Genomic DNA, 64843 nt, shown 5'->3' on the forward strand with positions numbered 1-64843 from the left:
TCATAGAAATATTTCCATTTCTAAAGACTTGTTGATTCAAAAAATTAATGTCAATGAATGGATGTCATTGTTAATACAACAGTAGACAAGCTTGGAAGTTTTCAAAATTGCAATCAATATTGTTCAGGTAATTATCCCTTAAGAACCCCGTGGCGCAGAGTGGTAAGCTGCAGTACTGCAGTCCAAGCTCTGCTCACGACCTGAGTTCAATCCCGACGGAAGCTGGTTTCAGGTAGCCAGCTCAAGGTTGACTCAGCCTTCCATCCTTCCAAGGTCGGTAACATGAGTACCCAGCTTGCTGGGGGTAAAGGGAATACAACTAGGGAAGGCGCTGGCAAACCACTCCTTAAACAAAGTCTGCCTAGGAAACGTCGGGATGTGACGTCACCCCATGGGTCAGGAATGACCCGGTGCATGCACTGGGGACTTTTACCTTACCTTTAATTATCCCTCGCCTGGACATGGATAGCCCAGGCTAGACTCATCTTGACAGATCTCAGAAGCTAAGTAAGGTTGACCATGGCAAGTATTTGGATGGGAAACCTCCAAGGAATACCATGGCCGTGACACAGAGGCAGGCAATGGTAATTTATACATGGGAGTTTTACCTGAGGTTCATTGCTCAGTGGACTTACACTTTCCAGTTGGGTATCTCTGCACCAGCAGTCTACAAACTCAAATCAAGTCCTGCCCCTTTAAATGCTGCTTTGTAATGGGCTTACTTTGCATTGCTCACTGTGGAAAAAAATTCCTCCCCCCTAGAACAGAACTTAAAAAGCATTTTAAGAACAAAAAAACAAAAAACGGAGCAATCTGAAAGGAAGAGGGGATAGAAATCCAAGTCTCGGTTTTAAAAAGCCTTTCTTTTGCTCAAAAAGAGCTCCCAGGAAGCATTTGAATCCCCGCCTCTTTACATGCTGCTTTGTGATTGGCTGTGAGAGAAAGCAAGCTTCTGCATCCAGCGCTTTACCCTCTGCATGGAGATTTCAGCCAGACTGAGATCAGGGGAGAGGGAAGAGTCAGATTAACAGAGGAATGGGAAGACCCAGACGTTACAAGGGCTGGCAGCGAGGTCATTTCTAATGGACAGAAAACTCATGCAGAACTCCAAGGAACAACCGGGTAAGACAGGGAGCAAATGTGAGTTCAAGTACCCATGCATAAATGACCAATGACAAACCACCTCTGAACATCTCTTGCCTTGAAAACCCCACCAGAGGTCACCGTAAGTCCTATGGGGTTGCCATAAGTTGGCTGTGACTTGATGGCACTTTACACAATTATCCCTCAAAATAAAGTAAAAGAATACATGGATGTTGCACTGATTTGTAAAGTTAGGGGAGGGTGAAAACTACAAATACATATAATACACATTTTAAAAATCCAGTTATGAATTAATCTTATTGGCATGTGTATGGCAGATGAAAACCCCTAAAGTTCTTATTTGTATGTCTCCTCTCACATGGCAGAATCAACAAATTTATCGAACTAACAAGTAATGTAAGTGATGAGGTATCCCAGTGATTATCCGAATGAGTGGATAATCACACCCACAGTTTATCAGAAACAGTTCTTTGGGTGTTATAAAACTAGTGTGTCAAATGTTTTCTGCACTTCGGGGGGGGGGGAGGTTCCCCCTATGTTTAAACAATAAATGTGTCTGAATATAACATTTAAAACACACTTGATTTTTTTTATCCTAATCAAAAATGTCAGTTCAATGTCTTTGTTGCTATTAGGACATAAAATTAAACTGGGGTATTTTTAAAAAATTGTTTGTCATATATAAATCTAAATGTTAAATCAGATTAGGCTGTATTCAGTGCATTGGAATCTTTTCCAAAAAAAAAACCCTTTCCAATTAACCCCCCCCCCTGCAAAAAAAAACTCACATTATGCTAAAGGGCATAACATTTTCTTTGTCTCAGCTTGTCCCAAAGTCAGAAAACGGTCAAGGTTTAGTCATCCCTTTCCAGGAACGGTATCACTTTCTAATAGTACCAGCATTCCAGGATGAACACACAAAAACAACAGGGATTTTTAAAGATGCAAAAACATGCTTTATGAGGGAAAGTTGGAGGCAACTGAGCATGCCTAAATCAAGATGGAAAAAATCAACTACCATAAAGAAGAAGGGGAATGACAGGTTACCGCTGCCACCTCTGGAAAAGCAAGAACATGAGATAATGTTGTAGCAAGGCAAATTATCTTGTCTTACTGGATAGTCAAGTAATAGTTCAAGTGAGCCCGTGGTGCAGAGTGGTAAGCTGCATTACTGCAGTCCAAGCTCTGATCACGACCTGAGTTCGATCCCAACGGAAGTTGGTTTCAGGTAGCCGGCTCAAGGTAGACTCAGCCTTCCCTCCTTTCAAGGTCGGTAAAATGAGTACCCAACTTGCTGGGGGTAAAGGGAAGATGACTGGAGAAGGCACTGGCAAACCACCCCATAATCAAAGTATGCCTAGTAAACGTCGGGATGTGATGTCACCCCATGGGTCAGGAATGACCCAGTGCTTGCACAGGAGACCTTTACCTTTAATAGTTCAAGTAGCCCAGCAATTGCTGTAATCTCTTTTCTAAGAGGTTATCTTAACAATAATGTTCACATCTAGTTTAAGCCTTGACTCACAATCACACAGAGAGTGGTAGTGAAACACATCTGGCAGGAAGAACATGACCTCATCAGCTGCATGTCCAGTGGTATGTATGTGTGTGTGTGTATATATATATATATATATATATATATATATATATATATATATATATATATATATATATATATATATATATATATGTATATATGTATATATAAAATTGGCCCGCTCTCTCCCTCTCTCTCTCCCTATATATATAATTGGCAAGCTAAAATGGGGCTGTAATGTCAGCCAATATTGAGTCACTATATTCTTCCTGCCCTGACCTGGATGGCCCAGGCTAGCCTGATCTCGTCAGATCTCAGAAGCTAATCAGGCCCTGGTTAGTATTTGGATGGGAGACCACCAAGGAATACCAGGGTTGCTGTGCAGAGGAAGGCACTGGCAAACCACCTCTGTTAGACTCTTGCCATGAAAACCCCAAAAAGGGGTCGCCATAAGTCGGCTGCGATTTGACAGCACTTTACACACACACACACACACACACACACACACACACACACATTCTTCCTATGGTGCACACTGGAATGGACATAGCAACATTAATACACTTCAAATTATGTTCCTAAGTGTATGTATATGGGGCTAGATAGATAGTCTAATAGCAAGGCAAATATTCTGCACCTGATTAATCATAACACACTCTTATGCAGGGACCTGACCTGGATAGCCCAGGCTAGCCAGATGTCATCAAATTTTGGAAGCTAGGCAAGGTCAGCCCTGGTCAGTATTTGGATGGGAGACCACCAAGGAACACCACAGTTGCTACACAGAGGTAGGCAATGGCAAGCTACCTCTGAACATCTCTTGTCTTGACAACCCTACAGGGTCGCCAAAAGTCAGCTGCAACTTGATGGCAAACAAAAACAAATAAACATGCAGGTCACATGTCCCAGGTCATGGCACTGAAGATATACTTTAATACTAATCACTGTTGAATCTTAATAAAATGGTTCTTTTTAAACTATATACAGGCTATGGTTCTGGATGGCAATATACCATCAAGAGATGCACGCACACCAGTTTGGGGCAGCCCTGTCTGTTGTATCAGCAGGACGAGCAATGGCTGGTATCAAATCACATAGTTAATCCTGTGGAACAACTGTGAAACGGCAGGGGTGATTCTCACCAATTTCCCCCACATATTACAGCCCCTTCCTCTGCCCTGTATGCTGCTTCTGAGAGTCTACGGCTGACCTGCAAGGCACAACATCGCAAGGGACTGCTGCAAAAATTAGAAGTGAAAAAGACCCACACTGTGAAGTTTGTGTAAGATTAGATACACACCGCCATTTGGATGTTCTGGCCTGATAACAAATTCGATTTCAAGCCTTACATAATCATACAACTTAACTGTCTTAGGAAGCCAGAAATCAGATCGCTACTTCTACCCATCTATCTTCACCAACAAGAAGGAAGGGGCCTAAAGACTAGGCATCAATGGTCCTGTCAGACTTCTGCTCAGGGGCCAAAGTCCGGGGGGGGGGCTCACCTTCCAGGATCTTCTTTTCCAGCACACCTGCGAGCAGTGCCTCAGAAATGGAAAGGAGGGGGTTATTCCCTTACCTTGGCTCCCTCTCTCCCCAGCCTCCATCTGTCCTCTGGCTTTGAGGACAAGACTGGGCCACCTTCCTCCTCTGCTGGCTCCAGTCGAACCTTTATAAAAGAGAACCTGAGATGGGACTTCCCTGGGTTCGCACCAATGAGTCCCAAAACCTCTTAAGTAGCTGGCCTCCCAACCAGTGGGCTGTCATCCCTCCACCCTCTAAGCCTGCCATTTCCCCTCTGAGTCCTTAATAGCCTCTTCTAGCCCATTCTACCCCAGGGCTAAGGCAGTTTTTGGCCTACTGGGCCTCCCCACTACTTAGGGTTGCCAGGTCCCTCTTCGCCACCGGCGGGAGATTTTTTGGGGCAGAGCCTGAGGAGGGCGGGGTGTGGGGAGGGGAGAGACTTCAACGCCATAGAATCCAATTGCCAAAGTGGCCATTTTCTCCAGGTGAACTGATCTCTATCAGCTGGAGATCAGTTGTAATAGCAGGAGATCTCCAGCTAGTACCTGGAGGTTGTACAAAGAGGCAGCACGTGGCTCAAAATAATAAACATCAATATCAAAAAACAACAATTGTGTTTGTCTTACTGTCAAATGTATTGAAAATAGACCATTAAAACAAATGAAAAGTGTGTCAAAACACACACACAATAGCCTCACAGGGCTAGCCTGGCAGGGCCTAAGGCAGTGCCAATAGGCTGAAAATATAGAAAAGCCGAAGAGCTAAACAAAAATAAAGCCTCCCGGGCTGAATATAAACCAAAAAAGATATGGTTATAAGCAATACACAAAAATAGTGGTGGTTGTAAGCAATACACAACAATGGTGGTATTACAATCACAATAGTAACAAAACAAAACAACAATGTGGTTTTGGTGGTCTGTTTTCAATACATTTGACAGTAAGACAAACACAATTGTTGTTTTTTGATATTGATGTTTATTATTTTGAGCCACGTGCTGCCTCTTTGTACAGTTACCACTATTTTCAGCATAGGTTCCTTCTTTCTCCAGTACCTGGAGGTTGGCAACCCTACCACTACTGGTGGCACCTCACCTCACCTTCCCTCCCCATCTCATTTGATGGCTTGCAGGGAAGGTCACCCAAGGCCACCAGGGCCAGGCCAGCCAGCAGTTGAAGCCACGGGAGGCAGCCATGGCAGGCTCTCTGGGATCCTCAGAAGGATGTAACTGCAGGGGAGCCTCTGTCCCCAGACAGGTTCATAAGATTGTTAAGCACTTATACACTGTCCAAATTCATTTGCAAAAGATGCGGAAAAGAGTAATTTGTATAGAAGCGGGCAATCTAGTACTTGTAGCCTGACAGACCCAAGAAGGTTAACTCACAGCTATCTGCAACTCACTTTGCAGACAGATTCTTACAACTTCAACAGTTAACAGTGCAATCCTGAACAGAATCACACCCTTTTTACATCCAGTCGAGTTGCATCCTTCTACATTCACTGAAGTCAGCAAGCTTAGAAGCCCTTCTGTTTAGGATTGCACTGTTCTGCAGCAGTCCTCTGCAAATCTATTCTGGAACAAGCCCCACTGAACTCAAAAATATTTCAATAAGAATCTCAATATGATGTCTATATCCGCTGTTTGTATTTAAAATGTCTTCCATGACTCCTATATTCTTTTCTCACACTAAAATCATTCACTCCAAGAAATAAGGTTAATATCTGCAAATGCATATTCGTCCTACACCTTTCCTTTTTTCCATATATAACTTATGTAACAACACACCCTGATGAATTGAGAACATAGCTACCTATATACGAAAAGAAAGTCAACTGGTCTTAAGTGGTTACATAGTTCCTTTTCATGGAAGACCAATCACGTTTTTGAGACATCTGTAGTTCAGCATAAAAGTTGCAGCTAATGAATGAAGCAATAAATTGCAATGTTCTGACGTGTGTGTGCCCAAAAACTGACACACCCTTGATCTTCTTATTGCCTTGTGACACCTGGTAAACTGCCTAATTTCTTGTCTGGCTTTTATAGATACACGGAAAATCAAAATCATACAGATACGTTTCCTAGTACTATAGGGGCAAGCGAACAAACACCAAAATTATGTGAACTATTTTTACTGTTCTTTTTACAGCAGAATGTTTGGTAGTATATAGCAAGTTAAAACACTGTGCAAGAAGAGCAATCAAACTTGATAAAAAGAAACCATAGTATGTGAGAAAATGCTCTTGAACTATACATTCAGGCATTCTCCCTCAAGATTGCTGCTCAGGGGAACAATCTATTTACTTAAGTATACATTTTCATTCAGACTAATTCACTCTGCGAACCTCTCTAATGTAATTTAATCATCACAAAAGTATTCTTTTTAGGAAGCTGCAAACAACAGTGCTAATACTAGTGCATTAAGACCCAACAGTACTCAAGCAACAGAACTGAAAATTCAAATTTCACTCCTGGATATTATTTTTTATTCCATACACAGCACACAGCAAGACATTTTCTTGAAGTACAGCTCACAGCACTTCAACATACAAAGTATGTTATTATTATACACATCCTTTTAATATACTATCACCACATGCACCCTTGTCATATTCTACAGGTTTAACAAAATAGCTCTGAGACAGAGAACCCTTAGATCCAGACCATCATTCTAGTCCCTGCACAATCTAACACTGCAATTAGGGTTGCCAACCTCCAGGTAGCGGGGGTTCCTCCTTTTGCAAGAGCAGATATACTAACTGACTTGGACACATACTGATGAAGACAAAGGGTCAAAACACGGTGAAAATCCGGACCCCTGTAATACACGCCCCGGACTGGATAGTTCAAGACCCCAACTTTGCTTCACAAGACAGTGCAACAAATGGGATACAGTTCCACGTATGCACTTAACAACACGATGTTGAACTATTTACAACTGTGAATGGAATATACATGGACAATGCTTCCAATAGCTTGAAGTTTTTGGTTTATTTCGATAAGTAACATTGTATATAAGAATTGTTTATGTTAAATTGTTCACTGTTAATACATTATAGCACTTTTTTGCAACGCTATTGTGGTCTATTACTGCTGTGTTCATAGAGTATAACCTCCAGGTACCAGCTGGAGATCTCTTGCTATTACAACTGATCTCCAGCTGATAGAGATCAGTTAACCTGGAGAAAATGGCCGCTTTAGCAATTGGACTCTATGGCGTTGAATTCCCTCCCCTCTCCAAGCCCCTCCCTCCTCAGGCTCCACGCCCAAAACCTCTCACCGGTGGTGAAGAGGGACCTGGCAACCCTAATTTCATTCCTAAATTAAATTACGAGGCTTCAGTGGATTTACAAGGATGTAGCTCTTCTTAGGATGGCACCGGAAGGGTGAAAACGCATGGTAGCTTTAGCCTCCTTCTGTTTCAGCCAGGATTCAGCCAGAATTGAACACATGCATTTTCGCCGAACATGCATTAGATCCTGGCTGAAACAGGGAATAAAGAAGGCTAAAGCGACCATGCGTTTTCGCCCCAAGTTACATGACCTTGGGCTAATAGTGTCCAATCTGGCTCAAAATCTGTTCTTCATGAATCAAATGAAATGGCTCCACATTAGTAGACCCGATCCCACCTATTTCTTTCAGAATATCCAAGGGACTCCATAAGTGATTACACAGCAAAAGGGATAAAGTCCAAAGTAAGCATTTTTTAAAGTCAATATGTTTTAATGGAAGAATCAGACATACACACTGCATGGTCCAATACTGAGAATCTTATGTAACAAAAGAAATGCTCTCTGTATAGACTGCACTGGGAATGGGCTATCTAGGTGACATACCGTAAGCCATTTTTCAATGAATGAGGTTCTAATTTCTATGTGAATATACAAGCTGTGCCTGATGGAAAAGGTATGCAATATTTTTTACACCAGATGTTTTAATTTCAGTATTTTGAGTTGAAACCAAGTTTTAATCATCGGAAATCTTTCTTTCTTACTTACTACACTATTTCAGAAGACCTAAAACAAAACTTGAGAACAAAAGGCACAAAAGCTTCCGGCTCCAAACCAATAAGCCATGATGCAGGAACATTTCCACAAGATCGTTAACTGTTAAGCATTGACGTTTCCTTGCATACATCACAAAAAGCACATGATGCCGGCTCCTTTGTTGCTTTTCTTGTAATCAGAAACACTCCGCGATCACATTACGCCAGTGAAATCTCTTGACCATCAGATCTGTCGAAACAGGGCAGAGCGGGCGCCGGAGTTTTCCAACAAGGGGGGGTTCTTTTATTTTGCCATTTATGCAGGGGAGGTTTTGCCTAGGACTTGCCCTTCTCTAGATGCACATTTTCCCCATCCGAATTCTTAAAACTCAACAATCCGCCCCTATGCAGAGTTTTGAGAATTCGGATGGGGGAAATGTGCATCTGTGTATGTGTGTAAAGTGCCTTCGAGTCGCAGCCGACTTATGGCGACCCCTTTTGGGGTTTTCATGGCAAGAGACTAACAGAGGCGGTTTGCCAGCAACCCTGGACTTCCTTGGTGGTCTCCCATCCAAATACTAACCAGGGCTGACCCTGCTTAGCTTCTGAGATCTGACGAGATCAGGCTAGCCTGGGCCATCCAGGTCAGGGCAAAGGTGCATCTAGAGAGAGGCAAACCCAAGGCAAAACCTCCCAGGCGTAAATGGCCAAAGTTTCTCAAGACGAGCCCTCTTTCAGGACCTGCGGGAACGAATTTGTCTTCCCTAATCTCCCTTGCCATAAGTGGGAAGCTGACGCATTCATCATTCATGAGTTTTATGTCGGGGGAAATACGAGACGACAGCGCTGGACGGTTATTCCCTGGAAAGGAGACTTTTTAAAGCTCCCGCACAGAAAGCAAACACGATGGAAATGGGGGGGTTGGAGGGAGAACCCCCGTCCCTTGAGTTTCTGGCCTCACTCACCGATCTTGGCTAAGGAAGCCAGCAGGATCCAGAGCGTGATCTCGAAGGGGACCTGCACGTGGAGGTAATCCAAGGTGAAGACCTGGAGCCGGGTCTCTTCCAGGGTGGTCCCGCTCCCCGCCGCCGGGCTGGGGCTGACGCCGATCCTGGCCGCCGGCTCAGGCAGCCCGTGGGCCGAGAGGGCAGCCGCCACGCTCGGCTGCAGGAGCCCCAGGCGGAGGAGAAGCAACGCCGCCCCCCCTGCGGGGACCCACCGGGGGCTACCCGAGGCCCCCATGGAGCCCGGCGCGGCGGCGAGGCGCGGACGCGAGAGGCAGGCGGCTTCCCCTCGAGGAGGGCAGGGGCGCACCGCCGTCGGGGCCGCCTGCAGCGGGAGGCAGAAGAGCTGGCGCGGCGGGCAAGGACGGAGAGCAGCCCGGCGCCGCCTCCGCTCCTCCCCTTCGCCGGCGCGGGGGCTCCCCCATCCACCCCCGCTGGGTCACGTCGGGGGCTCTCGGGCCGCGGGCCGCGGCTTCTTCATGCTGAGTTCTCACTAATACTGCCACCACTATACTGCCACCACTTTCAGAGGGATAGGCTCGTGGCTGTCTGACATGCAAGAAAGCACGCTACTTAATACGCAACACTTCGTGGCCGGCAGCGTGCGTCCTCCCCTCCCACCCAGGCGGCGAGAAGAAGGCGAAGGGCGCCGGGGGACTCCAGCGAGAGTTCCCCAGCCGCCCGCACCCTGCGCCTCCCCTCCCTTCAGGGAGCCGCGACAGGTGCCTCCCAGGACCCGCCTCGGGTTCACGGGAGGTCACCCACGTGGCGGGAGGCGCCTGCGGCGCAAACGCTGGTCGGGCGCTCGCTGACCGCACTTTGTATTCCCAGCGATGTATTAAGAGTTTGAAAGCGTTGTAAAAAAACATCGCTTTTAGGGGGTTGCCGCACTTGTATTCCCAGCGATGTATTAAGAGTTTGAAAACAAAGGATATAAAAAAGAAAAAAAATGTAACAATATAGATAGCTACATAATAAGAATGATATATCTATAAAAAAAGTTGTAAAAAATGTCGCTTTTAGGGGGTTGCCGCACTTTGTATTCCCAGCGATGTATTAAGAGTTTGAAAACAAAGGATATAAAAAAGAAAAAAATGTAACAATATAGATAGCTACATAATAAGAATGATATATCTATAAAAAAAGTTGTAAAAAACATCACTTTTAGGGGGTTGCCGCACTTGTATTCCCAGCGATGTATTAAGATTTTGAACGCGTTGTAAAAAACATCGCTTCTAGGGGGTTGCTGCACTTGTATTCCCAGCAATGTATTAAGAGTTTGAAAGCGTTGTAAAAAAAACACATCGCTTTTAGGGGGTTGCCGCACTTTGTATTCCCAGCAATGTATTAAGAGTTTGAAAATAAAGGATATAAAAAAGAAAAAAATGTAACAATATAGATAGCTACATAATAAGAATGATATATCTATTAAAAAGTTGTAAAAAACATCACTTTTAGGGGGTTGCCGCACTTTGTATTCCCAGCGATGTATTAAGAGTTTGAAAGCGTTGTAAAGAACATCGCTTTTAGGGGGTTGCCGCACTTTGTATTCCCAACGATGTATTAAGAGTTTGAAAGCGCTGTAAAAAACATCGCTTTTAGGGGGTTGCCACACTTGTATTCCCAGCGATGTATTAAGAGTTTGAAAACGTTATTAAAAAAAATACTGTTCGCACTTTCTATGTATTCCCACCGATGTATTAAGAATTTGAAAACGTTATAAAAAATACTGTTCGCGCTTTGTTTGACCCCTTTAGCTGTGAAGACGTCTTCCAACCATTTTCTGGTAGGGTATGAGCCTACCTCACGAAAGTGAGCTGTGGCTCACGAAAGCTCATACCCTACCAGAAAATATTTTTGTTAGTCTTTAAGGTGCTACTGGACTCTTGCCCTTTTCTACTACTGCAGACAGACTAACACGGCTACCCACTGTGAATTATTTCCAACCATTTATAAGCCATGGTATCCAAAAACCCTTTTAAAGCTATGTTTTTTTACAACATTTTCAAACTCTTAATACATCGCTGGGAATACAAAGTGCGGTTACCCCCTTAGGGTTTTTGGATACCACGACTTATAAATGGTTGGAAGACGTCCTCACAGCTAAAGCGGCCAAACAAAGTGCGAACAGTATTTTTTATAACGTTTTCAAACTCTTAATACATCGCTGGGAATACAAGTGCGGTAACCACCCCTCTTTCCACCGGGCCTTCCTAGAACCTGGGAAGCAGTGCCGGATTTACCTATAAGCTAAACAAACTATAGCTTAGGGCCCCACTCTCTTGGGAGCCCCAAAAAAATTTAAAGGGAAAAAAAACTGGATGTACATGTCCAAAATATAAGATAAAAAACAAGTAAAATAAAACCTACCTACAGCAACAGTATTTGCATTATTAAGTTTGTTATGAATAAAAAATCATTTTAAGTTCGAGCTTAATAATTATTTCACAATTAATATACTTCTTAATTGTATTTCAATTCAACAATTACTTTGATAAAATACATATTGTGTTATGTGCAAATGGCTTTAGATACCTATTCGGTCCATAAATTACCATATAGCATATATTCAACACAAAAAACAGCAACAATTTGTTGTTGACAAAGGACAGCTGGACATATAAAGGGCCCCATTACCTTCAATAGCTTAGGGCTTCATCAAACCTAAATCTGGCCCTTCTGGGAAGGGAGGGGGAGCTGAGCGTGCATCTGCCCCCCCCCCCCCCGGGTTTCCGGGTCTGCAAGGGAAGGCCACGGAGCTGGTGTTTTAACATCAGCACTGTATTTATTTTGAGCTGTTATAGCATAGTGTGTCAAAGACTGAGATGTACCCTAACAAATCTGCAGTTAAAATCTTGCGATCCAGCGTGGTATGGTTAAGAGTGGGGGACACTAATCTGGACAACCAGGTTTGATCCCCCGCTCCTCCACATGAAGCCTGCTGGGTGATATAGCACCCTGGCAGCTTCCTAGGGAGATCCAAACCTGCTTCAACAGTGTTATCATATCATATGCCTTTAGATAACACTTTGGTTACTGTAGGCTGTTTCTCCCCAAAAGAGGGAGATAGGTAGGTCTGTCTGGAGCACCACCCTCTGATGTGGAAGCTCTGTCTACAGTACTTCATGCTTGGGACTCTCTAGCCTTGTGTAGACAGCTCTGTAGATGAGATGATTGGTTTATACTGTGCAGGCTGGTTCCATTTGAACCTCTGGACGTTCATCCAAAACTGGTGAACAGAGCCTAAGCATAGACTCATAGAATCATAGAGTTGGAAGGGACCACCAGGGTCATCTAGTCCAACCCCCTGCACTATGCAGGAAATTAACAAATACCTTCCCTTCCCCCCCCACACACACACAGGGACCCCTACTCCATGCCCAGAAGATGGCAACAAAACCTCTCCAGGATCCCTGGCCAATCTGGCCTGGAGGAAAATTGCTTCCTGAATCAGCATTTCCCTGGGCATGTAAGAAAGGGCCATGAGAGCCAAACACTGACACAACCCTTCCTTCCTTCCCTCCCTCTCATGATACACCTAAATTCACAGACTCAGCACTGCTGACAGATGGCCATCTAGCCTCTGCTTAAAAACCTCAAAAGAAGGAGAGCCTACCACCTCCCAAGGAAGCCTGTTCCACTGAGGAACTGCTCTAATTGTCAGAAAGTTCTTCCTAATGTTTAGCCGGAAACTCTTTTGATTTTATTTCAACCCATTGGTTCTGGTCCGACTTTCTAGGGCCACAAAAAACAACTCCACACCATCCTCTATATGACAGCTCTTCAAGTACTTGAAGATGGTTATCATATCACCTCTCAGTCGTCTCCTCTTCAGGCTAAACATACCCAGCTCCTTCAACCTTTCCTCATAGGACTTGGTCTCCAGACCCCTCACCATCTTTGTTGCCCTCCTCCGGTCACGTTCCACCTTGTCTACATCCTTCTTAAACTGAGGTGCCCAAAACTGAACACAGTACTCTAGGTGAGGTCTAAATAGAGCAGAGTAAAGTGATGCCATCACTTGATGTGATCCGGGCACTATACTTCTGTTGATACAGCCCACGATCAAATTTGCCTTTTTAGTTTTTGTAATGTCTTTAATAAAAAATTCCAAGAAATATTATCAAACGCTTTTTCAGCATTTAAAAATAGCAATGCCGTTTTTTTTCTTGGTCATCTTGATGTGGCTAATAGCACTTAGGAAAAGTCTGACATTATCCTTTAGCTGTCTCTTAGGTAGAAAGTCTGTCTGGTCCGGATGAATTATTTTGGAAATACGCCTCATTAGCCTTTCTGTTAAAATTGATGCTAAAATCTTGTAGTCCACATTTAATAGTGAAATCGGCCTGTAGGATTGTGGGAGATTGTTGTCTTGATGGCTTTTTAAAGCCTTTAAGCAGCCAGGGAATGGCTTTGGAGGCACCAAGGCGGCTCTTTGGCTATGCTGTCCCCGGCTGCCGAAAAGCTCAGGAATGGCTGTTAGAATCCCTTTATACAACACTACCACACATGTGTTTGCCCACAGCCAGCATGGTGTACTGGTTAAGAGCGATGGTTTGGAGCGGTAGACTCTGATCTGAAGAACCAGGTTTGATTCCCCACTCCTCCACATGAGCGGCGGACGCTAATCTGGTGAACTGGGTTGGTTTCCCCACTCCTACACATTAACTGTAGGAGCTGCGTGACCTTGGGCTAGTCACAGTTCTCTCTGAACTCTCTCAGCCTCACCTACCTCACAGGGTGTCTGTTGTGGGGAGGGGAAGGGAAGGTGATTGTAAGTCGGTTTGATTTTTCCTTAAGTTGTAGAGAAAGTTGGTATATAAAAAACAACTCTTCTTCACACAGAGGATACATAATTACTAGAACTCATAATGTGACAAGATAGTTTTGCATACATGTGTTACAAATGTATATTAGAAATTGCATGGGTACATGAGATGTGCATCAACCTTCTCAATGGGCCATTTGTATCTCATGTATCTCAAAGGTAGCATGGGAAGCAGTAGTACCATAGCTGAGTTTCATAGTAATCAAGGCACAGGAATAGTTGGGAATTCGTTACTGTCTCCCCACTGGGAAAAGAAATGTGTTGTGTTAATGGAACTTTTGGATGTTTCCAATTTGGGCCACCAGAATGTTGCAAAATGATATCAATGATAAAAAATAAGAGATCATAAACATCTCTTCCTTGCTTAATGCCCTTAAAGCACTAGAACAACTTTGCTGCTTAATATTTAAATAAAAGCTATTCCAAATTTAAAAAGCAAAATCGTCCTCCTAATGTCACACGCCAAATTGAAACATAACAATTTGTGCTTTATGCGACTTTGACATGGAGTCCAGAAACCATGGTGTACATCACACCATCATTCAGGAAGGTTTGTTTAATGTTCTATATTACAGAAATAATGTGCTAGCTGTAGGTTTATGTCAAATAAGATATTTTATTTCCAAGCATAATGATGTAATATTTTCTAAGCAGTATTTTCCAGAATATTTTATTTCCATACTTTGGGGATGATATCAAAGATAACACAGTTTGTGTGCCTTCCCTCCTCTGCTAAATGTATTTTAAAGACAAAAGAAAAACAGCCCAGTCTTGGAAGATGACAATCTTAGTAGAGGACCAGCAGGCACGAAAGCAGCTGCTTAACCCTTTCCTTCTGGGTATTTTTTCTGCTCAAGATCACCATCTCCACCTGCTTTTTCTCCTTCACAGGAACAGGTATAGGTAAACATATTGTACCCTTGCAGTTGGAAAAACAGCTTGGATATATTTTTAACAGAAGAACAGCCAGGGCTAAGTTGGCATTCTCTCCAACAGTGACCCTCTGCTCGACATGGCAGTGTTTTGAAGCTATTTTCAGTTTGAAACATAAATTAGGGGAAAGGTATACCTAGTTTCAGCCCAAGTGCCCATTTTCCTCAAGAAAATGTAAATAGCACTTACTATTCCTGCATAAACCAGTTTAATTCAAGGCACTTCAAATGCTTAAATGTAACCTTTGCTTGTTTTTGGTCACAGCAGAGATCTACAGTGCCATCCTAAGCAGAAAAACATCTTTCAATGCCCCTTGACTGCAAAGGACTTAAAAAGAATGAACTCTGCTTAGGATGGGGTTGCTATGTGTACTGTACATTTGACACCCCAGCCCCAAACCAGTACAGAATTAGGCATGCTTAAACTCACTGAAAAGAATGGACTTAAGAATGCGCAACTCTTTATTGGATTGTACCCTTATTTATTTCTCATTATGTTAGGACCAGTCTGTGCTCCAATCACATCTTGAGACTGAATCGAGATAGACCAGGCCACCGTGGATGCAAGCACTTTAATCAGCACGATGGCTTTCAAATAAGTCACAGTGAGCATATTCAAGTCTAAGGTCTACACCATCAGTAGTCTGAAATAGAAGTACGGTATCCTCACAACCTGGAAAAGCTCCACCAGCCAGCATTCTGCAGATGGAATGGTGCTGGAGAAAGGAACCCACTTTTCTTCCATCAGCACCAGAGTGCACAATAATTCACTTATATTAGGTCACATTGACTTTGAGTTTTCCTCCACTTGCACTTTACTTACCCAGCTTTTCATTATTCCAAGCTCCTACCTAAACCAATTAGCATTCCAAGCTTCAGAGGAGAAGACAGGATGCTCATGAGTGATTGTTCCAGACTGTGAAATGAAGACATGACCAAGGCTTCTGCAGAAGATCCATCTTTGCTGGCAGGAAAATCCCTCAGAGACACCATAAAACCTCCTTGATCCATCAGCCTCCTAGGGCAGACCTTCCTAACTAGTCCTTTTATCCCGAGTTTCATAAGGAGTATCCACTTTCCCTATTACAGTCACTCAATAAAAAGCTGTGGAAATAGGGGCCCTTTTCCCATGTTCCCAACTAGGGGTGCTCAAGCACCTACCAATTAGAGTCACTGGTTTTGAAAAGGGAGCTGGTTTTTCTTTGAATTGAGGAGAACTCCTGGACTCAACCTGTATAATACATAATGTAGAAAGAGACACCATTATTATTATTACTGCATGTCAAGTGGTTAGTGACACATTGTGTTGTTTGTCACAAGCAACACCTTCACCCAACCATCCCCAACATTTTGCAAATGTGTTTAGCTATTTACAACAGTTCTTTTAAAAATAAAAACCACCTGTGTGTTTCTTCCAGCTGCTACAAATCCTATATACAACTATAAATCTAGTTATCATTTAAAAACTCAGCAACTAAGCTATTTCCCCCACCATCAGCAAAGTGATTTCCTCCGCTGGAGAGCCAGCATGGTGTAGTGGTTAAGAGCAGTGGTTTGGAGCGGTGGACTCTGATCTGGAGAACCGGGTTTGATTCCCCCACTCCTCCACATGAGTGGCGGAGACTAATCTGGTGAACTGGATTTGTTTCCCCACTCCTACACACGAAGCCAGCAGGGTGACCTTGGGCAAGTCACGCTCTCTTAGCCTCACCCACCTCACTGTGTGTCTGTTGTGGGGAGGGGAAGGGAAGGTGATTGTAAGCCGGTTTGATTCTGCCTTAAGTGGTAGAGAAAGTCGGCATATAAAAACCAACTCTTCTTCTTCTTCTCCACACCCTATCTATTATGAGCAAGTGAGATATTACCACTGAAGAAATCACTTATGAGAATATCATGCAAGGGCTAAAATTTTCTTTTGTCACAAGGTGTGGTCATGCAGAAAGACCCTCAGAGACCCACAGTGTTGTTTCTGGCTTGAAAAGGGTTACTTGTACAGGAGAACAATTGCCTCCAGTAACCAGGCTGGGAAACTTTGCAGTCGTTACTGTTTTCCCCCTCTAGGCTCTACATGATGAAAAGCAGGCAAACAGAACAGTTTTTTTGTTTTTGTTTTTTAATGGAGGTTGTATTATTTGTGTGTTGTTTGAAATCTTGTTTTGTACTTACTTTCAAGGTTTTGTATATGGCACTATTTGGATGCACCATCAAACATAAAGACAACTGTGGAAGTGTTTTGGCAGGTATCACTGTACCTTTATGGGGACAACATAAAGACACTTGAAGGGGCCTTACAACAGCCAAAAGAGTTAGCAGAAAGACTGCATAACATTTTGACATAATGGTTTCTTGTTCATTTCTGTACCACTTAATGGGAAGTCTAGAAGTCCCTGCAGAAAGCAGATACATGCGATATCTCACCCTAATGTTACTTTCCCCCCTTTGCAGGCCTACCAGCTCTCAATCTGACATTTCCTCTTAACCTGGGCTCAAAAGGAATTCAGACATACACCCATTCAAGTTTGAAGCTTACAATCCAGGAAGCACTCCATTTGTGGGATGATTGAAGCATGGCAACCAACCAGGTTTGTGCCCATCACAAACAAGTCTCTATTGGTGAAGTACAAGTAGGGCTGCCAACCTCCAGGTACTAGCTGGAGATCTCCTGCTATTACAACTGATCTCCAGCCAATAGAGATCACTTCCACCTGGAGAAAATGGCCGCTTTGGCAATTGGACTCTGTGGCATTGAAGTCCCTCCCCTCCCCAAACCCCACCCTCCTCAGGCTCCGTCCCAAAAACCTTCTGCAAGTGGCAAAGAGGGACCTGGCAACCCTAAGCACAAGCTCAGCCTCCACCTATCATGCCGGCGTGGTGCACTGGTTAGAGTATTAGACTAGGATCTAGGAGGCACAGACTTGAATTTCCACTATACTGGGTGACCATAGGCCAGTCACTATGCTTCAGCATAGCCTACCTCACAGGGTTGTTGTTGTGAGAATACAACTGAGGACATTGTTGTAATCTTCAGGTCTCCACTGGGGAGAGAAGTAGGGTATTAATAAATAAATAAATAAATATGCCTGTGATTTTCCCACTGTCCAAGTTGATTTTATTAGTCTGGAGAAGAGGAGGTTGAGGGGGGGGCATGTTTGTTCTCTTTAAGTATTTGAAGGGCTGTCAATTAGAGGAGGGCAGGGAGCTGTTCCTGTTGGCAGCAGAGGATAGGATTCGCAATAATGGGTTTAAATTGTAGGCAGAAAGGTACTGGCAGGATATTAGGGGGGGAAATTTTATAGTAAGAGTTGTTCAACGGGAATCAGCTACCTAGGGAGGTGGTAAGCTCCCCCTCACTGGCAGTCTTTAAGCAGAGGCTGGACCAACACTTGTCAGGGATGCTCAAGGCTGATCCTGCATTAAGCAGGGGGTTGGACCAGATGGCCTGTATGGCCCCTTCCAAATCTATGGTTCTAAGTTGGAGGGCTGTTATGACAGTTCTTATGTATGGCAACAAGCTTGAAATCAACTTAAATAACAATGTTTAAATTATGTGTACTGAGTGTTTGAGAAAGAAACTGCCACTAATTCCAGGAGTTATGCAGTAACACACTGCTACATAATTAGGCTTCCTCGTTTCATGGATCACTTTCATCCAGCAGGCAGTTTCAGTTTAGGCAGAGAAAGCTTTATGAACAAATACTACATAGTCCTCCATAACTCAGTTCTCAAGTAACAGAAGAGGGTTCGCTCCATTACAGGCTTTATTGGGACTGAACAGACATTACTTCATGGCTCATTCTGTCATGCTGTCAGGTGACAGAGTCATTCTGCACAATTGATGACCTGCCAAGCCGTACATAGCTCACCAGCCATTTATGCTGTGGGCAAGTTGTTTCTCTCCCTCTCACGCAGTTTAGCCTTCTTAGCCTCAGTCAGGCACAATAAAACAGGAAGGTGATCAGTCTGTTGGTGGGGCTGGCAGGCCGCATTTTGTATGGTGCATCAGGCTTGGTGTCTCTGAGAGAATTCATTTTCGATAATTACCCCGGGGGGATTTTGGCTGACCTAGGATTATGTCACAGAATCCTGGAGAGAGAGATGTGGAGGGCGAGATCTCCAAATGTCTCACTCTCCTATGATTCCCCATGGGCTCCTAGCTGGTGGAACTGAAGCTGCCTTATCCCGAATCAGACTGTTGGTCCACCAAAATCGGAATTGTTTACTCAGACAGCTGGGAACTGAACTTGGGAACTTCTTCACACCAAGCAGAAGCTCTACCACTGAGCCGCAGCTCCTCCCCCTAACATGCTAATGAATATTTACACCATATCAGTATCAACACAAATGTGGTGATACAATACCACACCAGGGAAGAGCAAACGCACCAGCAGCAGAGAAATACTTGTGAAATTCATTGCTTCATTTTATCAACAGAGGTCACTGCAGCGCTTCCATTGCACATTAAAAGCCACACTCTGTAATAAGCAAGCGCAATCAGAGAATTAGCATAACAAATGTAGTTTAAATTTTCTCTCAGTGTGCGGAAGCTGTTTTGAAGAACTTATGAAAAGTTGATGATGTGATTTTAGAATGGAATGGCATTATTGCATCTGAAAGCTCAGGATTGGAAAGGGAGGGAAATTTCTGATTTCTGATCCAGGGTAAAGAAATACCACCTATTTTCAATTCATATTTCTCTCAACACATAATCTAGAATCCTATGATCACATGTGTGGAATAAATGAGCAACAAAACGTTCTTCTCTTGATCTGGTGTTTTGTTCGGGGCAGGAAGAAGGTGATTTGAATGGGGGTTGAAGATGGTCTCCTTGTCATGGGCAGATCACAACTTGGTGGAGTTTGGATTTAAAGGGGGTACCAAGACTTCGCAGGGGTGGGGGATTGATTAAGATGATCCACTCTCATCGCTTGATGGATCCAATAGGTTTTCAGATGGCATTAGGGGATTTTCCTTCTGATACAATCAGCGTTCCTGTCAATGCCCTGGTTGTCCTCTGGAATGGGAAAATGACCCGGGCAGTTGATATGATCACACCTGGGCACTCTCTCTCAGGTCAAAGAGCCTGGGATGCCCCTCGGTTTACTGAGGGGCTGTGGATGATGAAACAACAGAGGAGACAGCTAAAGCGACAGTGGAGAAAGACGCGGGACAAATCCAACAAGGCATGAGCTTCAACTCATTTGAAAGGCTGAGGGTGAGCAATACCTGGATACCACTGTTGATAAATTGCTTTTAAAATTGGTATGGTGATAAAAAAAACTAGGTGAGAGAGGGCAATGGGCGTAGAAGGGTGCAGCTCTGTTTAAGATTGTACAGTTAGCCTGATAAGAATTGAAACACAATAGATAACCAGAGCATAACCATATTACTCTGACGGTCATATAAGGTACTGTGCACATAAGAATAAGGAACATATACAATGTAAATTGGGATCAGCAGAGGGGTAATTTGATACTTTGTGAATAGTAGGTTGTGATGCATGAATGTTTGCATGGTGGACAAACGATGCAAAATAAGTCAAAAGTGCATGGTGAAAATGTGTGTTTGTGGTAAAGATTTCAGGTTACTTCTATCATAGCATATTTTAAAATACATTAAGTTTCTAAAAACGTGATTGGCCACTTGCCCAGTGATTGTATGAGTTCTGTCTCACTTCATATACCTGGAGGCAAGTTCTTTCACTAGTCTGCAGTGGAACAAAATAGCTCAAATTAACCCTCTTCTTCACCAAAATCTCATAGCGCTAAAAGGCTCATGTGGAGCCATTCTCAAAATTGAAATGGTCATAGATGATATGTATAAAAGTAACACTGCATAGATACACTACCCACTATCCATACATGTTTATGTATACAAGATAACACATGAAGATCTGTGGTGGTGGTGTTTTTTTGGACTGTGGTGGCCACTGTTTTACTGGTCTGAATTACTTGGTGAATTGTGATACATAGGGTTGCCAACCTCCAGGTACTAGCTGGAGATCTCCTGCTATTACAACTGATCTCCAGCCGATACAGATTAGTTCACTTGGAAAAAATGGCCACTTTGGCAATTGGACTTTATGACATTGAAGTCCCGCCCCTCTCCAAGCCCCACCTTCCTCAGTCTCCACCCCAAAAACCTCCCGCTGGTGGCAAAGAGGGACCTGGCAACCCTAGTGATACAGGATCATCTGATCTAACCACCTTTCAGTATCTACCAACCTGAAAAAGTATTATCATGTTTTATTGTTCTCCCTTTTATCAAATTCAGTGTTTCAATTTGTTTAATAAATGAGCATGTAAACCTTATTAAAGCAGAAGTAAATATGCACAACATTTCATTGAGGTGTGTACCTCTTTCTGTTCACTTATTAGGGTTTCTGGGGTATGGCATATATATGTTGCTGTCTCAGTTATTGCCCTGACCTTGATGGGCCTGATCTCATAAGATCTCAGAAGCTAAGCAGGGTCGGCCCTGGTTAGTATTTGGATGGGAGACCACCAAGGAATACCAGGATTGCTGTGCAGAGGAAGGCACTGGCAAACCACCTATGTTAATCTCTTGCCATGAACACCCCCCTCAAAAAAGGGGTCGCCATAAGTAGGCAAGACAATTATCGTGTTCTTATTTTTAAAATAGTAATATAGCCTTTTTGTTTAATAGACAAGTTTGATTGGATATTTCCAGTCAGCCCAAACCTTCCTTAAAGAGGACAAGAGGTGTGTCTATATGACTCATAAGCACCTTCCCGTTCAAGTTCTTCCACTTTTAATGCCTTGACGGAGAGTTTCAGTCTATTCCTTTACCTCCCTGAAGCTATATCAATTATGTAACCTCTTTGTCTACAATAAGAGAGAATGACATCACACAGGGCCAAAGGTGAAGTAGTTTTCACTCTGGCTTCACAACAGAAATCATTGGACTGAACATGATCTAGGTCTCAACATATGGATAAGAAAGTGGTGCCAGGAGGAATGGTTTAGATTTGTTAGGCAACAGGAAACTTCCTTGGAGCGGTGGACTCTGACCAGGTTTGATTCCCCTCTGGGGAACTGGATTTGTTTCCCCACTCCTACACACGAAGACAGCTGGACGACCTTGGGCAAGTTACAGCTCTGTTAGAGCTCTCTCAGCCCCACCTACCTCACAGGGTGTCTGTTGTGGGGAGGGGAAGGGAAGGTGATTGTAAGCCGGTTTGAGTTTCCCTTAAGTGGTAGAGAAAGTCGGCATATAAAAACCAACTCTTCTTCTTCCTCTTCAAGCCAAACCTGTACAAAAGAGATGGGCTTCACCTGAACCAAAAGGGAACCATCTGCTGGCACTTAATATCAAAAAGGTGGCAGAGCAGCTTTTAAACTAACCCTGAAAGCTGGCTGGAGCTGGGGAAATTCCAGTTCAGGACAATTCAATCCAAAGGGATGATAGTAGGGACGTGTACCAGGGGAAAAAAGAAATTGGGTATTTTTCAGATCTGGATTTCAGGGAGGGAATAATTATTGGTATTCTGTATTATTCTGGTCCCAAATGCTGATTTGGTATCTGGATTAATTTTTTTTCCAGAATTCTGAAATTATTGGGCTTTATTTTTCCCTAAGGGGCATCTTTCTGGGGGGGGGGGGGAGTAGAGTGGCTGTTTTTAAAACAAATAACACAAAAATTTCGATGAATCTGGTGCTGCCTGTCCAGGAAAGAAACCCCACATTTCAAGTAGATTGGATCAAGGGATCCATTTCTATTGGTCCCTGGACAAGATGCCCCCAGCCATCCTCCACTGTTCCCTGCGGGGAGAAATTTCATGCTTTCTCCATGGCAAAGAATATCCCTTGGTTTTCAATTTATCAGTCATGAGAGCCATAAACATCAGCTTACCTTAAGTGTACTACATGAATAGCAACACAGCTATGTTCTAGACTGGGTGGAGGGAGAGAAATGAAAAGAGACCAAAAAAGGGAGAAAACAGATCTAGGTGTGTACAGGAAAAGATAGATGTGATATATTATTCTAAAAAATTTAAGGGGAGGGGCTGTGGCTCAGTTTATAGAGCATCTGCTTGGCATGCAGAAGGTCCCAGGTTCATTCCCCAGCATCTCCAGTTAAAAAGACTAGGGAAGTAGGTGATGCGAAAGACCTCTGCCTGAGACCCTGGAAAGCCACTGCCAGTCTGAGTAGACAATACTGACTTTGATGGACCAAGGGTCTGATTCAGTATAAGGCAGCTTCATGTGTTCATGTGTTCAAGAGTGGGTTACATTGTTGGTTGGTGTTAAAGGTGGGTCATGGGCCTGGAACAATTGACAGCGCCCTCACACAGGCCTTTTATACAGGGATGTTTCCCCGCGGTCACCACCACCAATTGCTTCGGGGCTTCCTTCTGATTAAGCATGCCTTTTCCGCCCATCAGAAGTCGCCTCGCTCTCCCTGCGCGTTTTGCCCATTTTTTCCAGATGCTGTTTTAGCCAGAATCTGGAAAATGTGGGCAAAATGCGAGGGGAGAGCGAGGCGACATCCGACAGGTGGAAAAGGCATGCATAATCAAAAAGAAAGACGCAAAACAGTCAGTGGGGTGACCGCAGAGAAACCTCCCTGCATAAAAGGCCACAGAGTAAAGCCTGATAGAGGTTTTCCAGTATGCACTATTTAGTTCAGCACCCATCAGGTTAACAATGGCTTCCCCATAACCTGTAAATCAGAAACAGCAAAATATACTCTCATCTCTAGCTAATACTCTCTCCCAGCTGCCTATGCCTAAAAGCTGTAAAATGATATCAGCCTTCTGCAAATCAGGGTAATTGCGATGCAATTTAGGATAACAGTCGATAATGGAACTAAGTGTTCTTTCAAAATTGTATTTCAATTTAGATTGGGAATCTGCCAATTTCGTTTCCTTTCCAAATCAATACAACCACTCTCTCTAGGTCCCCCCCCCCAATTACACATAGGTTAAGTAATCAGTTCATTTTTTTGCAGCAACTCTACAGATTTGGAAGCACTCTTACAAACACATACATTGTTCTTATTTGCTGCCATTTGAAGTAAACAGTTTTATTCCATGACTCATTCACAGCCAGTACAAAAGTTCAGCTTGACATCACCTGCATTAGAGCCACTTTCTTGTACAGGTGGTGGTAAGTTCTCTCTCTCTCTCTCTCTCTCTCTCAGGTACACTCATTTAGCTCCACCAAAGCAGGCATGCCCCCACACCACCTGTGCATAGGCTGTCCTCATTCACCATCATCAAAAGACCCATGGCTGTAGGTGGCAAGCGAGTCCAACCCATAGGGGATGATATCTCAGTAGGGTTGCCAGGTCCCTCTTCGCAACCAGTGGGAGATTTTGGGGGCGGAGCCTGAAGAGGGCAGGGTTTGGGAAGGGGAGGGACTCCAATGCCATTGAGTTCAATTGCCAAAGCAGCCATTGTTCTCCAGGTGATCTGATCTCTATCGGCTGGAGATCAGTTGAATTAGCAGGAGATCTCCAGCTACTACCTGGCAGTTTAGGGAAAAAGGCAGCACATGGGCTCACCACAAATAAATCAATTACAATATTGTATGATTTTCAAGTCTTATTCTTATCACTATAGTGCTTATAATATTTATAGTGTATACAATATTAAAGAATTACATTCATAAATGTTTCAACTTCTATACATATAAACAAAGCGAAAAGGGACCAAAGTACTAACAAAACCCCATATAAGGATGAAGCGTGAAAGCTGTGGTTGGGCGCAGAAGTTCTTTCACTGAAATCACGGTGTGATCCTAAGCAAGTGTCCAGAATCCACAGCAGGTACGCACAACCGGCTGTAGTGATATTCGCCCCATGGGGAGGGAGACCAGGAGACTCCAGTACGATGGAAGGGGAAATGGCAAAGGTTGGGAACGCTTTTCCCGGAATAAGTTCCTGCGTTTGCGCTGTTAAGCTTCTTCAGCCAATATATCAGCAATAATACATTAGTTCCTTATCCAACACAGTGGTTCACTAACAGGATTCATTTCTCCTTCCATCGTACTGGAGTCTCCCGGTCTCCTGCCCCACGGGGTGAAGATCACTACAGCCTGTTGTGCGTACCTGCGGTGGATTCTGGACGCTTGCTTAGGATCACACCGTGATTTCAGTGAAAGAACTTCTGCGCCCAACCACAGCTTTCACTCTTCACCCTTATATGGGGTTTTGTTAGTACTTTGGTCCCTTTTCGCTTTGTTTATATGTATAGAAGTTGAAACATTTATGAATGTAATTCTTTAATATTGTATACACTGTAAATATTATAAGCACTATAGTGATAAGAATAAGAATAAGACTTGAAAATCATACAATATTGTAATTGATTTATTCGTGGTGAGCCCATGTGCTGCCTTTTTTTCTACACTACCTGGCAGTTGGCAACCCTATATCTCAGCCATCAGACATCTCACCTGTTGTGGTGATCAAGATACCTGGCATGCTCCACAGCAGGTAGGGAAGACAATCACAATAGGCCCAGAAAGAAAACAGGTAGGAGGAGCCAGTGGTGCTTCCTTTCCTGCTGCAGCAGGAGATTTAAAGGTGTATCCAACTTGCAAAGTGCAATTCCTATAACACACCCATGACAATAAAAAATTGTGCTAGCAAGTCTGTTCCAGTGTACCTCACACACATACACACACCATGGGGTTACTTCCTTCACAGACACAAGCGAGGAGCTTGATTTGAAGAAGCCCACTGTCAGATACATTATATGTTTCTGTCGTACCATAATGCTTATCTCACAACTTGATTGTCTTCAAGGAAGGGTATATATGACAATTCTGGAGAGTGGAGTTTACTCTTCCACTTTAGAACCGTATCTGTATTGAAGAGCTTGACTGTCAGTTACGATTTAATCATGGATTACTTTCCATGATTTCTATTAGCCAGTGATTTAATTTTATAGCCACAGAAGGTCGAACCAGAACCAACGGGTTGAAATTAAATCAGAAGAGTTTCCGTCTAGACATTAGGAAGAATTTTCTAACAGAGCGGTTCCTCAGTGGAACAGACTTCCTCGAGAGGTGGTAAGTGCTCCTTCCCTGGAGGTTTTTAAGCAGAGGTTAGATGGCCATCTGTCAGCAATGCTGATTCTATGACCTTAGGCAGTTCATGTGAGGGAGGGCATCTTGGCCATCTTCTGGGCATGGAGTAGGGGTCACTGAGGATGTGGGGGGGGTAGTTGTGAATTTCCTGCATTGTGCAGGGGGTAGACTAGATGAACCGGGTGGTCCCTTCCAACTCTATGATTCTATGATCACTAGATCCCTTAATTGTATTGTATTTAACATATTATCCAGGAAGGCGTTGTGGTTGCTCGATACTGTCTGGGCTCTTTGCCTTGCCTTTTGCAGTCTGAATGGTTTGTCTGTGGATGACAGGCAAGATTCTTTACTTGTTTGTTTGGCTCATTATACTTAAAAAAAGCAAAACGTGTAGAGATGGATATCTGTTTGTCAGGCCAAAAAAGCAAGATTTGGATTCTTTTCATGAAAAAATGCAGAAAATGCAAGTGATGCTTATTTAAAAGAAAGACCTATTGCACAACACCAATGAACTCTTCCACAAAGCTATTTATGAAGGAAAAGTGGCTGGCCTAGGACAAGGCAGTAAAGCTCATCCAGGTTATCATACAGACAACACAGTAGAGCATATTCCTTTACCAGCTGTCTGGGCATTTGCCCAATACTGCAAACTTGTAATACTTGCCCAGGAACACTTAAATTGTACTTGAAACCAATGACATTGAAATCTTTTCCACTATGTGATCATGCCTCTATATGTAACCAAATGGTGGAGAAGAACCAATGCAGTCAAAGCCAGTAAATGCAATTATCTGGATGAATAAATCAGTACACTTAGGCATGTGAGAGATGCCACTAAACCAATACATGTGCTGTCAAATCACCACTGACTTATGGCAACCCCAGCAAGGGGCTTTCAAGGCAAGTGAGAAGCAGAGGTGGTCTGCCATCGCCTTCCTCTGCAGAGTCTTCCATGGCAATTTCCTACCTAGGTACCAACCCAGTTTAGATTTTGAGATCTGATGAGATTGTGCTATACCATATCATTCCACATCCACCACTCAACCAATAGGCCTATGCAAATCTTTATGGATCAGTAGATAGGACTGAGTTTATAATTTCATGTGAAGCCAGTCCACAGGAATATGTTTATATAATTTAAACACTATTTTTTCTGAGAGTTAATACCTCTCGTTGTATGTTCTTGAATTTTTCAGCTCTGTACAATATGGCAGAGTGGCCCATGTTGACACTTTTCAACCAGTTGTAGTGAAGTTTTGCAGTATAGAGATCTCGCAGTACACACAATGCCTTTAGAAAGTGGCCTGTGCTGCTGTTTCATCTCAAGAGAGCCACACCCAATGTCAAAATGGAATGTGCTTTTTTTATTCTAAGGAACCCGTCTTAAGTCCTGCCTTGGCTTTTCCAAAGACCTCTTGTAAATAAATGGTTCCTAGTTAAGCACAGCCTTGACCTGGATGGCCCAGGCTAGCCTGATCTCATTAGATCTCAGAAGCCAAACAAGATCGGCCCTGGTTAGTATTTGGATGGGATACTACAAGGAATACAGGTCACTACAAAAAGACAGGCAATGGCAAACCACCTCTGAACATCTCTTGCCTTGGAGGTCCTATGGGGTCACCATAAGTTGGCTGCAACTTGACATTTTCCACTACTCGGTTAAGCACAATGGTTTCTCTGACTGACTACTGTTGCTACAAATACAATACCTCCAACCTGAATCTCTCTATCCATTGTGGCATACACCAGGAAATGCTAGTTTTAAAGCTGAAAGACTGGAAGTATCAATCCATTTTTAGATTCCGTTAAATGGATGAGACTTCTGCATAAACAGCCAAAGCATAAACAATTTACAATTTCCAGCCCATCGTGTTGCAAGCATTTTATTTTCCCCATAATATCTAACTGTGTAAACATTTCCCATCAGCTTAACTGGAATCAGAAAGCTGTCAACGGTTTCTGATAGCAATTTTCATTCCCTGAGCTGTGTTTTATCTGTTCTGTAGAGGGGGGGGGATAATCACTCTTTTCTTCCAGGGAAGTGTCTTTTTGCTGCATCAAAGTGTCTTTCGTTTCTGGCATTTGCTGTCCATTGGACAGAGGATGTTGAAGGGAGTTCTGCTCTGTCCATCTCATCGTCAGACTCATTTTCCTGAGTATCATTTTCAAGCACTGCGTTCAGTCTAGGCTTTGGGGGTAACAGTGGTTTTTCTACCATAAACACTTTAGCCGACTGGTTTGTTCTTCTTCCCTGACTTGAAAATCCGGCTGGCCCAGCTCTGAAGTGTAGCTGCTTCATTGGAAGTATTTCCTGCTGTTGCTGCTTTTTTTGGCGTGACCCTGGCCGAGGTTGTGAATTTAATGTCAGGAACACAGACTCGGAGTCACGGCTGTAGTCTCCTGGATTCAGATACAAGTATAAAAAGAGACACTCCAGAGGGTAAATTACAGCACTTTTACCTCCTTCACAGCCTGAAGCAGATTCTCTTTTCAAGTGCAAATAGGTCATTTATTAATGAGCAACCCTTAACATCGTATGGGAAAGAAATTTGCTCTCTCCAACAGCTTGTGTAAAATAGACGTAATAATTATAAAATAGACATAATTAGAACAAATCTGTGCAGATCAAAGAGGCCACCTTGGAGGACTGGGATCATCCCACATGATACACAGAAGTAAACCTGGGTTTGCCACTATGCTCACCAGGAGGCTACATCTAATCTTGGCTCCATTCTAAGAGTATTTATGCATTCACATTTTAGAATCTTAGAATCACACTTATTGAGATTCCTCCTCATAGGAGGAGGAGGAATCTAGACTTAGCTTATTGAATTCAGAAGGAGGGAGGAGACAGACTTCTCTTTGCAGTAGCCATGCTGGTTTTCCTTATGCGGTCACGTTGTGGGGTATGAACTGACTTCTTTTATAACGTGGAGGAATAGGACTTACAGTTAACCCTGAGTTCCCCACCGTTAAAGGAGATAGCCACAACCTGGGTAGTCAGATGTTTAGAAAATAAAACATCCTGTGTGCTTAATAAAGGAGAACCGGGTTCGATTTCCCACTCCTCCACATAAAGCCTGCTTGGTGACCTTGGGCTAGTCACAGTTCTCTTAAAACTCTCTCAGCCCACGCAGAGGAAGGCAATGGCAAACTACCTCTGAATGTCTCTTGCCTTGAATATCCTATGGAGTCAACATAAGTCAGCTGTGACTTGACAGCATACACACACACACCATTGGGAAGAAGATTGGGGTATAAATATCTAAATAAATTAATTAATGTAAGTTAACCAACATATCACACTGTTGTCATGTCAAGACCCAAGCAAGCTTTCCACTTCTGTTTCCTGTAATTTTTACAGTCGCCTGGAAGGCAGCAGGCGAAGCTAAATAAGTTTATGTCAAACTTCTGTCACTGCACAGGAGGTGGATTAGTAAGCAAATTCACTAGACAGCCACTGTGATGTACTGGTTAGACTCTCAGACTAGGATCTGGGAGACTTAGGTTCAAATCCCTAGTCTGCCAGTCACAGCCTGATCTACTGCACAGGGTTGTTGTGATGATAAAATGGGGGAGGGGAGAACAATGTAAGCCACTTCAGGTCTCCTTTGAGGAGAAAGGTAGGGTATAAATGAAGTAAATAAATAAATAAATAATAAACAAAATTGGCTTCCTTTGGCACACTGTCCCTACTTCCCACTTCTTCCTATGAAGCCTCTCAAATCCTATTAACTTCCCAGTCATCAAGAATTTTTTTTTCAGTTTCACCAAAGGTGCCTATATTCCCTACAGACCTTCCCAACACACACATTCTTCTTGGTCTTTTATGCATGGGTTGTTCCCTTTGGATATGCTGCTCTCTTGATGCACAGTATTTGCAGTCGAATTCTCAAATCACTCCACACAAGGGTCTGAAACTGACCAACACTCACTGTGAAACTGACCAAATAAGCAGCCACATAGGTCATTTGTGATTATTTCAGTATTCTCACTAGTTGCAAATAAAGAAAACTGTTCAATCAGGCAGAGGTCTGAAACTGACCAACACTTGCTGTAAAACTGACCAAATAAGCAGCTTCATAGTATTTCAGCTTTGAGGGGAGGGGTTGGATGAGGGGGAAAGACAAGTGGAAGGGAGAAGCAAGAATGGGTGTGGGGAGAAAACCCCAAATTGACAAATATGCACAGGTCCAGCTTTTGATTTGGGATCAAGGCAGACATTAAGCTCGGGGTAAGACAACATCCACAAAAAGTGGGGGAAATGCGAGGGGAAAGTGAAGTGACTTGTAAAGGCAGGAAAAAACATGCATAATAAAAACAAAGCCTTGAACTACTCGGGGCTTGACAGCAATGGAAACAACTTGTTCATAAAAGGCTCTCGTCTAAGGGTTGTCTCCTGTTTTGCCTGACAGAGATTCTGCACATTTGAAGGGCTGGAGGGACAGACACAAGCCCTATTGCACCTCAGTTCACATACACAGGACTTTATGCATTGACTGCTTGAAAGAGACAGGTGGTTTGCAGCTTGGCTTTTGGCCATGCCATAATGAAATGAGCCAAGTCAGGCAATTACCATGTGCAAAGCTTGCAATTATCACAGCAAGGGATGTAGACAGTATCACTATCTCAGATCCCAATTATACACATGGAATCATGGAATCACTGAGTTATTATGTATAATATAAGTTCTAACACTCTATGGAAGTTTTACTCCTGGTTCAAGACATTCAATCACATTACAATTTTCTATTTCAGCTATTTCTGATATGCAGGCCTGTCATTAGATAATTGTTTGCCATTGAAAAACAGAAGAAGCTTCAGTCACCTGTAATTAATAGGGGTTTAAAGGTCCAGGTGACTGTGACCAAAGCTTGTTAGCTTCAGGGCCCCTGGGATATCAGAGGGCAAGCTGCTTACCTTCATCATATGACTCAGGACATTTGTGCATGGCTGTTTCCCCACGGTAACCCCACTGACTACTTTGGGGCTTTGCCTTGATTATGCATGCCTTTCCCGGCTGTCAGGGGTTACCTTGCTTTCCCCATGCATTTCTGCGTATTTTGCCTGGGTTTTCTGGATGCTGGCTAAGCACAAATCCAGAAAAAGCGGACAAAATGCATGGAAATGCATGGGGAGAGCAAGGCCTCTGACTGTTAGAAAATGCATGCACAATCAAGGCAAAGCCCCAAAGTAGTCAGCGGAGTGACCATGAGGAAACAGCCATGCATAAATGGTCTAAAATGCACACAAATGCCTTAGAGCTACAAAGGCATTTCTGGCCACTTATTCAAATCATATAGTCAACCACTCATTATTAAAAATTATGAAACAGGCTGAAAAAATTGACCTAGACACTGTCCTTCAGACACCACAAAAACATCAGAGTCCAGGCACAAAATGCAGTTTTCCCCACATTCTTTTCCCTTCTGATCCATGCAAAGATTATTTCCAGAGGGCCCAACAAAGAAATAACCTGTGTGAGTTCCGGGGGCTGGAGTGAAGCAGGACAAAAGAATGGAAATGCTCCACTGAAGGGAACAGACAATTTCTTTCCTTTGTCCTGTCTCATTCAACCCCCCCCCATGCAACTTGTCAGCCTCTTTCATCCTGAGGGTCCCACAGTGGTGACAATGATCTTTCCAGGCACCAGAAGGGGCTTCAGGAATGGACCAGAATGAGAGGAGGAGGAGAAGAAGAAGTTGCTTTTTATATGTCGACTTTCTCTGTCACTTAAGGGAGAATAAAACCGGCTTACAATCACCTTCCCTTCCCCTCCCCACAACAGACACCCTGTGAGGTAGGTGAGGCTGAGAGAGCTGTGACTAGCCCAAAGTCACCCAGCTGGCTTCAGTAGGAGTGGGGAAACCAACCCAGTTCACCAGATTAGCCTCCGCTGCTCATGTGGAGGAGTGGGGAATCAAACCCGGTTCTCCGGATCAGACTCCACCGCTCCACACCACCGTTCTTAACCACTACACCACACTGGCTCTCCTGAGTCACTGTGTGACTTCCATGTACAAATGGATGGATACAAGCCACCAGAATTACCTCAGAGGTTGTTTCTTATTGTGCTTGCACAGGCAAGATCAGGGATATCAAGTCTTATCAATCTAGAGTTACCTTCTCAAGACCATGAGAAGGGGGAAAGGGGGGGAAGCTTTCCCCCCCTTCACTGAGAGGCATCCCGTTTTTTTCTGCCCATCAGGCAGCTTTAACAGATGCTTTGGCTGCATCCACACATTGTTACTGCTTTTACCATCAGTTGTAACCGGATTGTTTTGTTCACCCTGGAAAACTTAGTTACAAACCATTACTGTAGCACAATAATAGTGAAAGATCCATGATGTGTGGATGCAGCCATTTTTTAAAGGCGGTAGTCCTACCTCCCCAATCATGTTTGGTTTTCAGAAGACTAAGGCACAAACTCAGCTGCCCTGCTGATTATCTTTCATGGAAGAAAGAAATGGGGGCAAGGGGGTTAAATTAAATGCCGTCACCGTGAACAGCAGGACTGTGAGAATGTGCTAAATGAAAGCTGCCAGCCAACACCTCGTTGGCCGCATAAATCCCCCATCCTGATTCAAAACCGCCATAGGCACTGGCAATCTGACAGGCAATATTAAACGAGGCATGAATTAAAGCATCCACTGGCGGCTTGTCTTTCATTATTTTATTAGAAGGGCAAGGGGGTGGAACAGGATGCTTCACCAGGGTGTAGGGTTGCCAACCTCCCGGTACTAGCTGGAGATATCCTGCTATTACAACTGATGTCCAGCCGATAAGAGATCAATTCACCTGGAGATAATGGCCATTTTGGCAATTGGACTCTATGGCACTGAAGTCCCTCCCCTCGCCAAATCCCGCCCTCCTCAGGCTCTGCTTCAAAAACCTCCCGCCGATGGCGAAGAGGGACCTGGCAACCCTACCAATGCCATAGAGTCCAATTGCCTAAGCGGCCATTTTCTCCAGGTGAACTAATCTCTGTTGGCCGGAGATCAGTTGTAATAGCAGGAGATCTCCAGCTACTACCTGGAGGTTGGCAACCCTACTACTGACTGACCCCGGGTCTCATTTGATTGTATTTTGGTTTAGTATTGTACCTGACCAAATGATACAGGGAGATTGTACCTGACCAAATGATACTTGGGCTGTGTGGAAAAGCCTTACCTGTTAAGTCATAACTCCTGACTTCCCTTCTAGATCGTTGAGTATTGCCAAAGGGAAGAGACAAATAGCGCATGTTTTGTAGAGCAGCCTGTGGACGAATAAAAGGTGTTAAGTATAGGGTCATTCTTAATTATTCTGCAGCCCCAGGCAAAAGGCCAGGAGAGTGCCCAGAATCACTGCCAGCCCCCACCAGACCCCTTGTGAAGGCCAAGCAAGACATGTACCTCACCTCAACCAAGATGGGCAGGAGTCACTGATGCTTCTGAAAGCCAGCTGCTTGAGCTCGATGGGGCAGGTGCAAGCAATGTTAGGAGCTTTCCCTGCTTCTCCCACCCCCCTTTGGGGGAAGCTGGCTGTGGGCTGCTGCCCCTGCTTCCTACTGGCTAAGATTGCCCCAGTTAAGGCATCAGAAAGCAACAGAAGCTCATACTAAACATCCCAAGGTGCCCTTCTGCAGCAGAACCCACAGACGGCTGCGTCAATCCAGGCTGAAATTACAGGTAGCCATTTCTGATGTACTTTAAAGCTGACTAGTAAAGGAACACTGTTTCTAAATATGCTTCTTGTGAGGACAGGTCTGGTGAATGGAAATTTGGGCTCCACATTTTCATGGGAAGAAAGTTGATGAAGTTCCTCATGAAGTTCCTCCTTGTTGCAGTTCTGCCTTTATAAAATATGGCTGCATTAGCTGGCCACCCCAGTTTGAAGTTAGGAATGACTTTTCCCCTCAGATCAAAGTGACTAGATGCAGTTTAGAGCTTCAGGATTATGTTTTGTGTGACCTCCTGCCCATAGTGTGTGAAAGACTGGTATTTAAGGGAGAGGTTGAACACAATGATACGTTTGCTTTAGGTAATGTTGCAATTTTTTACAAGGGACTTGCATAATAGACAATTACTCATGCTTGTAAACAAAGGAGCTACTCTCAGGCATATAAAATGGGAGGAAAAGGAAAGTGCCCTGGGAAAGATATAACTTTCTCACAGTAGTGAAAAGCACCTGAATAACCACAATCAAAAGGTAGTATTTTCCTATTACCTCTTCCCTCAGTAGGAATGAAAGGTTTAAAAGGACAAAGCACAGAAACTAATGCAACTCCTGAAAACATACAAAGAAGTTGTGAACTGATGACGTAAGATGTCTGTTATCCTGAATGCATTCTAATCAAAATTGTCCTACAGCTAGGGCAAAAACCTGAAACTTACTGTAGCACATGGTTTATAAGTAGAATCATTACTAGCATCATTACTAGCATCATAAAACTGGATTTGCAATGAAATTTGGGTCTCTGGGATATATTTCTGAACTGGAAAGGGTTTCAAAATTAGAGGCAAGTGAACTGTAACACTGTCTGGGTATGTATATTTCATTGGTAGGGTTGCCAACCTCCAGGTACTAGCTGGAGATCTCCTGCTATTACAACTGCTCTCCAGCCAATAGAGGTCAGTTCCCCTGGAGAAAATGGCCGCTTTGGCGATTGGACTCTATGGCATTGAAGTCCCTCCCCTCCTCAAACCCTGCCCCCCTCAGGCTCCACCCCCAAAAACCTCCTGCCGGTGGCAAAGAAGGACCCGGCAACCCTATTCATTGGATATAGATACTGCAGTCTTTGATGTGCATATATGGGTCACAGGACATTGTGACTGTGGACAAAATGTGCAAGCGCTACTGTAGCTATGCCATAATCTGATCTATGGAATCCACAGTGCACCATCGCTGCAAGTAAAGGACACCTGGCCCAATCATCTAAGACCTCTGACTGAAGCAAGAATATGTAAATATAGGAAGCAAAAATAGGCCTCACTAAATCCAATCCAGCATATAGATTTTGGTATTGATATATGCCTTGGGGAAAGAGCTTTCAAAGCGGAACACCTACTGAGACTTTTCCACAGCCCTCATTTAAATGAATGTTGCAGCCTATATTTCTTCTACTTTCCCCTCCTTAGTTTTCTCTCACTTTTTAAATGTTCATTCATCGGCTTGAGAAAAACAGGTTCTATATTTTAACTTCCTAATTGTTGAGTATGTCACAGTCTTGGCTTCCCTAAACTTTATAAAAGTGTACACAATGTAAAAGCATATAACATAGCTTGTTTTACTACATATATCAGAATTATTGTTTTCTACTTCTTGGATAAAAGGGGCTTTTAATGTTTGAGGTTTATGAAGGGGGAATATCCCACTTTTCCAACTACCTCACACTGTTATGAGGAATTTTTTGAAATATTTCTTGCTATGCAGTATATTAATTACTTACATATTAACCGCTCATATAAAAAAAAGATGAAAAGGACACTGGCAAATCTATCCCCGCACCACCACAAAGAATCTTTATTCTACTAGAATGCAGAATCAAGATTTGAGGAATGGGAGTCATAAAGGAGAAAAATGCTCCATGGCCCAAGCATACATTGCTTATAAGCGGCCTTTGTATTTGTAGACAATCCAGCTATCTCTATGGCTCAATTCCACGAATACGCAGCCTGTACAATAACTACCTCCCCTCCCCAGGGTAGGCTGTTTCCTTTCTTCATGGGCAGTCTCTGACTGTGTTGGCGTCGGATGAAGATTTCTTTAGCTTGCTCCTGATTTGTGTCATTGGCAAGGCTGTGTCTGTTGTATGAGAGTGTCTGAAACGAGAAACACATTTTTTTATATATTCTTCCCAGTAACAGGGGGAAATGAGATGCCTCCCACAAGTCCTTGCGGGTTCCCACTTGTATATTCTAAGCGCTAAGTTAGTCAAACTTGAAGATACTTAAATCCAGGGACTGGAACCGTGAGCAGACAAAACAGGTATTTGTCCGCGGATGCGTAAATAATGAGAGCCGACACCAGAGCTGGGATAATAAAAGGGCCAACTTTATTTAATCATTCAATAGGGATCTGCAGCGCACAAAACCAAAACATCCCCAATAACTGACTGCAGTGCGGGCCATTGTGGGGATGCTGAAGAGTCAGGCCTCCTCTTGCTTTTGCATCCCCGCTCTAAGGGCGAGACCCACCCTGGCTCTGAGCTCCGAGCCGTCACATGTGGTACGGCTCCCGCTCTTCCTTGCCAAGCCTTTTTAGTGCTCGAGGGAGGTGTGCCGCGTCCAATCCACCCTAGCCGCGAGGTCTATAGGTAAAGGATAGCGGCACCCCTCAAGGAGTTCCTGTCCCAGGTCCCTGCCAGGCACCGAGGCCCCAGTCCTGGTTTGAGGGTTACTCCTTCATCTTCCCAAGTGATGCCTCAGGGTGCTCACCGGAGTTGTAAAATGAACCATGAAGCCACCTTTCTCCCGCACTGCTCCCGCATGCTACCTACCACTTTCAGAGCAGGGTATGCGGAAAAACCCCGGCGCTCTTAAGCCCTTTCCCCCAGGCCCGCCCTCTTCCCCACGTCAGGCAAAGATGCAAGAGGACTGGCTCTCTTTTCGTGCCCGCAGACAAAATGCGCCCCTCCCCTCAATTCTTTGAATGCGGGGAGGGGGCGGTCTTCTGCAAACCTGAAAATGTCCTAGGTTTGCACTGAAACCTAAAAAAAAAAAAATACATTGGGGGTTAAAACCCCCAAAATCAGAAAAGGAACACCCGTAGCTTTAAAAAGTGGTTGTTGATAGGCAACCACAGCATTCATGGCTTGATCTCTGTCAGTAAAGAGCAGGGGAAGGGGGAAGGGCCCTTTCCAGGCCTATTTTAGCCTTTGAGGGAGGATTCTTTGGAGCCAGGCCTGACAAACACCACTGGGTGACTTGATACCACCTGACTTTCATGACTCACCAAGGCCTGGCTGCTTGCTACTGTTCAACAGCAGCCACCCTATGAAAGCCAGTGAGGTACAGTGGTTAGAGCTTCAGAATAAGGTCTGTGAGTCCTGGGTTTAAATCACCAGTCCGCCACAGAAGCTCACTAGGTAATGTTGTGCCAGTCAAATGTTTTCAGCCTAACCTATCTCACGGGGTTGTGATGAGGATAAGATAATGGTTTAAGCTGCTTTGGTCCCCACTGTGAAGAAAGGCAGGGTATAAATGAAGAAAATAATAAATATAGCTAGGTTTGCCAGGCCCCGCAGCTCCACCGGGGGGAGCTTTGCAGAGCCGTGGCCTTAGCGCGCAATGTGCGCGCGCGCGCGCCTGGCATGGTGCGCCCCCCATGCACAATGCATCTATGTCACTTCCGGTTTAATCCAGAAGTGATGGGGATGCTCTAGCGATCCCCGCCAAAATTCTATGGTTTCCATAGAGTTTTAGCCGAGGGTCTGCGCGCGTGTGCCCTGAGTTCGAGCGTGTGTGACCGCAGTGCCCGCGCATGTGCCCGCAGTGCTCGACGGCCCTCAGCTGGCCGGCGGGCAGCCCGATGGATAGGTGGTAGTTTACCTGCCACCACCGGGGAATTGGAACCCTAAATATAGCTGAAGATGGGAAGCAGATAAAAGATTGGTGAATGGCATGGATTGGGGAGAGGCTATGGGAGTTGCCAGCAGGAGAGAAAGGGGAAATAATGTGGGGGAGGTGATACAGGGGAAAGTTAAATGCCCCCCCCCAAGTCCTTGAGGGTTCCCTACCATACAAGTGGGCATGGCCCAGTGGCTGGCACCACACAACTGTGTCATAGTTTTCCTAGGCAGAGGCTGCTGGGGGTGGGGGTAGAGCTGCAGACAGAGGGACAGATTGGCTGTTTGGTAGACTGGAAGGTAGTTGGGCTGTTTGGTGGAAAAGAGAGATCAAAGCAGGAAAAGGGGAGAGTCTGTGGGGGTTTTCAGGGAAGGGAAAGAGGAAATGGTGAGGAAGTGGGGAATTAGGTGCCCACCCCCCACAAGTCCTAGCTGGTTCCTGCTTGTTATTCCTAATACAGGATTCAACCAGGACACTGACAATTGCCATTTTCTAAACATGCACATGACTTCAAGCTTAGCCAGAGGTGACACAATTCATTCTATGGGCCTCCACAAAAATGGATCAAACGAGTAGAGCGCATTTTATGACTTTTTATCTGTAATTTGATTTGTACCCAAATGCAGCCCTGCTGCTTTGATTTCAAGAGTATTTCTGAAGGCAAAGACATAACACAATGCCTAAACTGCCTTCAGCGTTAAAAAACCAATTGAAAGAAAAAGGGGAACCAGTTGTCCAAAATAAATACAAATAACTAAAAACAAATAGGGTCGCCATGAGTCGGAAGCGACTTGAAGGCACTTAACACACACACAAAACAAATTACTAAATATATTCTGCAAACTTCTTCTCCCAATCATATGTCTTCTCAGAAACAGTCTTGGTGATTCTGGGCCCCCAGAATCATTACCACCACCAGGGTCATACAGTGTCCAATAAAGGGACAGTCCTTGTCCCCTGGGAGGCAGGTGGGAACTTCAGCAGAAGCTGGCTGCCTGCAGCTGAGACTGGGCAAGTACCGTATAGCTCGAAGTGTTCATGAAAAATCAAAAATTTGAAGCGGGCCAAAACAAAGGCAAAACCGTGCCAAACCTCCGTGAAAAAATGACCAAGTGTCAGTGGGGCCAGGCATACCCCAGCTCACCCACACCAAGTACTGTTCGGTTTGCATGAGCTGAATCTATAAAAATAACCATCTCAATTACTTCTCATAATAAAACAGCTACAATGCTTTTTCATACTTGAGCAATTTTAACAGCCATCAGGGTGGCTCATGCTTTAAATACCATTTCCCATAACAAACATCTAACATGTATATGATGTATGTGCATATTTAAACACCTGTGTACCTATGCCTGACAGTCATTCAGTACCTATGCCTGACAGCCAGTGTGCCCTGAGGCATGTATGTTGTAGGGATGTGGGCAACAAACAAACAAAAATCATTTTCTATGCACAAGGCAGGTATGCATTAAACAGCCATGATAAGATACTCATATCTTTTGTTAAGATTTGCCAGAAATAAAAATATTGGTAGGGAAGGGGTTGAACTTTCTACCTGGTATATAATTTTGTCTAAAGTTATGCCAGATTTCAGTTCCGATAAATGAGGTCTTGCAAGCTGAAACTCCCAGGCAATCCTTTGGGACTGTCTGACAGCCAAAACTCCCTTTATTTTAGCATTCACATTCTAAAAGCTAGTAGCGTCTGCCACCTAGCGCAGATTCCTGCTGTCTGCAGTTGTAGATCACAGGGGGAAAGACTAGTGCTGGTGTCTCTGGTTTTATTTGCTATGGGGAAGACGCGCAGAAAGTGCAGTCTTAATTTTTGGCAACCAACAACGCTTTTATTTCTGCAATCACTGCCTGTTACTAAGGTTTGAAGGAACGCAAGCGTGCTCTTTTGTTCTATATATGGAACTTGTTACCAGAATCAGAAACTCACCCTGTGCCTCACTTGATACAGATTATGTGCCAGCATATTCCTCATGGACTCCACCTCTTCAGGGGGAAGTCTTTGTGTCCTTTGGTTTCTATAAACCCTGCAAACAGAAAGGGAAGGCAAACATTACACTGATTAAATCAAATGACCAACAGTTATTCCTACAAAGTGGTTCTATGCACAAGATATTATCAGTATAATTTAGGTGTGTATAGGATGCCTATTAACCTTGCTCATAAATCAAAGGAGGAAGCATTTAGCTTCTCTGAAGTATGGGTGCGTGTCTGTGTGTATTTGTGAATGAACTGCAATTCTCCACAATTTATTTGGGGATAAGGCACACACAGCCAATCATGGCTCCCTGACAAGTATACTTGTACAATAATTGAGAGGAAGTCCTCTGGAGCCCCCTTGGACTTGTTTCTGACAAAACAAACATGTATGGGATTAGAGATGGTATAGCACTGATAATCCAAATACAATAGCCTGCATCTATCTTGACAGAGTCCTCTGTGTACGCTGACATTCCTTCCTTTTGCTGTTTATTAATTAATTTAAAGACAGGGGAAGGCATGTGTTCCAAGTATTGGGTAAGACCTGGGAATTATGGCCTGTAAAATATATGGAATAGACATAGTATTCACAAGAGTGTTATCTATACCCAGCCATAGCAGTTGCACCACCATATAAAAGTGATCATGTGATCCAGCCCTCCTGGAGAATTCACATGTTGTCTTTGACACAGGAACAATCCTAAACATTCTGGGGCACACACTCGTGCAGATAATGTACGATATGAGAGATCCCAGGTAAGGCCAACAGAAGTGTCTGTAATTTTTTTAGCTACCAAATTTGTGAGAAGTTGAACTGCTGCCCAATATGTCCACAACTGGCTGGTTAGGGTTGCTAACCTCCAGGTAGTAGCTGGAGATCTCCTGCTATTACAACTGATCTCCAGCCAATAAAGATCAGTTCACCTGGAGAAAATGGCCACTTTGGCAATTGGTCTCTATGGTATTTGAAGTCCCTCTCCTCCACAAACCATGCCCTCCTTAGGCTCCACCCCCAAATTCTCCAGGTATTTCCCAGCTCCAAGCTGGCAATCCTATTGCAGCCTGTAAAGCAAGACTATGAGACAGTTGTGTCCACAGCCTCTGGAAGATTATCCTTAATCCCAGTTGAGTGATATTACTCAGTAAGGATAGGGCTGCCAACCTCCTGCTATTACAACTGATCTCCAGGCAACAGAGCTCAGTTCGCCTGGAGAAAATGGCCGCTTTGGCAATTGGACTCTATTGCATTGAGGTCCCTCCCCTTCCCAAACCCCGCCCTCCTCAGGCTCTGCCCCCAAAACCTCCTGCTGGTGGCAAATAGGGACCTGGCAACCCTAAGCCCAATACTGTCCATAGTGATTGGCAGCGGATCTAGTCAAATCTTTCCCAACCCTGTTTCCTGAGATCTTTCCAGCTGGAGGGACTTGGCAACCCTATTCGCATGTTATTGAAATAGTGCATAACCAAGCATAGTTAGAACTGCTCACTTGTGTATACCATCAATTAATCACCTAGTTCACTAGACATGTCTTCTACTCATGCACATTTAGTTTCAGGCAAACAATGAACAATTCCACAAACATTATGACAGCAATTTGTTATAGTGGGAAAATACAAAAATTGAAAATGTTTTTCATTGAGTTAGCCATTAACTGAGCTGATAAACAGTGAGCATATCTGCTTAAGGAAGGCGGGACATGGTTTCTGTTTATTAAGTACACACCTTTCCCATTTTTATATCACACTGTACTGCGTAAGATACAAATCTATTTCCAAATAAAACAAAGTCACCTTGTTAGCAACCCAATAAAGTGATTTTTATTGGAAACTTTCCCCCAGTCATTACTCTCTGAAGTTAAATACTAGTCTTAGTACACATGTTTTCATTTGCATTCTAAAAAGAAAAGTTTCTGGAAAATGCGCCTTTTTTAAGTGAACTTTCTCTAACATGCTTGGGACCTGTGAAGTAGTATGGGCTGGGAGGAAAAGTAATCTGAAAATTTCCACCCCCACATATACACCCTTCCAAGATTCTATAATCTCTCATAGACTTAGACTATTTTCTCTCCCATCATGTTTCCTCCCCCATTTAAATGATTCTCAATATTCTATGCCTCTTGAAGTATGATCAGTCTTCAACACACTGCTTTTTACTGTTGCTAATTTACAATACCTGTGGAGTTTCCCAATCCTTACTTGTGCCAGCGACCTAGTTTTATCATTGCAAGAGACATCCACTTTAATATTATATCAATATATCTAATTCTCAGCTCGGCTAAATTTGTGGATACTTAAATAAAACAGATTTCAACCATGAACAGGCAAGACAGATGTTTCTACAAACCTAAGAAAAGCCCCAGGTTTACAGAAAAATCTGAAATCTAAAAAGAAAAAAGAAAAGACAAATACACTGGGGATTAAAACTCTCCAAAATAATAGAAGCAACACCTGTGGCTTTTTAAGAAATGAATGCCCAGGGGCCATTGCTAGGCAACCACAACAGTATTGTGAGTTGAAGCCTTGGTTTCTGTCAGTAAAAGGTGGGGGAGGGGGAGAGCCTTTCAATGATGAATAATCAAGTGATGTACATGCTCATGTGAACTAGTTTACAGAACTTGCTAAGTTTGGAATTGGCAAGCCAATTACGCTGTTCATTGGTATCTCCTCCAATCACCCCAAAGAAGTTTCATTTATCCTTTCTTTTCCCACTGAAAGAGGATACTCACAGAGCAGGTCCTTTGGAAGGAGTTGACTTCATCACCCCACTCTCTACCATCTCAATTACTTGCTTTAGTTCCATTTTCTTATATAAGGAAACAAGGCTCGATTTAGGTTCATGTTTGTGTATTAGGATCTTCTTTAGGAATTTGTTGTCAAACTTCTTAAATCTGGATAACAAGTAAGAATAAAGACCATTGTTCATTTCTATTTAATATCACTCTGCATCGACTGTCTTCAAGCAGATATGAACTCTGAGATCAAATGGCAGACATCTCTAGATTACTTAAGGACTGAGAGCCTAGTATCTGTAGGAAAGGAAGAGGGCTCACTGGGCCATATAGAGTGTTAAACAGATGAGGGGAAGCTGCAATCATGGGAATAAAGATGAAGGAGGCAAAGCATAATTATGATTGTAAAGGAAAAGGTAGACTCCTGATTCATTTTGTACAGATGAAGTATTCTAGTGGAGTACAGGATTGCAGAAGCTGCAGTTAAATTAATAATGAATATTCAGTTATAGCAAAGTCCTAAATGGTCCATTCATTTGGCTCTGTTATGTCTGTCATGATTTTAAACCTCATCACTCAAGGATAAAAATATATACATCTTAATTCAAACACAGTATTTGGGGAAATGTGACGTTTTATTATACTAAATGGTATCATATGCCATGTCTCATCCTATGCATGCTTTCTCTCAGTGTTGCATAGACTGCCTTGGCTTGGATCAGCATAATATAGTTGTCATTTTGTAGTCTAGTTCTTATAATAAGGGAGTATGGGTGTTCCCCTACCCACTGGCTGGGTCTTTTATCAAATGAAGAATATGCAAAGAAAGTATATCCAGTAGAGACAAGCTAGCCAAGTTTGAGAACTTTTAACCTCCACCTATGTCAATGAGAGTGACTGTGCCATCCTAAGTGGAATTATGTCCTTTTAAGTTAGGGCTGTCAGGTCTCCTGCTATGGTGGAAGACCCCACACCAGCAGCCCTTTTTGTTCACAGCTGCTGTGAGCAGCAGCAGTTGCAGAAAAAAATACAGTGATGTATTTAGGAAAACCTAGAAGTGAAATATGGCAGCTCTGGGAATCACTAGAAACTCTATGTTTTTATCATAGGGCTTTTATGCATGGTTACTTTGTCTCACAATTCTCCTGAGATTGTCTTGGTTCTCCATTGGGGTTATGCATGATGTTCTCCTCCCCGGGGGCTCAGCTTGCCTCCGTTTCATGACTTCCCTGGGTTTTCCAATCCCAGTTTTATCCCACAATTAAGTTTTCTCCCAAGCTTATCTCAGTTACTGGAAGGTGCATAGTCAAATCACAAGTTCACAAGGTTGGAAGAGACCACAAGGGCCATCCAGTCCACCCCCTGCCATGCAGGATCCCACAATCAAAGCCACGGGTCAATCTTCCCATGCCCCAATATGCCCCCGTTCTCCAACTCTCCTCTAACTCCTCCTCCAGCCAGCCTTCAGCCATCCCCCACGCAATGCCCTGAGAAGCCAAACTGGAGATGGAGGTGGCCATGTGGCCACCTCCTTCTCTGGGCACCTGCTCCCTTTTTTTCTGCTGGTCTGATGGCATATCGATATATCATTAAATCATCTAAAATATTAATCAAAATCGCAGAGAGAGGCAGCAGAGTCTAGGATGATTTGCTTGCTCACCCCCACTCCTGTAAGAAACTCATCACCCAAATGCGGTGGGGGGTAGCGAGCACACAATCCTAGCCTCCGCTGCCTCTCTCTGCCGTTTTGATTAGTATATTAGTTGATTTAACAATATATCAATATGCCATCAGACCAGCAGGGGGGAAAAAGGCGGAGGGCGCCCAGAGAAGGAGGCATCTTCACTAGTCAGTTTCAGGAAGTGTTGACTCAGGAACAAATGGAGAACTCCCCCCTCATTGTGTCTTCTCCCATCTGTTTCAACAGAGTTGTGTTCACAGAATCGTGCACAAGCAGAGAATCTCCCTCCCCCCCTTCCCCCCTTTCCTTTTCTGAGTAGAGCTGCATTTTCGAGGGCTCGGGACTCCAATGCTTATTGTTTTTGTCTGGTGATTCTACAGTACTCCATTTTGAGAAATGGGTTGTGAAATGGTCATTCGCGGGGAGGGAGGGGAGGGGAGGGGTGACGTTATTATCACAGTAAGCATTACAGCCAATTACAAAGTAGCATTTTCAAGGGGCAGGGACTCATACGCTTGTGATTATGCAGTGCTCCTGAGAATCCCATGTCACCAACATCATCCTCCCATGTCTCCACCCCCATCTCGCCTGCTGGTTGCCAGGCTTGGCCTAGAAAGTTTTAAATCCATTGAAGGACCATATTAAGCAAGTGGTTAAACCACTTCCTCTAGAATCAATATAATGTAACCTTTACATTTTTTTATATTGAGTTGTTACAATAGTAAATGAATAGTTAAGATAGAATGCACCTATTGCTGTGCCAGAACCAGATTACAATTCTAGTTAGGACTGAGTCTTCCATGCAGTGGCAACTGGGTCTAAAAATATTGGTTGCCAGGAGACAAAGGGGGCCCACCCACAACTATAAGGCTATCATTTAATTATTATTATTTTTTATTTTTAACATATTGTCTAATGTTTAAGGGGGCCCACTTGCCATCAGGCAAGTTGACACAATGGCCAGTCCGCCACTGCTTCCATGAGGGTTCACATGTGTAAGATCTGTAGGGTTGCCAGGTGCCCACTGGTGGCGGGCAAACCCCCGGCAATTGCCCCCTCTGCCCGCTGACCACCTGAGGGTCAGTGGGCAAACGTGCACGCATGCGTGCATACCGCGCGCGACACTTCCGGTTTAGAACCGGAGGTTCCGCCTCGTGAGGGGCCTTATACCTCTTCGTTTGAGTGGCAAAGGGCCGCTTTACCACTCAAACAAAGAGGTAAAGGCCCCTCACGAGGCAGCACGTCCGGGTCTAAACTGGAAGTGCCGCGCGTGCATCGGCGCTTGCGTCGGCACATGCACGCACACGCGTGCGTGCACACGCTTAACCGCAAAAGCCTCCCGCCGGAGGAAAAGAGGGACCTGGCAACCCTAAAAATCTGACCTTGCACATACACATATTTTTCCTCAGGTAACCTTTTTTCAGAACAGGCTACCTCAAAGTCTTTAAACTTTAGTTTTTGCTAGCTTCAAAAACTAGCTTGGTTGTCTAGAGCGAGAGCAGAAAGGTCTTGAAGCAAACAGGGTTTAAGTGGAAAGATCAAGAGCTTGATTTGGAGAGGTCAGCCTGATACGAAAGAAGAAATGTCAGAAACATGCTGGGGGCTATTTCAGCAGCACAGTCTCGTCTTTTCCTGCTTCTGAAATTTTGAGATCAGTAGAAACTTAATGGAGAGTAATAATAACTTTGGCTGAGAAGCAATAGCCTCGTCACCTTTTTTTCCTCTTTTTTGTAAAAGCTAAAGCCATGAGTTTTGGAACTGGGGACAAAAGATCACACCTTCTTAATAAGGAAAAAAAGAGACAGACTTTTCTATAAACAGCAGGGAGTTGCTGCAAGGGATGAGAAAATCCTGCGTGTGTTCACTGCCTTTTTTGCTTCAAAAGGCTACACAAACATTTCCTTGGAGCAATGGGAAAAAACCGAACAACCTTTCCAGTCATTACATTTGACCACTTGTATGAGAACACAGAGTTGCCAAGTCCCTCTTCACCACTGGCGGGAGGTTTTTGAGGCAGACCCTGAGGAGGACGGGGCTTGGGGAGGGGAGGGACTTCAATGCCATAGAGTCTAATTGTCAAAGCAGCCATTTTCTCCAGGTGAACTGATCTCTATCGGCTGGAGATCAGTTGTAATAGCAGATCTCCAGCTAGTGTTTGGAGATTCAATACAAATTACAACAATAGGCTCAATATTAATCAAACAGTATCAAGTGTATTCAAAACAACAATCCACAGACAAGGACTATACACATAAACAATGGTGCTGAACAACAAAAGTGTACTATATACAATATTTACAACAAATAGTCACCACCAGATACATCCATCAAGCTATTCAGCTTACTGATACTAATAGTGTCCGTAGACTCAAAATAAAGCGCCCGGCTTCATCTGTTTCTTCACAGTTCTGAGCATGTATTTTTGAACATTGACTGATGTGAACTGGGCGACTTGAGAAACTAATTGAGGCTGATGAAGCTTTAGGTGAAACACAATGAATACCATGGATCTGCGTTCCTTCCTCTGATCTGGTTCTGAACAATTTGGATTCAGTTGTGGTCCCCACCGGACATTTGGCATTACCCTTTTAAGGGAATATCAAGAAACAGATGAAGCCGGGCGCTTTATTTTGAGTCTACGGACACTATTTGTTGTAAATATTGTATATAGTACACTTTTATTGTTCAGCACCATTGTTTATGTGTATAGTCCTTGTCTGTGGATTGTTGTTTTGAATACACTTGATACTGTTTGATTAATATTGAGCCTATTGTTGTAATTTGTATTGAACTATTTCAGCACAACTAGGAGTAATTTTGTTTTGAGTGTCTGGAGGTTGGCAAGCCTAGGAGAACATGCTACACGCGATCCTCCTGATATGCATGGTCAAACGTAATGACTAAAAAGGGCTCCTCCTAGAAAGCAGTACCAAAGCTTACTCTGACATAGTTGGGGAAATATTTGTCTTATCATCAGTGATGTCACAGGTATTATCTAATAGGAACTTATTATTTAAAACATTTTATGCCACCTTTCCACCCAAATAGGGTCCTTGAGGCAGCAAACAAGAAAGCATTTGAACATTAAAACATCTACAGTGCTCTATAAAAGAATTCAATAAAAACATATGAACACATAAACACACAACACCAGAACCAGGGAGGAAGGTCAACAACAGCTATTGGGGATATGCCAAACAAAACAAAAAACTTTTCACCCACTGATAGAAGACACTGATACAGGGAGACAGATGAATCTCCCCGGGGAGGGAGTTTCAACATTTTGGTGGTACAACTGAGAAGGAGGGATGATGTCTGTTTCTCTTTGGCAGAGGATCATGGAAGTGCAGTGATTTGTAAAAATAACCCCCCCCCACCGCTTATCTGTACCAATATTTTGGGAGAAGGAAGCAAACAGAAGGCAAGAGATATGTATGGAGGAATGGATTTGAGAACTGTTAGCTTTAAAGGTAATCATTAAAACCATGAGAAATAATGGTAGCACCCTGCCTGGGAAAGAACTGAATGTCAGGAAAGTAGGTAGGCTGACACCGGAGGAAGTTCAAGAAAAGAAGAAGAAGAAGAGTTGGTTTTTATATGCCGACTTTCTCTACCACTTAAGGGAGACTCAAACCAGCTTACAATCACCTTCCCTTCCCCTCCCCACAACAGGCACTCTGTGAGGTAGGTGGGACTGAGAGAGCTCTAAAGAGCTGTGACTAGCCCAAGGTCACCCAGCTGGCTTCATATGTAGGAGCGGTGAAACCAATCCAGTTCACCAGATTAGCCTCCGCCGCTCATGTGGAGGAGAGGGGACTCAAACCCGGTTATCCATATCAGAGTCCACCACTCCAAACCACCGCTCTTAACCACTATACCATGCTGGCTCGCAGTGGCAAATGGAATAAATTGGGATGAAAAAGAATGTAGTGGCTTGTATCCAACCATCCAGTCAAGAAAATGTAAGTGCTTCAAGCTTTCTTGAGAGTGTGTGGAGATTTTAGTTGATTCCCACCTTACACAGCAGCCTACTGAGCACCCCCACCAACATCCTTAGAGTCAGCAAACTCCCAGGAACTACATAATAATGCTCTGCAGTGGGGGAAGAAAGAACTGATGGAAATCGCCACCACCTCTTTAGAGGATGTAAGTGCCTTTCAGGATGTGGTTGGGTGTAGATCAATGTGTTTTAGGGTTACCCATTTTCCAACATTATAGAGCATTCTTACTTGTCTCTCAGTTGGTAATGGCTCCAATGTCCACATATATCTTCAATTCCAGCACTGAAATGGTCCATCAACTACAAAGACACCACATTAAATAACAGGTCTAATGTCAAAGCAGTACCTTTAACACTGTTATGTATATCCTAGCCAAATAATATCATTTAAACCATTCAAAGCTATTGCTTTGCTAGCACTGCTGATTTTTTTTTAAAAAGGGAATGAAATGCAAGGTATTTAAAACATGGTTACTGAAATAAGACATTGTGATACTTGCCTATGATATATATATATCAATGCCTAATATTAATTGCTCTAGAGGATAATAAAATGATTTCTGCTGACTGCTGCTAAACTGAAGTTTACACTACAGTCTAACAAGATTAGCCACAACCGGCGGAATTCAAAAGAGTAGCTGTAATAGAAGTGCCCCATGCCAGCTGGTCTTCAGAGCTTCAAGGGCCTGTATTCAAAAATCTATGTCTGCAGTAGTAGTTGCAATACATACCGTACCTACCTTGACTAGCCTGTTACAGTTATATGGGTAAGGACCGTAGTTCAGTGGCAGAGGGCATATTTTACATCCAGAAGGTCTCTCGGTTTCAAACCTTTTTCCCTCCAGCTGGAAAGATCTCAGAAAACAGGGTTGGGAACGATTATATCCACTGTCACTCACTATGGATAGTATTGGGCTATATGTAGGTTTGCCAAATCCGGATTGGAAAATACCTGGAGATTTTGGGGGTGGAGCCTGAAGAGGGCAAGGTTTGGGGTGGGACTTCAATGAGGTATAATGCCATAGAGCCCACCTTCCAAAGCGGCCATTTTCTCCAGGAGATCTGTAATAGCAGGAGATCCCCAGCTACCACCTGGACGCTGGCAATCCTAGCTATATGCACTGTACTGTATAAAGAAGCCTTGTACACTCATCATGCCAATTCCCCACCAAGAAATGTAGTTGGCAGGAATTGGAACAAGGACTCATGCACTAGAAGCAATTTTATACCATGGAAGATAGTTATATCTATCATCCAGAGGGTGTTCATTCATCACTTACGGTACTCTAATAGTGCAGTGGCTGGCTCCTGTGACAAGCACAAAAGCAACACAATCAAGCCACCAATAGACAAGGTAGACATCCCTAAAATGCACAGCTCTGCAGAAAAATATTACTTTGCAAATGACGCAATAGGAAAAGCCAAAACAAATTAAAAACAGCAAGATGAGGAATAAATATGTCTAGGAGTAGGGTTGCCAGGCTGCTGGAACTGGCGGGCAATTGCAGCCTGCTTGGAGCAGTGGCTGCACATGCCATACATGACATGCTTAACATCACTTCCAGGTTTAGTCCCAGAAGCTCCACATCATGAAGGGGCTCTTTATCACTCAAAACTGAGTAAAGGGCCCCTTCGCGATGTGGCGCTTCCGGGACTAAACCTGGAAGTGAGGTAAGCACATAATGTATGGCCGCCCAACCCCACCCACAAAAACCTCCCACTGGTGAAGGGGGAGGACCTGGAAACCCTATCTAGGAGCATAGGACACTCAAGGCAAAATAAAAGAAGGGAGAGGGCAAATCAACCTAATTTGCCCTTTGAGTGCTCATAAACTTTGGTAGGGGAGATCTGGATATTTCCAAGTTATTTCATCCTCTTACAATTCTTCATAGATCCCCAAATTGTAGTTGTTTCTTTTCTCTTGTACAATTTAAAAAATACATTTTAAAAAATCTCTTACTCGCACATGAATTTCCTCATTGATGGACTCTTTCTTATTGGTCTTCTTAACTCCGAGGTACTTTACAAGTGGCCTGATGGTAATACCCTTCATTTGGAACAAAGAGAGAGGAATGCTTTTAACTCAACATCAAATGATTCATTACATTGTGAACAGAAAGTGTTTACCTCATAATAAATCTCAAAACAAACCCATTAGACAATGGATGAAGAAATTTACTTGCCTGGATGAACACTGTAAAATATGTCACTACAATAGTAGAAGTAATAAACATTTTCTTTCTAGGGAAGAAAACTGCAGGAAGCAAAAATGCAAGTGAGAAACTGCTGGCTCCTCGTACCCCACTGTAGATGATAATAAGCTGGTCTTTAAGAGTGAATCGGTAAGTCCGGAACTTGTTGCTGATGCAAAAGAGAAAAAGCACACCTAAGAGAGGAACAAAAACTTGTCATTGACCAAGAAAAATAATCAATGAATCACCGGTACTATACACAGATTGCCATATTGTCATACAGTAGCTAAGTATTTAGTGTTGCCAGGTCCCTCTTCACTACCAGCGGGAGGTTTTTGGGGTGGAGCCTGAGGAGGGTGGGGTTTGGGGAGTCTATTTGCCATAGAGTCTATTTGCCAAAGCGGCCATTTTCTCCAGGTGAACTGATCTGTATTGGCTACAGATTAGTGGTAATTGTGGGAGATCTCCAGCTACTACCTGAAGGTTGGCAACCGTATAAGCATTGGATTTGAATATAGAAAATACAGGTTCAAAACATCACTATATTATTATCTACAGACTTACATCTCTTTGAATCTACATGCACTGTGAACCCTGGAAATTTTAGTAGGATAAAATCACTAACAATCTTACAGAATAGTCAACATTCCTCAGATTGAGTCTAGGAATCTCAGAAAAATGTATCTCCAAAAGATTGGAGAAATCTCACCAATCATGTACACCCAGCCAGTGGTCTGCATTCTATATTACAGACCAGTGTAATCCTTGCTTAGCTAGTTACATAAAATCCAAAATAGTGTTAATTGACAAGACTCACATTTTCCCTCCAGTATCTACAGATAAGTCATTTCATTTGTGAATAGTTTAGGGGGAGAAAGATATTCAAATGAATTAACAGAAATGAAGAGATTGAGCTGGAAACTATAAAATCTATAACAAAATAATTATATTTAATATATAGTGTACACAATAGGTTTGTTGAAAACACTGGGCCTGGAATGCAGGCTACATATAAAACCACCAGTATAAACTGTTACAAAGGTTATCAAACACAGTTGGTACACTCATTATAAATGACCAGTACAAGACCATATGTGTTTTGGCCCATTGGGCTTTCCCCAATGGTCATAATTACAAAATATGATTATTAAAAAACACATCCGGAAATACATTTTACCAGGTATTTTATATCTGAAATTTGAAAACCTTATATCTTGTGTGGCCAGATGTAAACTACTAACACAAACCATGGGTCTTGCAACATGGAAACTTGCTCACACAAACATCTGGTATTAAATTATCAGTGTATCCTGATGTGTGTAACATCAACCAGTGATAAAATGCATTTGCCACATTACTATATGGTATATGACACGTTGTCAACTTAATCTTTTTCCAGAATATTGTATTATTAGTTGTAATGGAGTATCTACTTCTGAGTATGTATGTTCTAGGCTTTGAAATAAAAATTAGTGTCAAAAACAAATGTTATATTTTAAAATAACTTTTCTTTAAGGAATTATTCAGTGCAAACTACATGTTCCACTACACTGCCTTTCTAGTTTATTCTAAGCTAAAAAGGCATTTATAACTTTCTTCCAATACCAATACCAAAACCTTTAATGGCATAAAATAACTCCCTTCCTTCTGTTTGATTTCTGATTCTGTTTGTAAGGAGTCAGTCCTTCTGGTACTGGCTTCTTCTTTCCCAGAGGCAGTCTCAGTCTCAGCCTCTTTCTTCCTTTTAACTGCGCAACCAGCTCCAACCAAAAAAACTTTTAAAAACCCAAAACAATCTACTTAACTTATCCCAGCACAACTAGTATGACTGGTTCCACTATACCTAAAGTTCCCTGAAAGCATTGTTGAGCAATAGGTAGGGTTGCCAGGTCCCTTTTCTCAACTGGCGGGAGATTTTGGGGACAGAGCCTGAAGAGGGCAGGGTTTGGGGAGGGGAGGGACTTCAATGCCATAGAGTTCAGTTGCCAAAGCGGCCATTTTTCTCCAGGTGATCTGATCTCTATCAGCTGGAGATCAGATGAATTAGCAGGAGATCTCCTGCTACTACCTGGCAGTTGGCAACCCTAGCAAAAGGGTCAGTGTAGTGAGATTTTTTCTGAGATTTCCAGACTGTTCTCATTCAAATGCACACACTTGGGAAGACATGAGAGTGAAAAACAGTTTATTTTTGCCAGGTAATGTCTTTGTACAGCATTCCCAGTGTTGTTCTTCTATGGCCATTTTTTTTCTCTCAACAGAAGTACGGGTCTGCATGAAATGGCCTGGCCAACAGGGCACACCTGTTGAGCTCCTCGTTCAACCGGTTCTACCAGTCAGCTCTGCATTTCCTAGCCTCCCTCTCCACTTAACGATGCTTTAAACAATGCAAAGAACTCCATCCACCTGGTCTGACTTGATTAAAATACTTCCTTACTTAGCGCCCTCCAAAGCATACAGAAGACCAGTGTGAAGCAAACAAAGGCCCAGTTCCATTCGTGGTTCCGTCCGACTGTGGACACGCCCATGAATACAAATATTAGTGTTTCGTTAATGCTGCTCAGCATCTTCATGAAGTACTTTATTGTCGTATAGGAATTTTGAGAAACATTCTCCTCTATGTATTTCTTCATAGTCACTGCACATGCAGTTATCCTGTTGATTCAGAAACACCAAGGAAAGGATTAAACCACTAGAAACAGCAAAATTTAAAAAGAGGAAGAAAACTATGGTTTTCTATTGAAGAGCAGAGGCCCGCTAGCAACTTGGGGATCTCCAGAGGAGATCACTCCTCTGGACGAAATGTACTTAAGTAGTCATTTAGGCATTCACTGCACACCAAGATCCTGGTTGAAGACTAGATCCATGTACACGGTGGGCAGATTGTCCCTGCTGCCCTACATCAGTTCAAGGTCAAATCCAATGCCCAACCTTTATATGGAATCGTCATATGGATAAGTGCCTTCAACCAAGATACTGAGAGGGTCCAGTCCTCTTTTTTGCGCCACATCCTAGGTGTTCCTAACTGTGTCAGGTAGACAGATCTGTGCCTTGAAGCTGGGCAAGTGTTCCTGGAAATCAGGGTTTGGATTTAATCCATGAGGTTCTGGCTGCATCTGCACTTTCTAAATGAATATCCTCGTTGTATCACTGCCTTGCTCTCAGATTCCTATACAAGTAAGCAACGAAATCTAATTAAGAGGAAAATAACATTTGTTGGTATTTTGACTCTCTTCTGATGTTTGGAAGGGAGCAGGCCTTTAGATGGTTGCGCCAGCACCTGCTAGATATAGAAAACCAAACTCTATTTTCATTATCAAATAGTCCCTACTCTTTTCTGCATTCTCCAGCAAACATGCATTTGGGATAATTGCCGATATAGTGGATAGTCCCACTCTTAGGGTCCCTCTGCAAGCAGTTTAAAAAGATAGTGTTCAGCAAACCATCCAGTCAGGATTTGGGTATGTGGTAGAGGGCTGACACAATATCCCTTGAGCGATTATGTGTATTGGCTCTAATGCCTGCTACTATGTGTTACACCCATTAGTATGCATCAGATTGAATAAAAAGAACTCAACCTGTTTAAAGGACTGATTGCATAGTCTCTCAATTGCTATGGCTACTATCAAACATTGCCTCGATCATATGAGGCAACCTGGTACAAATGGGCAATAATAGTCTGTTCCAAGGTGGCTCCTGAATAAATAGAGCTCCTTTTTATACTCACGCCAAGATGCCTGAAATGTAAACAGTCTCCGCAGCTAAGTATGACAAATAGCTGAACATGAAGACAATGAGTGGTTCAATTGCAGAAACGTTCCGTGTGAATCGGGTTGTGAATGCAGCTGCAAACCCAAAGGCGATGCCAAACAGCAGCCCACCAAGACCCACCACAAAGAAGCGAGCAAATCCAGCCAAGATGTCGACTGGCTCGATGTCTTCATATTGGTGCATCTGAGTAAAGCTAATGAAGATGTTGTATAAGACCTGCATGGGGAAGTAATAAAACAATAGCTGTAACTCGGATATCTGGAGATGCGCATGGCAGGCATCACCTAAATGAGTCTAAGCAGACCATTCCACTTAGTGGACTGCACTAACATGTTACATTATGCACATTATACATAAGTCATCTGGTATTGCTCCTTCAGACTTGTTTGAAAGATTCAGAGCTGTCCAGTCAACAACAAGGTGCTTATCTCAGTCCTGATTTGGACCTAGGGTTGTCAGCTCCAGGTTGGGAAACACCTGGAGATTTGGAGAGGGGATGGATTTCAATGCCAGTGCAATCGCCAAAGCAGCCGTTTTCTCCAGGGGAACTGATCTCTGTTGCCCGGAGATCAGTTGTAATAGCGGGGGATCTCCAGCCACTGACTGGAGGTTGGCAACCCTATTTTGGACCTAGTTCCTCCTACATCTTCTTGATGAAAAGAAGAAGAGTTGGCTTTTACATGCAGACTTTCTCTACAACTTAAGGGAGACTCAAACCGGCTAACAATTACCTTCCCTTCCCCTCCCCACAACAGACACCCTGTGAGGTAGGTGGGGTTGAGAGAACTCTAACAGAGCTGTAACTTGCCCAAGGTCACCCAGCTGGCTTCGTGTGTAGGAGTGGAGAAACCAATCCAAAAAATGGTCCTCATACAAATGGCACATAGTTAAAAGCTATAAGTATTTGGGAATTACTTATAACTATAATCTCAATTGGTCTATACATTGACAAAATACTATTAAAGCCACCAGGATTTCCTTAAATCAACTCAAGCAGTTTTTCTACGCGAAGGGGAATCAGTGTGTTCCTGCAGTGATCAAAATCCTGAATTTGAAAATATTCCCCCAACTTCTGTTTGGTGTTCCCTTATGGCTTGGAACTCTTAATCAAGAAGTGGAGAACATCCAAGCCATATTTCTTAGACAAATATTGGGGATACCTAAATGTGTCTCATATTTCACAATTTGTTGTGAAACTGGGCAAAACTTGATTGCCACCAAAGCCTGGATTCAAACAATAAGATATTGGCTCAAATTATATTTTCAAACTGAGCCAGGTTCCCTTTTATATTTCTTGAAAAGTGAACTTCATTATTTCTCATGGGACATATTGATTAGATCTAGAGTCTAGACTCTGCCAAATTGGAATTGATTTAGATAATCTTGCTCTGGCCAATGAATCTTACATCTTTAAAAGAATCAAGCAACGTCTCTTTGATGTAGAATTGCAGAATTTTAACCCAGCTCTTCCCCCCATCTGCTCTCCGGCGGCCCTAGACCTTAATAATGGATTGGGTAAAATAGCTAGGTATCTAGATAACCTAGAGATACCTTCTCATCGCCGCGCTTTTCTATTAGCTAGGGTTAATGCATTCCCATCTAGGATGCTCTTAGGCCGATACCTCCAGATCCCTAGACATGAACACCTATGCACATGCGGTTTAAACTTGTTAGATACAATTGACCACATCCTTTTAGATTGCCCCTTCTATGTGACTCTGCGGGATAAACTGCTATCTACTTTGCTCCAGTACAAGACATACAGGAGTAATGAAGTGAAATGCAAATTTCTTTTGAGTGACCATGATCCTAAAATTACGGCTACCGTGGCTGAATTTCTTACAGGAGTTCTTAAAGAACAAGCAAAGTTTTATTAACCCGACTTGTAACTTATATGTATTGCCCTTTGGAGGTATATTGTTGTTTTTTTCTATCTCTGTCTTTTGGTATGCCAATAAAGGTTAATGAAATGAAATGAAAACCAATCCAGTTCACCAGATTAGCCTCTGCCGCTCATATGGAGGAGTGGGGAATCAAACCCGGTTCTCCAGATCAGACTCCACTGCTCCAAGTCACCGCTCTTAACCACTGCACCATGTTGGCTCTCTGAAGCTTTTAATTTGTTACTGAAATGTAACTTTTATTAACAATTGTCATCCAGTTTTGTGGTGTTTTATTTTTGTTTATTTTTTGTAATGACCATTGGCCATATGCAATAAAAACCAAACTGAACTGAAAAGCAACAACTGGCTACTACTGAAAGCAATGTTTCTCTTGCTGACTGCTAGTGCTGCAAAATGGCTGTAAGGCTGCCATAAAATGCACTGCTGAAAAATGCAGTAGGACAGAATAGTACTTACCACAGTTATCCCATCATTCAACAAAGATTCCCCAAATATCATCATACAAAGCTGTTCGTTAACAGACATCTCCTCAAAAATGGCCAGCACTGACGCTGGGTCTACAGCTGAGATCATGCTGCCAAACAGCAGGCTGTCGAGTAAATTCACATCTTGGAGGCCAAAGGCTGCAATCCGGCAAACCCCATACATGGAGAATCCAATCCCAAAGGCATTTATGAGGGACCCCAGAGCAGACCACCAAAGAATGGATCCAAAATTTTCAAAAAAAGGACGGGTAGGCATAAAATACCCTCCCTCCAGGATAATGGGCGGGAGGAGGTACAGGAAGTAAATGCTTGTAGTCATGACCGGTGGGGACCTGTGATCGGTGCCAAAAATAATCCCACCAACCAAGACACCTATCGCAATGAGGATGCAGTTCTCTGGCATGAAGTGAGGCAGTTGATGGTACAAATGGAAACCTTGAATAAAAGACAGAAAAAATCATACTAGAAATATTCCTTCAGTGGAGGCTGTTCTTGAGCTCAGACACTAGCAAGAAATGCATATGGTCTAATGGTTACATTGTGAGACTAGGATATGGGTGACCCAGTTTCAAATCCCCACTCAGCCATGAAAACATACTGGGTGACCTTTCGGGTTGCCAGTCCAAGCCTGGCAACTGGTGGATTGGGTAACACCAGCTGCATCGCTAATTGGCTGCATCACTAATGTCACTTCTGCAGAAAATCCAGTAGTGGCATAGGGTAGCGTCTAGGAATCACCAGAAACTCTGGGGTAAAATCAGAGGCCATTTATGCTTGGTAATTAGCAGCACTTGCCAGGCTGAATTGCCCCGGCTGAATTGCATACGTTTTTGAATTTTTCATGCTGAACCGTCATTCCGGAAGTGACTGCGAAGCCAGCGCCTACGTGCTTCACATTACTTAAGAGCCCATTTAACACGACCTTTGGTGTTTGCCCCGAAGAATCCCCTCAAGGAACCATGCAAAATGAAGCACCCAGAAAGTTCCAGCTTGGTGATTGGATGCTAGAGGTCATCTCTTACTGGCTAGCTTTTATTTGAACTTTGAGTATCCACAAGTTAGTTCACCCTCCCCTCCACCCACCTTTGCTTCCCGTTACTCAGAACCATTTAATAATAATAATCATTTCAATTTATATCCCATCCTCATCCCCAGCCAGGCTGGCCTCAGGGCAGCTTTGCTCAACCACCATGCTTTATTCAACAGACCTCATGTCTTACCAGCTTTACTATATAATATCTTTAAGTAAGTATTTAGCTAAACAGATTTCTTATTTTCATGTTGTAATTCAGCCACTGACCTGTAACCTGTGTTTTAAACCCTTTTGCTTAATTTTATATTCAATAAAGCTTTTTTGCTAATATTGGTGAGTCTGCTGGTCCAAATCCAGAACTGCTCAGTTGCATTACTAGGAAAGATTTCTAGGCTTGTTTGTAGTAACTACTGCATATGTAAACTGGTGATGGGAGGCAAAATATGGCACTAAAAGGCCAAATGATCAAAAGATCATTTTACTTAAAGATATTATATAGTAAAGTTGGTAAGATATGAGGTCTGTTGAACAAAGCATGGTTGAGCAAAGCTGCCTGGAGCCCGGCCTGGCCGGGGATGAGGGTGGAATAAAAATGATCAAAGGATCATTTTACATTTAATTTCCACATTATTTTTAATGTTTAGTCTGGTAAATAGCTCATTTCCTCCAAGCCACAGATTTGACCCTAGAGGGATACCATGTGGTAGATACCTAGAGATGTGTGGAAGTGCTGCTTATGATACAGCTATTTAAAATGAACCCCTCTGGATTTAGGATTAGCCCCTCCCCAATGTAGTCACACCCTCACCTTAAATTATCAGGCTATCAGAAACATCTTTAGCCACAAAATGATACTGATAACATGAACAAATTATGTATTATCATTATATGACATTTACGCTAGAGTTTTGATAGTAAGTACATTTACACTGCAATCCTAAACAGTTACTCCAGTTTGAGCCCATTGAAATGAATGGGCTTAGACTGGAGTAACTCTTTTTAGGATTGCACAGTTGCCTTAGCCCAAGAGTTTAAGAAACACATTTTATGTTTTAAAATGTTTCACAGAGGTGTTATTTTTGTTTGATGAAAACTGCACTCTTTGCATTTTAATTACTGCTCCTGCATGGAAATCGAAGAAGACCGTCAGACCTTTTACTCACCTATTTTGGCAAGGGAAGCCAACAGTATCCAAAGGGTGACTTCATAAGGGATTTGTACATATTCATAATCAACTGTGAAGACATGAAGTTTCTCATCTCGTCCAGATTCAGTGGCATCCAAGGGGCCAGGCCCATGAGAGGCGGTAGAATTACCATGCGAAAGATCCGAAGATGCTGCAGCAAAAGAACCCTCCTTCGCTGAGGGGAATAGCAGCCAGCTCAAAACATTTACACACACAAGTATTGGAATTCCCATGTTGAAAAGAATAACTGCTTCAGCTTCTGTGTGAAGTACATGCTGTACACATGCACTTAGGGCATTATCTTTCTGCTATTAAATGCCTGTTATAGTCCTGGGTTCTTATTGATCTTGCAGAAGGCTGCTGGGGTATCTGATTTAGCGGCTCTTCCATTTCATGCTGAGATAGAAACTGAACTTAATCTGAAAAAGAAACCGGGTCCTTGCAAACTTCTCCAATGTGAGCTTGGCTTCCAACCAGAGTCTCTTGCTCCATTTGGAAGAAAAGAAATACAGCTTCTTGCTCAACACCTTCTTCTTTTAAACTGACCTAATGTGAAAGACATAATGCAAAAGACTCACCCAGTTACAAAGCTATCAAGCAACTTGCTCCACACATCTGTCTCCTGCACTACTACACTCCTGGTTTACCTTAGTTCAGTCATTCGTGACATGTGTAAATGTCAAATACGGCAGAGACATCTAGTGGCCATCAAGAAGTGTCACAGCTGAGTGTTAATTTACTACATTAGAATTGGCCCATAATACCCATGTAGCTAATTTGGGGAAAAGATCAGCTCAATTAATAATCAATTTCCTCCGGAACAAAGGGGCACATTACATTCCAGCAGCACTTAAATTTTATCAGGCAAAAACCCTAGCACAAATGCTATATGGGGCACAACTTGATTCTCCACCCTCTTGTCTTACTCCCATTGAGCGTGTGCAATCCAAGTTCCTTAGAGCTGCCCTACAGTTGCCAAGATGTGTTCCAAATGCTTTGATCCATTTAGAAACTGGCATGGTGAAGGTGGAGGCAAGGATTGTCCTGTCCTCGATTTATCTCTGGCTAAAAATTAACTTCAACCCTAATGGTCTTCTCCCACTGATCCTTTGTGACACCTTTAGGTCAAAATGGGTGATGCCATAGAAGACAAATAACTTGGGTTTTACACCCCTAGCACTACTTCAGTTAGGGTGGGAACAAGCTAAGTTAATTATATCCCAAAGGATTAAAGACATTGAGAGACAAACAGATTTAGCAAGGGCGCCTCTATTCATGGCACCCCTCCATTCTAAATACATCCTAGCACCAACAGCCTGTCTCCACTATTTAGAAATAAATACTTATAGAAGGGCCTTTACCCTGTCCAGATGTGCTGCCTTACCTTCTGCTATGCTAGAGGGGAAATTTAAGAAGACACCCTGGGAGGAGAGATTCTGCCCTTGCAAATCAGGGGACTTTGAAACTGTTGAGCATGCCCTCCTGAACTGCAATTTTTATACATTACCCTGTTCGAAGTTTATTGAGCCCCTCTTATAGAGAATGGGACCTGACAGGGCAGGAGAAAGGATTGAGATGCTCCTACAAGGGGATAATCCTTCAATCACACTTCAGGTTGCAAAATTTTGCATGGCAGCAATGAAAATTCGACGCCATAGAACAGCCTCTTAGTGCAATTGACAGATGTGTCCCAGCTGTAATTTTCTTTTCAAGTGTTATATGACTCGGACTGTAATTCTTTGTTTGTAAGAATTTATTAGCCCATGTTTTCTGTTTTATCTTGTTTTATCTGGCCAAGGGCCGTAAATAAATTATCTATCTATATACTACATTAGAAGATAAACAGGTACCTTATAAAGCTCTGCTCATGACCTGAGTTCGATCCCAACGGAAGTTGGTTTCAGGTAGCTGGCTCAAGGTTGACTCAGCCTTCCATCCTTCCGAGGTCAGTAAAATGAGTACCCAGCTTGCTGGGGGTAAAGTGTAGGCGACTGGGGAAGGCAATGGCAAACGACCCTGTAAACATAGTCTGCCTAGTAAACGTCAGGATGTGACGTCACCCCATGGGTCAGGAATGACCCGGTGCTTGCACAGGGGACTACCTTTACCTTTACTTTTTTTTATAAAGTCTAACAAAATCATATTCCAGATTAAGGTTTCATGGGATAGAGCCCACTTCTTCAGATGGATCCTCACTATGCTTTCATTTTATGGAGATGTGGGAGAAAAACGAAAGAACAGCAGGATCAAGGGGATATGAAATGCAGGAAGTACATGTAAAATTAAAATCAAATCAAGAATAATCGAGACCAGTGACAAGTTAACACATGTAATGGGGCTGGGAGTCCCTGGTTTTGCTAAGGTATAGCTGCCACAGTGAAACATAAATGCCACGTTCCAGCTCAGTTTTGGGCACTGGGACCTCTTAATTAAACCCAATCCAGCTATTTCACGTTGGAATCTCCCTCTGAAGGTCTTTTCTTGGAGAATGATGACTTTTGGAGCAGTGACAGAGTGCCTTGCTGGTTTTCCTGCTGGTTTCTCAATACTGCAATTTCCATTCATTGTTTCGCTTAGCAAGTTCTCTTTTCAAGAACATAACCACAGTATTAAAGTAAGTTGTAGCACCCTCTGGGGACAGGAGGACATTATACCTGGAGCCCATGGGGTCTTGAAATCACTAGCCCAATCACTATTTTCTTGTGCAAGTTAACTTGTGTGTGGTTAACTTCACCCACAGCAGTGTTACACTGTGTTACATAGGAAAAGAGTCGTGATGCTGCAGCCCGCCTCCTTCTTCTCCAGTAAGCCTCCTCCCATTTCTCCTTCCTCTAGGTATTACAGTATTATTTAATACACACTTGTTTCCATATTTATTTTATTTCCATCACTCTCAATAGAGCACCAGAACACTCAATAAGCCTGTTCCTTGTGCAGTGTGGGGTGAAGCTCCACCAGATCAGAGAGGCCAGTAGTTCACAGCTTCCACCCCTTCTACTCAAACAAGCATCCACACTAGGGTTGCCAGCCTCCAGGTACTAGCTGGAGATCTCCTGCTATTACAACTGATTTCCAGCCAATAGAGATCAGTTCACCTGGAGAAAATGGCCGCTTTGGCAATTGGACTCTATGGCATTGAAGCCTCTCCCCTCCCCAAACCCCACCCTCCTCAGGGTCTGCCCCCAAAACCTCCCACCAGTGGCAAAGAGGGTTCTGGCAACCCTAATCTATACCCACAACCTTGAAGAACAGGGTATGACTGCAGAGACTTCTGCACAAATGTCAATTGAACATTGAAGTAAAAGATCTCGAAATATGTATTTTAAGTGAACTGGGGGTGATGCCTTGGGGACCCTTTTAAGGTGGAAAGATGGCACAAAATGTTTTAAATACATTTTAAATAAAAACAAAGAGAAGATCAGAAGGCCAAAGGAATGGGCCACCTGCACGCACATAATCAGAGCACTAATCAGAGATGGGGCATTAGCTCGTGTGCAGAGGAAGGCACTGGCAAAACCACCTCTGTTAGTCTCTTGCCATTAAAACCCCCAAAAAGGGGTCGCCATAAGTCGGCTGTGATTGACAGCACTTTACACACACACACACATGGCTAGCAAGACCTGTCACTGCTCAACGACCTGTAGTGTGTGATTTCAAATATCACAACAAGCTACATTTATTGTCATATCTATGGCTAGCAAGCCCTGACCTGGATGGCCCAGGCTAGCCTGATCTCGTCAGATCTCAGAAGCGAAGCAGGGTCAGCCCTGGTTAGTATTTGGATGGGAGACCACCAAGGAAGTCCAGGGTTGGTGTGCAGAGGAAGGCACTGGCAAACCACCTCTGTTAGTCTCTTGCCATGAAAACCCCAAAAGGGGTCGCCATAAGTCGGCTGCGACTTGACGGCACTTTACACACACACATTTCATAGCAGCCTTATGCAGCTGTGCTGTGTGTGTGGGCACTCACCTCATGGGTAGGGAGAGCAGCCATCAGTGCATTGGCCCCACCCTCCTGCCTCTAAGTTATCTGCACAGGGAGAACACATGGAGGCAGAGTCCACATGCATATCCTCGCCCTGTGGTCAGAAGCGCTGCTTTTGGCACATTGCTTATCATGGGGACAGGGTGGGCCCGTGGGTACTTCCTCCATGTTTTTGCCCCATGCAGACCACTCAGCTCCTGTGTGGAGGGGGTGGGGCCAGCACATTCATGGCTGCTCTCCCTCCCTACACAGCGAGGATCCACATGGATGGAACATCTGCCTTGGACTACTGTATGCTCTAACTAAGTACATCTCCTCCTTGCATGTCTGCATAATATGCATGTATCAAAAGGATGTGACTGTGTTTATCTAGTGTACAAGCAATTTCCAAAGGGACATGATATATCTATACATACACAGTCATGGAAAGAGTAGCATGTCCCTTTGATTCCAGTGGAATTTACATTCAAGTAAGCACACGTAAAATTGGAGTGGATTATGTCAACTGCAATCCTGGAACTTCAGAACTGTGTATGTCTTAGTTGGCCATGGAGTTATCTGTTTTGTTTTGTTTTATTTAAGAGGGGCCACAAACACCTGGCCTGAATGGCCCAGACTAGCCTGATCTCATCAGATCTCAGAAGCTAAGCAGGGTCAATCCTGTTAGTATTTGGATGGGAGACCACCAAGGAATACCAGGGTTGCTGTGCAGAGGAAGGCACTGGCAAACCACCTCTATTAGTCTCTTGCCATGAAAACCCCAAAAGGGGTCGCCATAAGTCGGCTGCAACTTGAAGGCACTTTACACACACACACAAACACCACCCACAGTCAATGAGCAGAGATTACATTTGCCAACTATTGCTGAGGTCAGGGATCAGCCAAGCACCCTTCCACCATGTCTGCATCCAGCTCTAGTGGAGAGCTCCCCTCCTCCCAGCGAGTGGTGTCGTTGCTGCAGCCAGAGTCAGACGGAGAAGAGGCAGCAACCAGGCATCCTTTCCATTGTGCCTGGATCCAGCTCCAGCTGAGAACCGTTCCTCAAAGTTTTCAGTGACCATCAGTGATACCAGATGGAGAAGAGGCAGCAGCCGGGCACACTTCCATTATGCCTAGACAAATATCTCGCTGAGAATCCCCTTTCTGCTTTTTTAATTGATAAGCCTGATCTTGTCTGATCTCAGAAGCTAAGCAGGGTTAGCCATGGTGAGTATCTGGATGGAAGATCACCAAGGAAGTCCAGCACCGTGACACAGAGGCAGGTAATGGCAAACCACCTCTGAACATCTCTTGCCTTGAAAACCCTAACAGGTCACCATAGGTTGATGGTGCTTTCCATCATCACCACTTTTTAAATGATATTTTATTTGATATCTGTATCAGTTACATATTGTTCTGCTTGCAAGAGCCCTTTTTTGGGTAAGCTTAAAATACAGGATTGCTTTTTAATCTTGTATTTTACTTATTTTACTTCGTTTAATTTTACTTCATTTATACCCCACGTTTCTCCCCAATGAAGACTCCAAAATAGCTTACGTCATTTTCTTCTCTTCCATTTTATCCTCACAACAACCCTGTGAGGTAGGTTTGGATGAGTATGTGTGTGACTGGCCTAAGGTGACCCCGAAAGCTTTCCATGGCAGACAGGGGACTCAAATCTGGGTTCCCCAGATCCAAGGCCAACATCCTAGCCACTACACCAGACTACCTTGTCCTGTTTACTCTACCAGGTGGGTATTACCCAGATAATAATTATTACATGCAAAGACATGCCATAGCACCACTCTATTCATCCCCTTGAGCATTGCCCAGCAATTCCTTTAAAAATACATATTCCTTTTCATGTAAATTATTAATAAATAAGCAAAAGATTACCAAACTTTAAGAAGCTTATACGAACATATGAAGCTGCAACTTTAAGAAGCTTATAAGAACATATGAAGCTGCAATATATTGACTAGGACGACTGGTCCATCTAGTCCAGTACAGGCATACCTTGTTTTATTGTGCTTTGCTTTATTGTGCCTCACAGATATTGCGTTTTTGAGCAAGTCTATCCGTGCCATTTCCCCAACAGCATGTGCTCCCTTCAAGTCTCTGTGTCATATTTTGATAATTCTCGCAATATCTCAAACTTTTTCACTATTATTACACTACATTTTTAGCCATAATGCTATTTCACACCTCACAGTATCAAGTAAACATTACTTTTATATGCCCTGGGGGAAAGTCATGTGACTCGCTTTATTGCGGTGGTCTGGAACCAAACCCACAGTATCTCTGAACTATGTTTGTAACTGTGAACTGCTGTTGCAAATGGCTGTCCATTGTCTTAGTCAGAGAGTCTTTCCAGCTTTGCCACCCAACATGCTCAA

The 64843-nt window shown here is 43.4% G+C and overlaps 1 protein-coding gene across 1 annotated transcript; it reads right to left on the bottom strand.

Moving 5' to 3' along the window:
* Window positions 1-27983: 27983 nt before the first annotated feature.
* On the bottom strand, window positions 27984-58717 carry SLC9A4 (solute carrier family 9 member A4). Its single transcript, XM_056862152.1, has 12 exons — window positions 58462-58717; window positions 56237-56700; window positions 53833-54092; window positions 52543-52760; window positions 50100-50302; window positions 49877-49963; window positions 48146-48216; window positions 42233-42394; window positions 39457-39553; window positions 35635-35766; window positions 33134-33221; window positions 27984-28363 (listed from the first exon to the last, which is right to left on the bottom strand). The coding sequence occupies exons 1-12, from the start codon at window positions 58715-58717 to the stop codon at window positions 27984-27986; spliced, it is 2418 nt and encodes an 805-aa protein (XP_056718130.1).
* Between the last annotated feature and the right edge of the window lie 6126 nt (window positions 58718-64843).

Source organism: Euleptes europaea, chromosome 16 (assembly GCF_029931775.1).
Source record: "Euleptes europaea isolate rEulEur1 chromosome 16, rEulEur1.hap1, whole genome shotgun sequence".
NCBI classification, from domain to species: Eukaryota; Metazoa; Chordata; class Lepidosauria; order Squamata; family Sphaerodactylidae; genus Euleptes; species Euleptes europaea.

Bases quoted from the DNA above. Each gene is read 5' to 3' on its own strand.
- SLC9A4 (XM_056862152.1), bottom strand. From the start codon at position 58,717: ATGGGAATTCCAATACTTGTGTGTGTAAATGTTTTGAGCTGGCTGCTA. The intron at 49,964-50,099 runs GCAAGTAAATTT...TTCCAAATGAAG, and splicing joins ATTTTACAGTGTTCATCCAG to GGTATTACCATCAGGCCACT. The intron at 48,217-49,876 runs GTAAGAGATTTT...GTGTCTTTGTAG, and splicing joins ATGAGGAAATTCATGTGCGA to TTGATGGACCATTTCAGTGC.